Source organism: Microcaecilia unicolor, chromosome 3 (genome assembly GCF_901765095.1).
Source record: "Microcaecilia unicolor chromosome 3, aMicUni1.1, whole genome shotgun sequence".
In the NCBI taxonomy this organism is placed as follows: domain Eukaryota; kingdom Metazoa; phylum Chordata; class Amphibia; order Gymnophiona; family Siphonopidae; genus Microcaecilia; species Microcaecilia unicolor.
In genome coordinates, this window is record NC_044033.1 from 248,707,038 (window position 1) to 248,779,126 (window position 72,089).

General features: G+C 43.6%; 2 protein-coding genes across 2 annotated transcripts; both read left to right on the forward strand.

The window, feature by feature from the left end:
* Positions 1 to 6,813: 6,813 nt before the first annotated feature.
* Positions 6,814 to 20,599, forward strand: LOC115464579 (vomeronasal type-2 receptor 116-like). The gene is given in 5 exon segments (XM_030194943.1): positions 6,814 to 7,578; positions 10,167 to 10,394; positions 12,837 to 12,963; positions 19,690 to 19,749; positions 19,752 to 20,599. Coding segments are annotated over 5 exon segments (2,028 nt in total).
* A 26,431-nt stretch (positions 20,600 to 47,030) lies between these two features.
* On the forward strand, positions 47,031 to 61,888 carry LOC115464580 (vomeronasal type-2 receptor 116-like). The gene is made up of 4 exons (XM_030194945.1): positions 47,031 to 47,795; positions 51,765 to 51,992; positions 56,038 to 56,164; positions 60,978 to 61,888. Exons 1-4 carry the CDS (start codon positions 47,031 to 47,033, stop codon positions 61,886 to 61,888), a joined length of 2,031 nt encoding a protein of 676 aa, XP_030050805.1.
* Positions 61,889 to 72,089: the final 10,201 nt, after the last annotated feature.

Here is a 72,089-nt window from a genome sequence, read left to right on the forward strand (position 1 = left end):
CCTGATTACATTGTAAGCTCTGTTGAGCAGGGACTGTCTCTTCATGTTCATTGTACGGTTCTGCGTACGTCTAGTAGCACTATAGAAATGATAAGTAGTAGTAGTCTTTGGGATTCCGGAATCTTGCTACTCTTTGGGATTCCGGAATCTTCCTACTGTTTGGGATTCTGGAATCTTGCTACTCTTTGGGATTCCGGAATCTTGCTACTATTTGGGATTCTGCCAGGTACTTGTGACCTGGATTGGCCACCGTTAGAAGCAGAATACTGAGCTAGATGGACCAATGGTCTGACCCAGTATGGTTATTGTTCCTATGCTTGATTCTTATATTCCCCTGCGGTGGAACATAATCTCCTCAGTTGTACCTTTTGGATTTTCACATTGATGCCTTCCTATAAAATTACTCCCTAGATAGGGTTTAATTGGGTTATTTACTAAGAAGCCCTTTTACTAAAGTGTGTTAGGCTGGAAATGCACAGTATGCCACAAATGCTTTTAACAGTTTACATAGTATCTTTATGGAGAAAAGAAAGCTGAAGGAAAATATGATAGAGGTATATAAAATACTGAGTGGAGTGGAATGGGTAGTCGTGAATCGCTTGTTTACTCTTTTCAAAAATACTAGGACTAGGGGCACACAATGAAGCTACAAAGTAGTAAATTTAAAAAGAATTGGAAAAATATTTCTTCACTCAACATGTAAGTAAATTCTGGAATTCGTTGCTAGAGAATGTAGTAAAAGGGGTCAGCTTAGCAGGGTTTAAAAAAAAGTTTGGCTGACTTCCTAAAGGAAAAGTCTATAGACCATTATTAAAATGGACTTGGGGAAAATCCGCTGCTTATTTCTAGAATAAGTAGCATAAAATGTATTGTACTGTTTTGGGATCTTGCCAGGTGCTTGTCACCTGAATTGGCCACTGTTGGAAACAGGATACTGGGCTTGATGGACCTGCGGCCTGTCCCAGTATGGCCATACTTATATACTTACGAGAGGTCATTTCCATTGGGTTTTGCACCCCCAATCATGTTGAAAAGTTTGCTTCTATATTACGCACATATAGATGATACTTGTAGTGTTCCCAGGGGAATAGTTTGTGCTGAACAGGGACAGAATTACAAAAAAATATAAGTGCATGGAGAGAGTATGTGCATATATTTAGACTAACTTACGAGCAGATGTAGCTGTGTGCAAAGGCATTTGCACATTACAAGAACAAACTTGATCAACGTGGTTACTTCTCTATAAAAACTGACTCCTGCTCTGTCCAGCAGGGAGTCAAACACCTGGTAGATTCTGATCACACAACCAACTTTTTTACACTGAACTATTTTCTATCTTCTAAAGACCAGATGCACAAAATACTATTTTGGTTATTAATATCTACTCCACCAAGTATTCCAGTCAAATTATTATTTGTCTCTGTGTTAACGAAGACAGAGATGTTGTCAGGTAATATTTTTTTTTTTTATAAAAAATAACCTATATTTAATATTAAATGCACAGATCAGGTGCAAATATCCCTCAAGGCTTAACCTTTGAGCAGTAGGGCCAACAAACCATCACATCATGTCCCTATAGACTCTGGATCTCCACTAAAAATTGAGGTCACCTCCGTGTCTGCATTAGAATTTCACAGTCTCTTCTCACTCTGTTTTGTGGGCAGTTTAATATGAGATTTTTTAATTCAAAGATACAATTGGATGGAACCACCAAGCCCCGTAGAGCATCAACCTCCAAGCCCAAGACCTAACAGAAGGGCAGGAAGGACAGACGTTACCAGAGGAAACGTTATTTCACCTCTTGAAAGATGGTTCTATATTCAGTTCTAATTGTATTGATGCTGTGGAAGACCACTGATCAGCAATGTACACCAAGAGTCAAACAGATACTTTTACCAGGATACTACAAGGATGGAGACATCATCATTGGGGCAATTGTAACTGTGAGACGTTTTACTATAACTGAACCTTTGTCTTTCACAACTCCCTTAATTTACGGAGAGACCTTGTAAGTACCCTCAGCGTTTAGTTCCCATCCAAAACACGCTTGACAATCTTACCAACAGGAACATTGTGGAAACATTGAGGGGTCCTTTTACTAAGGTGTGCTGCAAAATGGCCTGCGGTAGCATAGGTGTGTCTTTTGGGCGTGCCCAGATGCACTTTTCAACGCGCCTGCAAAAAATGCCTTTTTAAAATTTTTGACGATAATGGACGTTTGGCAAAATCAAAATTGGTGCATGTCCAATTTGGGGTCTGAGACCTTACCGCCTAGTGGTAAGCTCTTACGCGGCAACTGGGCGGTAATGTTCAACTGTGAAGCTCTGCATACGACTGGTAGCGCGATAGAAATGATTTATAGTAGTAGTAGTAGTAATGACCTACGTCAAATGCCACTTGACGTGCACCTGATATGTGCGTCTGAAAATTCGGACGCATGCCAAAAATGAAATTACTGTAAATGCTATGTGGTAGCTGGGCAGTAACTCCATTTTGGTGCACATAGGGCACACATAGACGCTTGTGCAGCTTAGCTTCCCTTGAATTTCACCTATTGATGTATATTGTCTAGTTTTAAATGTTGAAATCTGGAATCCTATTGGTTCATTCAACTTAGACGTTTATAGTAGGGAGAGGACTTAAAATGTACAATTAGAGATTTTTTTTTTAAAATCTCGTTTATTCTGACCAATTTGCTACATTTTTCGAAAGTGTGAATAAACCTGTGGACAAAGGTGAACCAGCTGATGTAGTGTAACAAGATTTTCAGAAAGCTTTTGACAAAGTCTCTCATTGAGAGACTCCTGAGAAAAAGTTAAAAAGCCATGAGATCAGAGCAATGTCCTGTTGTAGTTTGAGAAACAGGTTAAAACACAGAAAACAGAGAGTTGGGTTAAATAGCCATTTCTCTCAATGGAGGAAGATGGATAGTGCAGGCAACAGGAATCTGCACCAGAACCTGCTTTTTTAAACATATTTATAAATGATCTAGAAATGGAAATGATGAGTGAGATGATCAGACCTGCAGATGACACAAAGCCATTCAATGTTGCTAACTGTGAGAAATTGCAGGAGGACCTTATGAGACTGGAAGACTGAGCATCCAAATGGCAGATGAAATTTAATTTGGACAAGTGCAACATGATGCACATTGGGAAGACTAACCCATATTACAGCTACTTGATAATTAAACAGAAAATATTATAATGCCTCTGGATAGCTCCATGATGTGACCGCACCTTGAGTGTTCTATGCAATTCTGGTCACTGCATCTCAAAAAATAAATATACAGCAGAATTAAAGAAGGGCGACCAAAATGATTAAGGGAATAGAACTGCTCTTATATGAGAAAAGGCTAAAGAGGTTACAGCTCTCCAGCTTGGAGAAGAGACAGCTGAGGGGGGATATGATAGTGGAGTAGAACGAGAAAATGTATTCTTTGAAGAAGTACAAAGGACACACCATGACATTAAAACAAATAGGAGAAAATATTTTTGCACTCAATGCGATTTTAAGCTCTGAAACTCATTGCTGAAGTATGTGGTAAAAGCAGTTAGCATAGCGGGGTTTAAAAAAGGTTTGGATAAGCCACTGAATATTTCTTGGAGTCAGTAGCCTGTCACAGGACAAATCCCTCCTCTCTGTACCCTTCTCCACCACCGCCAATTCCAGGCTCCGCCCTTTCTGCCTCGCCTCTCCCTATGTTTGGAATAAACTTCCTGAGTCCATACGCCAAGCACCCTCCCTGTCCGTCTTCAAATCCTTGCTCAAAGCCCACCTCTTCAACGTCGCCTTCGGCACCTAACCATTCTACCTCTATTCAGGAAATCTAGACTGCCCCAATTTGATTGTCTGCACATTTTGTCCATTAGATTGTAAGCTTCTATGAGCAGGGACTGTCCTTCTTTGTTAAACTGTACAGCGCTGCGTAACCCTAGTAGCGCTTTAGAAGTGTTAAGTAGTAGTAATAGTAGCCTCGAATCTTGCTTCTTCTTGGGGATTCTGCCAGGTACTTGTGACCTGGTTTGGCCACTGTTGGAAGCAGGATACTAGATTAGGTGGTTCTTGGATCTGAACCCAGTATAGCAATCAATATGTTCTTCTTTTCTTATAATTATATTTCATATTGTCTGACATTTAATGTCATTACAGTTTTACTCTACTGAACTACTACAGTTTTCTGGCTTTTGTTTATACCATTGAGGAGATCAACAACAGCTCCAAGCTTTTACCCAACCTTACACTGGGGTTCATTGTACAGGAGTCTTACAGCAATCCCACCCTAGCACTTATGGCTGGTATGAAAATATTTTCAGGAATGGAAATTGAGATCCCAAATTACAGCTGTAAAACATCTGGCATATTGGCTGCAATCGTGGAAGACCTTCTAGTGGAAGAATCAATTCAGATATCCAATATATTTAGAATATACCACTACCCACAGGTAAGGGTGAATCTCTGTTTCGCTTTATCCCCTGCTAGAAACCCATACATACGGAACACAAGTTATTATGCAAGGAGCAGGAAAATGTCAAATTTGCCTAGGTAGGAAGTCCAAGTAGGTTCCTCTCTGGGAGCTATACTACAAAGGCACACAGTGTAAGTGGCAGACAATAGGGGTATATTTAGGCATGACCACTTAACAGCTGCCCTATAATTGATGTGAATATCCTCAGCTAGATGTATGCCACAACAGATGCAAAAAAGAACAGTGGAGGAGACCAAAAAGGAACGAAAGAGATCGGATGTCAAGGTCAACTGAAGATTATGAATGTAGCACTTTGACATCCGATCTCTTTCAATCCTTTTTGGTCACATTCACTGTTCTTTCTGCTTTTTGTTACCCGTGGAGGGTAGTTCTTGTTGCTGCTAGAACAGTTGGATCATGTAGCTTTGTATAATATAGATGTGGACTTTTGCATTCCACTTACTCTTTGTTAACCGTGATGCTCCCTGCAAGCATGATATGAAGCTCTAAGGAGCCGATTGTCAATTTCATATTTAAAGATTTATAATACTAAGGCTTTTGTACTATTTGGTTTATTTCCAATGTGCTCCTTAGGATACAGCCCATATTTGTCAAAGTTTGCTAGATTATTGATATATAGCTTATCTGTGGTACAACCAAAGCAATTTACATATAGGTACATTACTACTGCTACTACTTAACATTTCGAAAGCGCTACTAGGGTTACGCAGCGCTGTACAATTTAACATAAAAGGACAGTCCCTGCTCAAAGAGCTTACAATCTAAAGGACAAGTGAACAGTCAGTCCGATAGGGACATTATCTGTCCCTATTCAGCTCACAAACTAGTTCGGGCAATAGAGGGTTAAGTGACTTGCCCTAGGTCACAAGGAGCTACAGTGGGAGTCAAATCCAGCTCCCCGTGGTTTTCAGCCCACTACACTAACCATTAGGCTACTCCTCTAGTTGCCATTGGCTACAGACATAATCAGTTCATCCACTCTTAATAGTAGCATCAATGTTTGTTGTGTTTGTGTTATCCAGATGTCAGTTATATATCATTATTTTTGCTGGAGGTCTGTGGATGACACACGTATAGATAGAGGATCCAGCTTCACTTTCTAGGACTGCCCTTATTGCTTCCTCCTTTACCCAGGCCCCCTACATTTCAACTGCTTTAACATAGTTTTCCACGTTTTCTCGCTCCTGAGGCAGCAAGAGGAAGGGGATGACTCTGGCAGTGGATTTCTTTGGCTGGCAGTGCCTCAGCTATCCTACCAGCCAGGTACTACAGCTTTGGAGGGAGCCTGAGCCCAAAGTGGGAGGCCAAGGTTACCAAGGCACCACCCCCACTATGCCACTGATTAAAGGCTCAATATATTTCTTTCTCCCACCTCCAGGTCCAACTCTCCCCTCCCTACCCCCATCCCACCCCAGGTCCATTAATTCTCTCTCTCTCTCTCCCCCCCCCCCCCCCCTGAAGCCAGCACCTCTCTTTTTCTTCCTTCCCTCCATCCTCTCGACCCCAGGTCTACTGTCTCTATCTCTTTCTCTTTCCTTCCTCCCACCATCTCTCTGAGCCTAACACTTCTCCCTCCTTCTCTCCCTCAGCATCTCTCTGTATTTTCTCCCCCTCTCCCCCCCCCCCCCCATGTACAGTCCAGCATCTGTCCCTCCCCTTTTGGCCCTGTCTGAGGTTCTCTCTCAATTCTTTCCACCTCCACTACATGGTCCGGCATCTCTGCCTCCCAATTTGGCCCTGCCTGTGGTTCTCTCTCATTTTCCTACCTCCCTCCCTCAAACAGTCCAGCATCTCCCCTCCCCTCTGAGACCTGACTCTCTCCTTTCTCTCCCTCCCCACCCCCCCTGCATGGTCTGTCATCTCTCCCTCCCATCCCCTCCCAGACTTAACTTTCTATCAGGTCCCTCTGCCCCCTCCACACTCCCCCACCCAGTGTACCTTTTTAAATGCAAGTCTTTGGCCCTGCATGCCAATGGCAATCATTCCTAAAGGTTTCCTGTGGCCTGCACCATGCCTTTCCGTCTGACATGGCCTGCCCCTTCTAAAAACAGGAAGTTGGATCAGAAGGGATGGTCCAGGTCAGATGGAAAGGTCTGGTGCAGAGCACAGGCAGTCTTTGAGTATGGCTGCTGCTGGCCCGCAGGGCTGAGCACTTGCAAAATGGTGGGGGGAAGGGAGGGAGTGATGTCAGGCCATACAAAGTGAGGGGAGAAGTGAGAGGGAGGTAGAATTCTGGGCAACACGTGATTAATTATTAATCACGATTAACATGCTATTTATTATTCTTTTCTCAACAGATCAGTTTCACCTCTCAGAATCTTCTGATGAGCGACACTGTTAAGTTTCCATATTTTTACAGGACTGTTCCAAGTGAGTTGCACCTCTGCATTGGGATAGTCAAGTTACTAAAACATTTTGGCTGGAGTTGGGTTGGTATCATTGCATGTTATGAAGACAAGAGCATTAGGGCTGTCCAGATCCTGAAAGAAGGGATTGAGCAGAATGGAGGCTGTATCGAATTCATAGAAATTTTCAATAACGACAAATTCATGCCAACTGATTTTTCCAAACTTTATGAAAGAATCGATATGACATCAACTAGTGTGGTCATTTTCTATTGTAGTAGGGATTATATCTGGAATGTATTTGGAGATAGTGGTTATGTAAATATAACTAAAAAGGTCTGGATCACCACATATGAGCGGGACTTTGCCTCGCGTTATCCACTGGGCCAGAATGAGAAGAACATCACCTTGGCATTCACAGTCGCAAAGAAAAATATTCCAAGTTTTGCAAACTTTGTCCGTGAGGTGAATCCTATCCTGCTTGCAAATGATTATTACAGCTTGTCATGGTGGATGAGCCTGTGCCACAGTCAGTGCCAAAAGAGCATTAGAAGATCTTGCAATCTGAACATATCTTTGAAGTTTCTACCACAATGTGACACCAAGTACTTGGGGAGCAGCTACAGTGTGTACAATGCCGTGTACACCCTGGCACACGCACTGCATGACATGGTCACGTCTGGTATTGGAAATGATACCATGTGGAGCGGAGAAAGGAGAATTTTGGATTATTTGCCATGGAAGGTAAGATCAAAGTTAAAGGAGTCAAATACAATGTAATGGAAGATTTTAAAGATTGTTTTTCAACTCTGCCTTGACCGACAGTGCAAATGATTGTTTATTCTGTTTGTATGAAAATGATTTGGAATGTAGAACAAGATAAGACACAGCTCTAATAATTTGGTATGTGAAGGGAGAGGTGGAGCCTGTTTCGAGTTCAGACTGGCCACGTGGACTGAGAAACATGTGACCACATTCCCACATTATGGCTTGTTTACCTAAACAGAGATATTCTCAAGCATTCAGTAATTTTCCTTAGCTCTGAACATGAGTTCTAAGCCTAATAAAAAGAGGGGGCCTCTTACAGTGAAACCAGAAGCTCATCTATGGATGGACACATCGCATAGAAACAGACTCCTGGTCAGGAGACTCCAGCTTCGCTGAAAAAGGGGCTTCTCTCAGCTGATGTAAAAAGCCTGGATGATGTAATCACCAGTGATGTATGTATGTATGTATGTATATTATGATGTATTACTGCTTCTGTTCATGGTCAAGAGACTCCTAGCATTGCTTGGATGTAGAGACCAGTGATGTAACGATTGTTTCTTTTTAACTATAGATAAGTATTATTGTTTTTTTTCAGTTATGTAGCTTAATAATTGTGTATATATCTTAATCATTGTGTATATCTTAGAAGTGAATCTCTAATAAAAGTCTCATTTACCTAATACGAATCCAAAAGAATCCACAGTAACAGTCTGTGTTAGTGCTGTGTCAGTGAGGCAGGTTGTAAAACCAGGTCAGAACATTTACTAGCACAGAGTGGAAGAGAAGCCTTCATGAGAGGAGGAGAAGACAGAATGCTATGGAGACCCCTAAGAGTAAATTCAATAGAGGAGGAGCTGGCACGACACTTATGGATCAGATCGGTGCAGAAATGATTAGAATATTGGAAAAAATACTTGTAATTACCAATATTCTGGCTAAGCACTGTTCTGTAATTTCCTGCATATCTTTGGCAGCATTTAGTTAGCAGGTGGGCAAACACAACATCAGGGGCTGGGTGTAGGCCACAGTGATGCTTGTAACTTATAGAATATTGTAAGCTACATGGGTATCTCCCACAACTAAGTGTGACCATTTATAGCAGCTCAATATCTTGGTTTAAATTCTTGCGTCTTAAGCACATATATACCCTGTAAGCTAGTGCTTGCATTCCCTTATATAACAGGCTCCCGCTAGCTGCTCTGTTATAGAATCGCTCCTCTAAGTCACAGTGGTCACAGAACTGCTCAGCCATAGATGCCTTACCCACGAGGAGAAAATAGTGACTCTGTGCTAAAGGGACAAAAATGTAAACACACCTTGTGCTCAAAGGTACAAATATGCAGTTTAGCTTCCTCCCGCGGCCCAGTGGAGGTGGCTTGACAATGGAAGCGGCAGAGATAGCAGTGGTGTTCCTCGGTCGGCTGCCACCTGGGGTGGATTGCCACTATGCACCCCCCGGGGGGCAACATTGCTCCCCCCTGGTGCAGCACAACACCCCCAAGTGCATCATCTCCAAGCCCCTCCCGGCTCATCACCTCCAAGTCCCCCCCCCCCCCCCCCCGGGTGCATTCATCTTACCAGCAGAGGGAACAGGGAACCAGCAGAGCTGACAGCTGCGTGGCTGCTCCCTGCACTCCTCCTGCACCGTGCACCCGGGGCGGACCACCCCCACCGTCTCGCCCTCGGTAGTCCACTGAGACATAGCAAGAAGGGGGAAGGTTAGGCCTGGCAAGGGAAAACAAATAAAAGGGGAGTGGGATAAAGGAAGGGTGAGATCATTGTAACCTCTAAGCTGAGCAGGAGTCCTCCACCTACAGTCCTGCCACTGGGTGGTGCTGTTTCACTATTACATTTTCAATAGTGAGGAACAGGCAAACTCTGCAAGACTCCAGGGAAACTGCCTACCCCTAGCGATTGAAGCCACAATATTGAAACACTACCCCTTACTGGCAGCAATGCAGATGGAGGACTCCCGCTAAGCTTAGAGGAAACAAGGGTTGAGATGCCACTGGGCACCCAAGGTGGAGGGAGGATAAGGAAAGAGAAGGTGCTTTTTCTCCTGGCAGAAAGGAAGGGTGGATGATGGACATCTTGCAGGGAAGGAAGGGGAAATGTTGGACATAGAGCAGGAGAAAGGAAGAGGAACACAAATGCTAAATATAGCATAGGGGAGATGGAAGAGAACGGGACTTGTTGGACTATGGTGGGATAGAGAAAGAAAGATGCTAGCCTATAGGGAGAGGTGAGGAAAAGAAGGACAGTGCTGGACATGGGGCAAGAGAAGAGAGGGGAGAATCTGGACATGGCATGCAGAAAGACAGAGAAAGAAGGGAAGCTAAGGAGACACTGGGTAAGGCGAGAGAGAGAGAGAGATGGGGAATGAGAGGGCTGGGCTGATGAAGATGGAAAGCTATAGGTTAATGCAGTAGCAAAAGAGATTGAGGATTGTACAGTGAGAAGAAGGGATGAAATAAGTCAAAAAAGAAAAATTGTTTTGCTTTTGTAAATGTTTGAAATTACATGGGTAACTTGGCAGTATTGAAATTTTACCTTTTATTCTTTAGCTTCATCATTATCTGAAGAACGCTCACTTTAAGAACGGTCTTGGTGAAGAGATTTCTTTTGATGAGAATGGAGACCTCACCATTGGATACGATATCATCAACATTGTCTATCTACCTAATGGGATACAGAGGAATGAAATTGTTGGAAGTTATAACCCTTATGCTCCTCCAGGACAGGATTTCACCATTGACGAGAAGGCTATAGTGTGGGAGAGCGACTTCATTGAGGTAAGACTTGAGTTCCACTAAAATATGATGAAACTTACAGAAACCACAGGAAAATACTTTTACCTAGATTCAGGAGATATAAGATATTCGTGTGTTGCCCCGCCTATGCTCTACCTAGACTCCACCCCTATAGATGTTCCCTTGTAAAATATGCCCTGTTGAAGAGACATGTGTAGTAACAGAATAGTAAAAGGTAGATTTTTGGTGTTCACACATCATTGCTTTAGACCGCCTTGGGTGAATTTCTCCAACAAGATGGTAAATAACTCTTAATAAATAAATAAATGTACACGAAAGAGTTAACTGACTATCCAGCTTATTTTCGAAAGTGATCGCCAGCCATTTCGCGACATAAATCGGGAGATGGCCGGCGATTTCTCAAAAGCGGCAAAATCAGTATAATCGAAAGCGGCATTTTTGACAGCATCGCCGCTTTCCCGTTGCTTCGCCGGTGAAAGTTCAAGGGGGCGTGTCGGTAGCTTAACGAAGGTGGGACATGGGCGGGCATGGGTGTGGCTACCAGATGGCTGGCTTTCGCCGATAATGGAAAAAAAAAGCGGCGTTAATCAGGATTTCGCAGGGTTTACTTGGTCCTTTATTTTCACAACCAAGCCTCAAAAAGGTGCCCCAACTGACCAGATGACCACCGGAGGGAATGAGGGATGACCTCCCCGTAGTCCCCCAGTGGTCACCAACCCCCTCCCACACTAAAAAAATAAAAATAAAAACCTTTTTTACCAGCCTGTATGCCAGCCTCAAATGTCATACCCAGCTCCCTGACAGCAGTATGCAAATCCCTGGAGCAGTTTTTCATGGGTGCAGTGCACTTCAGGCAGGCAGACCCAGGTCCATCCCCCCTACTTGTAACACTTGTGGTGCTAAGTGTTGAGCCCTTCAAACCCCCCCCACCCCAAAACCCACTGTACCCACATGTAGGTGCCCCCCTTCACCCATAAGGGCTATGGTAATGGTGTAAAGTTACGGGGAGTGGGTTTGGGGGGGGGATTGGGGGGGCTCAGCACCCAAGTTAAAGGAGCTATGCACCTGGGAGCTATTTGTGTATTTTTTAAACATTTTTAGAAGTGCTCCCTAGGGTGCACGGTTGGTGTCCTTGCGTGTCAGGGGGACCAGTGCACTACAAATGCTGGCTCCTCCCCTGACCAAATGCCTTGGATTTCGCCGGGTTTGAGATGGCCGGCATTTTTTTCCATTATCGCTGAAAAACAAAACCGGCCATCTCAAACCCAGCGAACTCTGGCATTTGGCCGGGCTAAACCGTATTATCGAAAAAAAAGATAGCCGGCCATCTTTTTCGATAATACGGTTCCGGCCAGCTGTAGCGCTGCCGCCAAAATAGATAGCTGGTGATCTATTTCGCCGGCGACGTTCGATTATGCCCCTCCACATCGCGCAATAACCAGCAATATTCAGAGCTGACCAGCTAAGTTTAGCGGGCAAATAGGATCACATAAATAGCAGTCCTATTTTTGTCTGTTATTAACTGAACAGCATATTTGCTTAGCCAGATAAGTTAGCGCTGGCCAAAATACCCAGATTATTCAATACCGGTCACCCGAGTTTGATTTGTTCTTCTCATTCTCAAGGCACAGACTGTAGAAGTCTGCCCAGCATTGTTTTTCTTCAATGTTCTAAAGCTAACGTCGAAGCCCCTTGAAATTTACACTGCAGCCCACCTCTATCCATTCAGTCATAATCAGGGCGTAGACTGTAGAAGTCTGCCCAGCACTGGTTTTGCTTCCCAATTACAGGCGTCGCCACCCAATCTCCGCTAAGACTCCATGGATTCATTCCTTCTAAACAGGATTCCTTTGTGTTTATACCACACATGTTTGAATTCGATTACCGTTTTTATCTCCACCACCTCCTGCGGGAAGGCATTCCACATATCTACCACCCTTTTCCGTGAAAAAAATGCTTCCTGACATTACTCCTGATTCTGTCCCCCTTCAATCCATGTCCTACCACCTTCCCATCTCCGGAAAAGGTTTGTTTGCGGATTAATACCTTTCAAATATTTGAATGTCTGTACCATGTCACTCCTGTTTCTTCATTCCTCCAAGGTAACTTAAGCAATGACAATGTCAACCAAAGTTCTGGCTGTTGGTTGCGTACTTAAACTTAGCCAATTTTAAACCTTAATCAGTGAAAACTGAATATTCAAGATACCTACCTAAAAGATTCCCTAGCAAACTCCTACTTTAAAAATTAATCGTGACAATTACCTGCTCCAGACAGGAATATTTTTAGAAATCTGACTAAGGTACAGTTAGGTATCTAGACCCTTTACAAACTGATCTCTCTGTGGTAAGTTTGATTTTCAAACAAAACTTCTGAATTACTGGTCAGAAAAGGAATGCTGCATTTTATACATAACTTTTGAGTGTCAAATAAAGTTTTATAAGTTGTTTTCTCATTCTTCAGACACCGCCACAATCCAGATGCAGCCCGAGTTGCCATCCTGGTTTCAGGAAATTAATCAAGGAAGGACAGCCCGTCTGCTGCTACGACTGTATTCCATGTGCGGAGGGAGAGGTCTCCAACCAAACTGGTGGGTGATATGATGGGCAAAACCAAAACAAGAGAAAGAGGAGTTAAACACTCTACAGAAAGTATCAAACAGTACTATGAGAGAATGAATAAGACCATGGGCTTCCAAAAAAGAGGAAGGGGACAGTAGAGGTAAAAACACCAAAATGTTTTAATAAAAATCCATAAATATAATGATATCTGCTTAGTTGCACCCACTCAATGGTGAAATGAGGCATTATATTATTATTGATTCACAGAACATGTGGGTAACACAAGGCTGTAGATTCTTCACGATGGTCCCTGCTTTGCGAAATTACGCAAGGGTGAAAATCTGGAGATTCCAAATCTAAACCACAGTTTGGTTTGACATTATTTTTCCTTGGAGAATAAGGGGAATTATCAGTTATAGTCCCTCTCCTCACTCGATGGTCAAGCATAGCAGACCAAACAGGAAAAAGTAGAGACTGATGAAAGGACGATTCCACCACTGGAGATGTTATGGAGAAACACTTTATTGCAAATGTTAAGGGACCCTTAACATTTGCATCAATAAAGTGTTTCTCCTTAACATCTCCAGTGGTGGAATCGTCCTTTGATCAGTCTCTACTTTTTCCTGTATGGTCTTTCTGAAGTAGAGGTTTTGTTCTGTTTGAGTTTTGACTCCAAGCATTGCAGACTCCATCAGTAACAAAACTAATGCAGTATAATTTCATAAGGGGGCACTTAGGGGCTCATTTTCAAAGCAGATGGATGTCACAAAATGTCAAAAAGGGTGTCCGAGTGCTGGAAACATCCTAATACTGATTTTGGAAAGGCAGAAAACGGATATTCAACTCTACAGTTTGTCCAAATACAAGGGCCATGTTGTGAGCAGCAATAAATGACAGGGAATAAATGTTGAAGTCTAAAAGAAAAGGAAGTCTTTATTTAGACCTGTTTCAGTAATATCTAGGGTACAGAAAGGTGGTCTGATTGAACCCCTGACCACTAGAAGGATTAAGGCATGAGACCTCCTTAATCCCCCAATTGTCGCAGACCCCCTCCCACTCCTTTGAAAGTGAAACAGGAAAGGTATACCGGGCTGTATGGCAGCTACAGGTAGACATTCTCAACAGCTCCGCAAGAATTTCTGAGGAGTAGTCTAATGGTTAGTGCAGTAGGCAGTAAACCCAGGGACCCAGGGTCAAGTCCTAAAGTAGCTATACATTTTTTTTGTTTGTTTAATTTTCAGCCCTCCAGAAACAGAAAACTGCCTATCGTACTTAAATATATGAGACACCTGCAAACCTGAGGACTATTGAGGTGGTGTACCTTCAGGTACAGTAGGTTTGCAAAAAGTGCTGCCATACAGACAAATGAAGGTCGAGAAACTCCATCTTGTTGAAAGAAATCAAGGGAGGGAGAGAACAATAGGGAAACTCTTGGTAATTCAACTGGGCATTGTTTTTCATTTTTGCTGAATGATATGCAACAACATGGGATATGACGTTGACTTGTCCTCTGAAATTCAGTGTTATTTCTGTGGCCCAATTTAACTTTGTGGGCATCGACACTGAATATCTTCTGCAGTTACCCAAATCTGTGTCCTGATCACCCCAGTTCTCCATGGACAGTGTTGCATCTGCCATACGGAATAATCAGCGCCAGTCCCTTGTAAATGCCATTGAATATCCTCTCCTAAGGTGTTGTCACGATTGTGGTTGTGACCCCTCTCAGACTCACCTTATTTCAGGCGGTCAGCTTCTGAGCTGGCTTCTGTCTGTTCTTCCTGAGTTAGTTCTGTCTCTGTCTTGGCTGCTTCCAGCATGGCTCTGATTACTCCACTATACTGCACCTGTGTGTGTTAAGCCTCTCTGTGCTTCAGTATGCTTTCTGCCTGTGGTTTGGTTTGTGTTCCTCTTGCCCTCTGGTGGCCAGAACCGGTGGCTGCCATAGACTTTCCAGATTTTCTTTTTGGTCTGGTCCAGATATTCCAGCCCTCCAGACTTGGTTTGAAGTTTGGCAGCTAACTGTTACGTCTGTGCTTTCCTCGCCCTCAGGTGGCCAGAATGGGTGGCTGCTATGGACCATCACCCGTTCCAGATTTTAGCTCAGTCCGATCCGGATCTTCCAGGCTGCCAGGTTTGCTTGTGTTGTTTGAGCCTGCACAGCACCCATAGCTGCCTGGTGATTGCAGCAGCTGAGCCTCAACGGCTTCTGGGCTTATTAGCCATCTTGAAACATTTCTGCTTTGCCTTTGCATCATCTAAGGCCCTGGTATGTTGGGGTGCTGTTGCACTTCTGCTGAGTCCAGTTTCTAGTTTGGTTCCCTGCCTTGATTCTTGTCTGTTCTAGTTAGTCGGTGGATAGTTAGCTCAGCTTGTTGTTTGTTTGTTAGTCTTGTCTCTGGGTTATAGTTTTGTGTTTAGTCCTTGTCTTTTTGTATCTTAGTGGCTGCTCTGCAGCTTTTAGTTTTGTGTCTTGTTAGTCAGGGTTTTGTTCCCTGTTTAGGGGCGGCTTGCAGCTTCCAGTTTCTGTCCCCTAGCTTATCCTGTCCCTGCCTTGTGTTGTATTGTCTTTCTGTGAGTTCTAGCCCAGGTTTCCTGCCTTTTGCCCATGTTCATTCCTTTCCCCTCTGACCCTCAGTCCCTGTGCTGCCTAGCTGTTATCCAGCTCCTGCCCTGTCCTGCTGGCCACCTGAAGCCAGGAGCTCAACTCTTGGTGGAAAGTGGCCAGGTGCAGGTGAAGCCTAACTGTTGTCAAAGTTCTGCCTTGCCCCTGGTGTGGGGGTGGTTTTGCCTGCCACTGCCGCTCCTCGGCAGTGGCCCAAGGGCTCACAAACCCAGTTCCTGCTTTGAGAACGTGACAGAATGCAAAGGCCATGAGCTCGGCAAGATCACCCGACCTGCTGGGCCTCCAGCCTAGAGTTTCTGCTCCTGTTTCCCTTGTGAAGTCCGGTTCTGGCCTTATTGTTGTTTTTGACCTTTTTATGACACTGGAGGAATATCGTAGAAAACTTTTGTCTGATCCACGTGTGAGGAAGCTGCATGAAGCTTCAGTGGAGAGGAAGCGTGTCTGGAGGCTTGGGCACAGGGTAAACCCAGTTTCTGCCATTGATCTTAGGACCCCGCTCTGGGAATACCATCGCCTACTTGTCTCCGACCCAGCCCTGTGGGATACTCTGGAAGCTGTCGTTGAGAGAGAGCTTGTTGCGAATCCTGAGGTCCAGGCGTACTATCAGTCCATCCGGAGGGACGCTCTCAGCCAAAGTGTTCCAGAATCCAAGCCGAGTTACAGCTCCAGGCAAGCCGCTGAGCCCATGCTAAGTGCCAGGTCCAGCCAAGCTCTGATTCCTGTCCAAGCAGCGCTTCTAACCGAGCCTCCAATCCCAGTTCAAGTAGTGCCTCCAGTCAAGCCTCTGAGTCCAGTCTGAGGGACGCTTCTAATTGAGCCTCTGATTCCTGTCCGAGCAGCGCTTCTAACCGAGCCTCCAATCCCAGTTCAAGTAGCGCCTCCAGTCAAGCCTCTGAGTCCAGCCCGAGGGATGCTTCTAATTGAGCCTCTGATTTCTGTCCAAGCAGCGCTTCTAACCGAGCCTCCAATCTCAGTTCAAGTAGCGCCTCCAGTCAAGCCTCTGAGTCCAGTCAAAGGGACGCTTCTAATTAAGCCTCCGATTCCTGGTCAAGTGGCACTTCTGGCCGAGCCTCCAGTCCCAGTTCAGGTGGCACGTCCAGTTAAGCCCCTGAGTCCAGTCCGAGGGATGCTTCTAATTGAGCCTCCGAGTCCTGTTCAAGTGGCGCTTCTGGCCGAGCCTCCGGTCCCAGTGCAAGTGGCACGGCCAGTTAAGCCCCTGAATCCAGTCCAAGGGACGCTTCTGACCGAGCCTCCGATGCCAGTTCAAGTGGCCCTGCTAGCCAAGCCGCTGCCAAGTTCCAGTGCCAGTCGAGATGCTGAGTCCGGAACGAGTTGCATTTCTGGCCAAGATGCTGAGTCCACTCCGAGTTTGAGTTCCAGCCAAGAAGATGCTGAGTCCGGATCGAGTTGCAGCTCCAGCCAAGTTGATGAGTCCAAGCCGAGTTCCAGCTCCAGTCAAGCTGCTGAGTCCAGGCCGAGTTCCAGTTCCAGCCAAGATGCTGCACCTAAGCCGAGTTCCAGTTCCAATCAAGATGCTGAGTCCAAGTCAAGTTTCAATTCCAGCCAAGTTGCTCAGTCCCAGCCGAGTTCAAGTTCCAGCCAAGCTACTCCTGGTCATGTTTTGAGGCTCCTCCGTAGATTCCACCATTGCTACCCGTGGAGACCTGAATTCCCCGTGGAGGTAGGGGGGTCTTGAGGAGGAGGTACTGTTATGTCTGTGCTTTCCTCACCCTCTGGTGGCCAGAACGGGTGGCTGCTATGGACCATCACCCATTCCAGATTTTAGCTGAGTCCGGTCCGGATCTTCCAGGTTGCCAGGTTTGCTTGTGTTGTTTGAGCCTGCACAGCACCCATAGCTGCCTGGTGATTGCAGCAGCTGAGCCTCAACGGCTTCTGGGCTTATTAGCCATCTTGAAACATTTCTGCTTTGCCTTTGCATCATCTAAGGCCCTGGTATGTTGGGGTGCTGTTGCACTTCTGCTGAGTCCAGTTTCTAGTTTGGTTCCCTGCCTTGATTCTTGTCTGTTCTAGTTAGTCGGTGGATAGTTAGCTCAGCTTGTTGTTTGTTTGTTAGTCTTGTCTCTGGGTTATAGTTTTGTGTTTAGTCCTTGTCTTTTTGTATCTTAGTGGCTGCTCTGCAGCTTTTAGTTTTGTGTCTTGTTAGTCAGGGTTTTGTTCCCTGTTTAGGGGCAGCTTGCAGCTTCCAGTTTCTGTCCCCTAGCTTATCCTGTCCCTGCCTTGTGTTGTATTGTCTTTCTGTGAGTTCTAGCCCAGGTTTCCTGCCTTTTGCCCATGTTCACTCCTTTCCCCTCTGACCCTCAGTCCCTGTGCTGCCTAGCTGTTATCCAGCTCCTGCCCTGTCCTGCTGGCCACCTGAAGCCAGGAGCTCAACTCTTGGTGGAAAGTGGCCAGGTGCAGGTGAAGCCTAACTGTTGTCAAAGTTCTGCCTTGCCCCTGGTGTGGGGGTGGTTTTGCCTGCCACTGCCGCTCCTCAGCAGTGGCCCAAGGGCTCACAAACCCAGTTCCTGCTTTGAGAACGTGACACTAGCCTCACCCGTAGCTGCCTCATGATTCCTGCAGCTGAGTTCAGCTGCTGATGGGTTTATTACCACCTGGAACCTTCTGAGTTGGCCTTTGCATCGTCTAAGGTCCCTGGTTTGTTGGTGCTTTCTTGTTTCTTGTATTGTCCCTTGTTTGATTCTAGTTAGTCTGTGTGTAGTTTAGCTTAGGTTTATTTGCTTACTTCCCTAGTCTTGTTTCTGGTCTGTATTCCTTGTCTGTTTCCCTAGTCTTGTTTTTGTTTGTCTGTGTCTCTTGCTTAGTGGCTGCTCTGCAGCTTTCAGTCCTGTCTCTTGTCTGTCAGTATTTGTACCCTGTTTTAGTGGCTGCTCTGCAGCTTTCAGTCCTGTCTCTTGTCTGTCAGTATTTGTACCCTGTTTCAGTGGCTGCGTGGCAGCTTTCAGTTCCTGTCCTTTAGCTTGTCCATTTCCTGCTTTCTGTAGTATTGTCTGTCTGTAAGTCCTAGCCCAGTTTCCTGCCTTGCTGCCCATGTATATTCCTTTCACCTCTGACCCTCAGTCCCTGTTCAGCCTAGTTGGTATCCACTGCCTGCCCTGTCCGGTAAGTCCTGCTGGCCGCCTGCACCCAGGGGCTCAAATCCTGGGGAAGGGCGGTCAAGCGCAGGTGAAGTCTAGCTGTTTCTGTCAGAGTTCTGCCTTGTCTCTGGTGTAGGGTGGTTTTGCCTGCCACTGCTAGTCCACGGCAGTGGCCCAAGGGCTCACGAACCTAGGTTCTGCCTTGAAAGCCTGACAGGTGTTCAGGCAGGAACCACACTTTCCAAGGGACATAAAATATTGATAAAAAAAACAGTATGGGCTGTTAATCCTAAAAGGTAATCTAATACTCCAGAGAACTGAAAAACAGCCAAACACAATCCAAAGGGCTGTATGGAATGAATGTAAAGAAATGAGGAAAGTGGGAAATACCCTCAGAAACCAAGGCTTCTGCCAAGGTCTAATCAACAAGACACTATTATCTATAAAAGACTTTGTTCCTGATGAAGCCCTGTTATGGGTGAAACGAATCGGGCCCCGTTGAAAAACAACAGTTGAATTGTGGGGTTGTCAAGCCAGCATTTATTAAGCTAAGTTGATGCATGCCATGCTGTAGCTTGAACAATTTTTGTTACTCGGTTATCTTTAATATTTGTGCTCTATTATGGGCTTTTGTGTATAAAAAATTGTGCTCTATTATGGGCAATTTTGCATGATGCTCCTATATGGGCATTTTTGAATGAGTGGAGTAGGGAATATTTACCCCATGAAAGAAACTTGATCACGGGCACAAAGTCTTTTATAGATAATAGTGTCTTGTTGATTAGACCTTGGCAGAAGCCTTGGTTTCTGAGGGTATTTCCCACTTTCCTCATTTCTTTACATTCATTCCACACAGCCCTTTGGATTGTGTTTGGCTGTTTTTCAGTTCTCTGGAGACATAAAATATTGACCCACTGTCCGTTCTTCTATAGTCTGTTGCTACAATGTAAAATTGTCCATAATATAAGAGAACTATTTTCAGTGTCATGAAACCAATGCTCTTTATGAGATACTTAGACAATATTCTTCATTTGTAGATGGTGACACCTGTTGGAAGTGCCCAGAAGACCAATGGCCCAATCACAAAAGAGACACTTGCATCCCAAAGTGATAACCTTCCTGTCCTATGAAGAACCTTTGGGGATACTATTGACTTCCATCAGCAGTTTTTTCTTTCTGGTCACTGCAGTAATACTGGGAATCTTTATTAATTATCGAGACACTCCCTTAGTGAGAGCCAACAACCGGGACCTCAGTTACATTCTCCTCATCTCTCTCATGCTCTGCTTCCTCTGCTCTTTAATATTCATCAGCCGTCCAAACAAAGTGACCTGCATTCTCCAACAGACTGCATTTGGGATCATTTTTGCCATCTCTCTCTCCTCCATCCTTTCAAAAACCATCACTGTGGTCATGGCCTTTCATGCCACCAAACCTGGAAGCAAGCTCCGGAAATGGATGGGTTCCAGGTTCTCAAACTGTATGGTCCTTTCCTGTTCCCTTCTTCAGGCTCTTCTCTGTCTCACCTGGTTGTGTACTGCTCCTCCATTCCCATATCTTAATATGAGATCAGAAATTGGAACAATACTAATTGAATGTAATGAAGGGTCAATAGTTGCATTTTACTGTGTTCTGGGTTACCTGGGATTTCTGGCTGGTATCAGCTTCATCGTAGCTTTCCTAGCAAGAAATCTCCCCGACACTTTCAACGAGGCCAAGTACATCACCTTCAGCATGCTGGTGTTCTGCAGCGTCTGGATATCCTTCATCCCAACGTACCTGAGCACCAAGGGCAAGTACATGGTGGCAGTGGAGATATTTGCTATCTTGGCCTCCAGTGCTGGACTCCTGTGCTGTATCTTTATCCCCAAATGCTACATTATTCTGCTAGAACCCAATAAGAACAGCAGGAAATACCTAACAAAAACTACTGGAGGAAATATTTAAAGACATGCTACTGCCTAAAGATAAATGGATAAATTATCACCTCTGTCTTTATTTCTGATATTAATTTTTTTTTTGATTTGGCACTTTTCTTTTGGGCAAAACGGTATAGAAAAGAACATTTTTTAAAAATGGAGAAAATAACAGAAAGGAAGACCAATTTACAAACAGGATAGAGACAGATAAAAAAAGTGGAAGAGGGATTGTTAGAGAGGGAGGCCTACAACTAGTCCTGTCAGTGGCACTGCTCCTTATGGTTCAAATGCTCAGTTTAGAAGGGATTGCTGAAATGTAATTCTCATCTTAAATGGATTATTTGCATATTTAAATATTACTATTATTGTATAGTCTAAATTGATAAGTGGTTCTGAAGCCAGATTTCCAGGATATCCAAAATTAATATTTACATAGTAACATAGTATGTGAAAACGGTCCATCCAGTCTGCCCAACAGTTGCACTCATTATCAATTCATACTTTGTAACGTCATATGTGCTACTTTTTGTGTATACCCTACTTTGATTTGTACCTGTGCTCTTCAGGGCACAGACCGTATAAGTCTGCCCAGCACTATCCCCGCCTCCCAACCACCAGCCCCGTCTCTCAACCACCGGCTCTGGCACAGACCGTATAAGTCTGCCCAGCACTATCCCGCCTCCCAACCACCAGCCCCACCTCCCACCACCGGCTCTGTCACAGACCGTATAAATCTGCCCAGCACTATCCCTGCCTCCCACCACCAGCTCTGGCACAGACCGTATAAGTCTGCCCAGCACTATCCCTGCCTCCCAACCACCAGTCCCACTTCCCACCACCGGCTCTGGCACAGACCGTATAAGTCTGCCCAGCACTATCCCCGCCTCCCAACCACCAGCCCCGCCTCCCGATCTTGACTAAGCTCCTTATCATGAGTCTTTATCATGAGTCTTTCATTGATGTTTCTGGGACATAGACTGTAGAAGTCTGCCCAACTCTGTCCTTATGTTCCACCTACTGGAGTTGCTGTCAAAGCCCACTCCAGCCTATCCAAATCCATCTTGTCATTTGCAGGACCCAGACCGAAAAATTCTGCCTGGCACGGTCTTCGGTTCCAGTTACTGAAGTTGACATTAAAGCTCTTTCCAGCCTAACCTAAACTTTTTATTTTTGTTTTATACCATCTCTTTTTCTAAATAGAGTTCTTCTATATTCATCCCACACCTTTTTGAATTCTACCACCTCCTTCAGGAGGGCATTCCAGGAATCGACCACCCTCTCCGTGAAAAAGAATTTCCTGACATTGCTCCTAAGTCTACCTCCCCACAACCTCAGCTCATGTCCTCTAGTTTTATTGCTTCTCCTTCTCTGGAAGAGATTTGTTCCTATATTAATACTTTTTAAGTATTTAAATGTCTGTATCATATCTCCGTCCCTTCTTTCCTTTAGACTATACTTATTCATGTCTTCCAGTATCTTCTCATACGTCTTTTGGTGCAAGCCCCATATCATTTTTGTCTCCTTCCTCTGGACCACTTCTAGTCTTTTTACATCCTTAGCAATATGCGGCCTCTAAAACTCAAAACAGTACTCCAGGTGGGGCCTCACCAACGACTTGTACAGAAGCATCAACACCTCCTTTCTTCTGCTGGTTTCTCCTCTCTGGATGCAGTCATGCATCCTTCTGGCTACGGCCACCACCTCAACACACTTCTTTTTTGTTTTGAGGTCATCAGACACCATAATCCCAAGGTCCTTCTCCCCATGTGTGAATATCAGCCTCTCACCTGCTAGGGCATACATCTCCCTAGGGTTTCTACTCCTCAAATGCATCATTTTGCACTTCTTTCCATTAATTTTTAATTGCCAAACGTTAGACCATTCTTCTACCTTTTGCAGATCCCTTTTTATATTTTCCACTCCGTCCGGGGTGTCCATGCTATTACAAATCTTAGTATTATCTGGTCTGATAGAACTTTAGAAACAATAGTAGTAGTAGGTAGTGATAATAGCATTTGTATATAACGACCCCTAATTCTAGAAACCTGTGGGGGGAGCATGGACGGGTCTGGAGGATGCCCAGCACTTGCGCTCACATGTCGTAGAATACCTGCAGTTATGCGTCTCACCCATTTGGTTGGCGTAGATATTCGTACCTATAGTTGTGCATGTAATAATGGACTTATGTTAGTATTTTTAAACTGGAATCACAGAAGCAATTGCAAATATAGAATCTACACTGAGCACGCAACATCCCAGATCCCCTAACTTGGAAACAAATACACAGAAAATACAAATATGCAATTAGACAAACCAAAAGGTCCTACTATAAAACCAAACTAGGACCGGATAACAAAGATCTCTAGAAACTATTTCAACTCGTAAATAAGCTATTAGACACCACCCCTGTCACCACATCCAACACAGACATCCCACCTGCAGACAAACTGGCCACCTACTTTAAAGACAAAATAACAAAACTACGCAGCACTCTTCCTCATCACAACACCAATATTGAAAACTCCTTCGACAACATGGACCTAATCCCGGGCGGATATCCAGCTGACCGAACCTGGTCAACATTCAATCCACTCACCACTGAATCAGTCACACAAGCGACTCATAGGTTCGCCAACACCCACTGCAAACTGGACACATGTCCCAGTCACCTACTTAAATACGCCCCCAACCGATTCATAGAAGACCTTATATCCTACCTAAACTTCATGTTACAACAAGGCTCCTTCCCCAAGGAATATAGCAACATCCTACTTACCCCAATACTTAAAGACACCAAGAAAAAAAACAAATAATCTCACCAACTATCGACCAGTTGCGTCTATCCCTCTAGTAGTAAAATTGATGGACAGCTTGGTAACCATACAGCTTACGGAATACTTGGACAAGTTCTCAATACTGCACGATTCACAATCAGGATTCCATCCCCACCATAGCACTTAAACCATACTAGTCACTCTCCTGGCCAAACTCAAGCAGGAAATAGCCATAGGTAAAAGCATACTTCTCCAATTTGACATGTCGAGCGCATTCAACATGGTAAACCACAACATACTACTGAAACTCCTTGGCAACTTTGGGATTGATGGAAACGTACTTAACTGGATCAAGGGCTTTATTACCACCAGAACATACCAAGTAAAATCAAACTCAAATATATCACCACTGTGGAAAGCAGCCTGTGGAGTACCTCAAGGATCACCATTATCACCAATACTCTTGTTTTGTTTTTACATTTTTTTTTGTATCCCACGCTTTCCCACTCATGGCAGGCTCAATGCGGTGGGCAATGGAGGGTGAAGTGAGTTGCCCAGAGTCATAAGGAGCTGCCTGTGCCGGGAATCAAACTCAGTTCCTCAGGACCAAAGTCCACCACCCTAACCACTAGGCCACTCCTCCACTTCAACATGATTATTATTATTATTTTATTTATTATTTATTGCATTTGTATCCCACATTTTCCCACCTCTTTGCAGGCTCAATGTGGCTTACAGTACATCATGGATAGTGGAAATAAGAAGAGAATAGACATTTGTTATTACAGAAGGATTTTGGGTTACATGGTAATGGAATACATGATAGTAATATATGATGATACCACTGACAAAGTCCTTGTCCAGTCGAGGTCTCAACCCATTCATCTATGCAGATGACGTTACAATCTACATTCCCTTCAGACAGGACTTGACAGAAATAACCAATGAAATTAATGATGGCCTCAACATCATGGACTCCTGGGCAAAAACTCATTCCAATTGAAACTGAACACTGAAAAAACACACTGCCTCATCCTCTCATCACAACACAACAAATACAAACCTGCAACTATAAGCACCCCAGGACACACACTCCCTACATCAGATAGCTTAAAAACACTCAGCGTCACACTCGATCACAACCTAACACTCGAGAACCAAGTAAATACCGTAATAAAGAAAATGTTCTATGCAATGTGGAAACTCAAACGAATGAAACCTTTCTTCCTGAGGGAAACTTTTTGAAACCTAATACAATCAATGGCCCTAAGCTATGCAGATTACTGTAACGGAATCTACGCGGGATGTAAAGTACAACTCACAAAAAAACTCCAGACCGCCCAAAATACAGCAGCCAGATTGATATATGGTAAAACACGATTTGAAAGTGCTAAACCCCTATGAGAAAAGTGGCACTGGCTCCCAATCAAAGAACGGATCATCTTCAAAATCTGCACCTTGGTACACAAAATCATCTACGGCGTAGTACCAGGATACATGACAGACCTAATAGATCTACCAACCAGAAACAGAATCAGATCATCACGATCATACCTAAACCTACATTATCCAAATTGTAAAGGACTAAAATACAAAACAACTTACGCATCCAGCTTCTCCTACATAAGCACACAACTATGGAATGGACTCCCAAATGCTGTGAGAACAATCCATGGCCACTTAAACTTCAGGAAATCACTCAAAGCTCACCTCTTCAAAAAGACCTATCCCACCGATCCAACATAAATCCCAGCACCCAGCAACACAGCATAACTAATGATCGTACTGGACAATTTATTATTTTCACTTCCTTCGACCCCTTGATGCCTAATCCACACCTACCTCATCTGACCACAATATAACTTTGTATCTGCTATCAACCGAATTGGCAAACACCTCTACGGTACTATGTAAGCCACATTGAGCCTGCAAATAGGTGGGAAAATGTGGGGTACAAGTGTAACAAATAATAAAATTAATATAATATAACCCACTGCATGCAAATCTTTATAAATGCAAATCTGTCTCATTCATATTCATTCTGCATATTCTGAACACCTAATTGTCTAGGTGCATCCCTAGATGGATGCTTTGGATATAGCACTTCACACTGAGATCCCAGATTACTTTGCCGCATTAACAATTCCCTGCGTTCTTGTGTGACATCTTCAATCTCTGAACGATCATGGATTCATGTGCGTACTGGAGGTCCACCAGAAAAAACACAATTTATTACTTAGCTCATTTCCTTTGGAAACAGTTTGCCTCTTTCTTTTTGTTCTGAGCCTTTGTTCAAAAAAAATATATAAGATAGGTCTAAAACCCCATGTTTCTTTCTACCTTGGCTTTTAAGGACCCTGGTGGTTCTGTTCATCTAGGAATTTAATGAGAGGAAACCTGCAGTCAACGCTATAATACTTGAATGCTTTCTTTTCCTGATTAACCTTTCTGTTCAAAATCACCTAAGGGAAATAAATGAAAGACAACAATAAACGATATTGGCTACATATGACTGGTATGGAGGTATATCTATAAGAAGTTGCCTAGATGGATGATCACATGGGTGGAGTATGGAGAGATCATGGATGAGGCCTACATTTACAGGCATACAACATAACATAATGTCATGTATGTGCATTCTTTAACAATCTAGGTGTGAACATTTATACCAGTTCTATTACGCTGATAGTGTATAAAGAAAAGTAGTCGCCAACTTTTCTTTCTAAAATAAGTACCAAATAGGCTTATATTTAGGGCTAAAAGTAGGTCTCTTTCAAAGAATCACCATCCACATAGACAAATTTATATTACACACCTGGAACGGCCTAAATCCCACTGCCACGTGACCTGATATACCCAAATGGAAATACTGTTGTTTACCTGTGAAGATGCTTATTCTATGCTGGTCAGCAGAAACGGCCCGGCATTGAATATCCGGGCTCATCACTGACCACGGCATATAGCCAGCCTGCCTCCCGTGTGTTGAATATTGGTTGGAATGTAAATATGTGCTTGTACTTTAAGCTTGTATTTCTATATATTATAAAAATGTGTGTAGATCACAACTCCACCCAAAGTACACCCAGATTATGCCACCAGGAATACCTACGTGAGGCACCACTTTGTCAGCATACAAATTCATAGGTAGTTCTTATATGACAATGCAGAAAAGTTGAAAGAATTCCATGAGCTATGCTGCACATGCTTTCCCCACTTGCATCATGAGTAAACAGCACCTACGGATTTTTTAAATCTTTCTAATTTTTACAAATGTATTACTATAGTTTTTGAACCCCCTTTACCATTCCACTGAGGATCTCTTTAGGTATCCACATGCTGTCTGTTATATTTTTTACAGTAACGAGCCAGTGTTATTAGCCAATGCAAAAGCTGGCTAACTATTCCCCTACATCACTGCTTTAAAATGTATATAAAACGCCCTCTGACATATTTAAATTCACTCATAGGGCATCCACTATTGGACACACTCAAGGTGAATGAGGATTTCTTTCTTTCATGGGGCCATTTCAAAAACACCAACACCAAATAACTCATAAATAACGAAGTGTGTAAGTGTCCTAGAATTCAAAATAAATATATGAATAGAACCAAAACTTCAGAAAAAGGACTAGAAAGCCTTCACTTATTTTTAAGGTGTTCTTTGTGTCAATACACTTAAACGAAGCTCCTCAGAGAAGAGATTCTCCAATTCCAAACTCTCCTCCGATGCCCCTTACTGCTTCAACCTACACGCCTGACCATGGGTTTCGCCATCTATGACTGTATCAAGGACTGAAGTGGCATCTCGAGCAACGATTCAGGAACGCTTCAAAGATGAAAGGATGTCGACCTCCAAGCATTCATAATTCTTGCAAAACATGGCGCATTAACGTTCTGCTCCCAAGAGGCACATCGATCGTACGTATAATAGAATATGTTTGCATCATACCTAATGGTCAAAGAAATGCCCTCCAGCTAAATATTTGCTTAGCAAAATGCATGCAAAGGACACATGATATTAATAATAAAGATTGTAATTGAATGTAAAGTCAAATAAGGGAATCTCAGAACTTCCTTCCCAACCCAATGTTCATCAAAATACAGATATTGAGACATGAAAATAACTGCATGAAAATAAGAAAAAATCAATGAAAAAATCTTCTCCACAGACAAGAATTTAAACAGGATGAGTAATGTCATCAAAAGTACCAAGAAAAGTAAATCAAATAATAGAGTTCTAGCCAATGGTATCATTAAGGCCAACAGGAGCAACAGTGTGGCAATGGGACATAGCTTTGACATCTTGACATGGCCCATTATAGATCACGTTCTCCCTTTCTTATGGGTAAGTGATCGAGAGTTATCTCTACCCAGGCAGCAGTAATTTTGGATTTTTCAACTTAACTTCTATCAGAACTGCTGAGCTCTCACTCTCACTGTGAGCCTGAATTCCCATCAGAACTGCTGAGCTCCCACTCTCACTGTAAGCCTGCCCTTACTTTAGAGCTGTTAAGATCCCACTTTTACAGCAGTCTACACTCTTATTAGAGCTGCTGAGCTCCAATCTTTATTGTAGCCTGCTCTTGGTGAAGGCTTTCCTCAGCCATCATCTTTCACAACATAATTTCAAACCAGGCAGATGGTTGGTGATACAAGCACCTCCCACAATAGGCAGCTTGCTTCTGAGGCTCTACTTCTATCAGAACTGCTGAACTCTCACTGTGAGCCTGTATTTCCATCAGAACTGCTGAGCTTCCACTCTCACTGTAAGCCTGACTTCTAGGTATCCAGGACTTCACTCCCGAGCATCTGACTGTGTGTATCCTATACATTCTAAATTGACACCAAAATGAACACAATCAAAATACTTCTGGTAATCTCCCTTTCACTGATTCACCTAGTACTACCCATTCCACTCACAGAACATTACTTCATACCCACCCTACAAAATCACCAAAGACTGATCAAACATTCCACACTCCACCAAACTGACTCAGTTTTCCTTTAGTGTGATCAGAGTCAGTTTGGTGGAGTGTGGAATGTTTGATCAGTCTTTGGTGATTTTGTAGGGTGGGTATGAAGTAATGTTCTGTGAGTGGGATGGATAGTACTAGGTGGATCAGTGAAAGGGAGATTACCAGAAGTATTTTGATTGTGTTCATTTTGGTGTCAATTTAGAATGTATAGGATACACACAGTCAGATGCTCGGGAGTGAAGTCTTGGATACCTAGGTTTCCTAGGCTTCTAGGTTTGGTGCTATGTAGATTTTTGTTAGTTGTCGTTCCTTAGGTGATGTGTGTTTGTTGTGGTCTTTCCTCTCGTTTTGTTGGTGATGTCCATATTTAGATAGTTTTCCTTTAGTGTGATCAATCTAAATATGGACATCACCAACAAAACGAGAGGAAAGACCACAACAAACACACATCACCCAAGGAACGACAACTAACAAAAATCTACATAGCACCAACCTAGAAGCCCCATACCAAAACATCCAGGTAGGCTACATCAATGCTAGATCCATAATCAACAAAACAACAACAATATTAGATTGGATCACCTCAGAAAACCTTGATCTCATCTTTATCAATGAAACATGGATTCACAACCAAAACGACCAGGTTACAAAATCACCCACCGAAGCAGATCGGAAAAGAGAGGTGGAGGCATAGCACTAATATACCGAGAAAAATTTACCATCGAAACCACAGCCGCCTCCATAACACCCCAACTAGAAATTGCCTCATTTAGAATCCATAACAACTCCCTAACCGATCACCTGAATTGTGTATTATTCTACAGATCACCTGGCAACTGGAAGGAAAGTCAGCCCACCTTCATGGACTTCATATCAAACAACTGTGTAAACAACAACAACATACTGCTACTAGGCAACATTAACCTTCACCTAGAAGGCCCCAACTCCACAAACGCACTTGAATGTAAAGACTTCCTACAGTTCTGGGATTTTAAATGGCCCCACATGCAAACTACCCATATCAAAGGACATACATTGGACCTCCTATCACATAAACTACCTACAGACAATAACCTATTAATAACAGACATGAAATGGACAGTAATACCTTGGACTTGTTGGAATAATGTATTGTATTTTACATGCATTGTCTGTCAGCAATGTTTTTCTCTGTGATTACTCTGTGACCTCTGATGTGAATTACCTAGAGAGGTCACACCCATGCAACTTCCTGTGGGGGTTAGGCACAGCATATGGAGCTCATGGTCTCTCCTAACTGAGGGTCTATGGTGTGAGCATCCATTACCATCTAAGCACATGGAAAGAGCTGATAATCCAAATGTATAGTATTATGTTTATATAAGCCTGTCTGAATATCAATCTGACTAAAACTGTGAGTAAACAGATGTTTTGTTACTTCAACTTTAAAGTGACTCAGCAGTGAATTATTCTGGGGTGTATGTGAGAGAGATGAAGAAAAGAAATTAACATTTCTAAAGCTGAAGCTGTGTGTATAAAAATCTGCTAATTATTTACTACAAATAATCCAACAAAAGGGTTATGGGCCCAGCCCAGGAATTGAAAAAGGGAGAAATATTACCAGGCAGTGAAAAAGCCACATTTTTTTTTCTCTTAAGTTTTAAAAGAAAGATTCAGTCTGTCTCTCTCTCCCCCCACACACCAAACAGAAGGCAAGGCTAAGAAATGGCTGAGGGAGGAAATTCACCATTTTTCTACTCTCTCAAGGTGCCTAAATTAACTGAATTTAATTATCAGCAGTGGGAACTAAGATTCAGATGTCTCCTTCAAGCAAAGAAATTAAGTATGTGTTTAGACCAAAACAGAACAGCTGAAAATATGGCTGAATGGGACAATGCAAACTATTATGTGAAGTGCATGTTTTTTGAAGCTCTCTCAGAGAAACAAGCCATATTGGTGGAGGCAAAAGATACAGCAAAGGAAATTTTAGATAAACTGAGAACTATGTATGCAACTACATATGCAAAACAGCAACCAATTTGGTTGGCAGAGTTGAATGAAACCAAATTAAGGGATAAAAGTAAGTGTAATGATCACATTATGCATCTTATGTCTTCATTTCAAAAGCTAGAACTTTCTGGAATTCCCATGTGTGATGCATTGAAAAGAGCATTTCTTTTTACCTCACTATCAAATGAGTTTGATGTTTTTAGGTCTGTAAATGAAGCCATTGAAGGGCAATCTTTTGAACAGGCAGCATCAAAACTGAGGCAGGAATGCATAATTAATGATTCTGAGGAGATGTGTTCTCAAAGCAAGTCAGAGAGAAATGAAACAAATTTCTTGGCAAAGAACAGAGGAAGGCGGAGCTATGGGAAAACTCCACCCAAGGGCAAGTTGATTTGCTATTCATGTGGAAAGGAGGGACATGTATCTAAATGGTGTAAGGAAACACAAAACACTCCCTCTAGCTCACCTAAGCCAATGGAACAAAAGAATTTTCCAAGCAGAAAATGTATGAAAGACAATGATAAACATAAGGGCTTTCTAATGGTAGAAAAATCTTTGACTATGGTAAATAATAATTCAAATGAAAGTACTTGGATTTTGGATTCGGGGAGCACAAGCCATTTAACCAATTGTAAGGATTTCTTTCAGGAAATGTGTCCAGAAGAAGGTATTCTTCAAACTGCAAACGCAGGGACTACTCAGATCCAAGCAAAAGGCATTGGATTCTTAAAATGCAAAGTGTCTAATGAAGTTAAAGAAATTCCTGTAAGTGATGTCTTGTATATTCCCCAAGCAGTTTGCAATATGCTTAGTGTATCTACATTAGATAAGAAGGGATTTGCGATTCATTTTGAAAACAATAAGTGCACAATCTCTAAAAATGATGAAGTGTATGCTGAAGCTTTTATGCATAATGATGTTTATAAACTGAGCATTTCAGGTGAAACCTCACATCTGGTGCAAGTAAGGAAGAATGATGGTAAATGTAGTCTGGAAATCTGGCACCGCCGCCTGGGACATCGTGATTTTAAGGTGATCCAGGATCTTTACAGTAAGCAACTTGCCACAGGCATTCAGATAAGTGCAGATACTGGTAAAATGGAGAAATGCATAGACTGTGTTACTCAAAAGGTGTGAGACCCTCATTTCCTGCATACACAGGAAATAGGAGTAATAAAGTACTGGACTTAATACACAGTGACTTATGTGGACCGTTTAATATCCCATCATTGGGAAATAACAGATTTGTGCTAATATTCTTGGATGATTTCTCTAGATATTGTGTGGCCTATTTGCTGAAAGAAAAAAGTCAAGTCACAGACATGCTGAAGAAATACGTAGCCATGGTGAGCAATAAATTTGAAAGAAAACCAAAGGTTCTTCAGACCGACAATGGTGGTGAGTTCACTTCACAAAGCATGCGCACATTTCTAGAACAAGAAGGCATTCAGCATATCACAACAGTAGCTTATACACCAGAGCAAAATTCTGTTGCAGAGAGAAAATTTAGGTCACTTGTGGAAATGACCAGGTGTATGCTGTCAGATAGCAATCTCCCTAAAAGACTATGGGGGGAAGCCATTCTCACAGCAGTGTACCTACAAAACAGAATGCCAACTAAAGGCGCTGAGCGCACACCACATGAGACATGGCATGGTAGGAAGCCAAACCTGTCACACATAAGAACATTTGGAAGTACAGCATATGCTCATGTACCAAAGCAAAGAAGGCATAAGCTGGATTCCACAACAGAAAGGGGCATTTTAGTTGGCTATGCTCCAGGACACAAAGGATATAGAATTTTGAATCTGAAAACTGGCATTGTTGGCATAAGACATGTTACATATTTTGATGAAAACAAAAGGGTTGATAAAGGCTGGATTATCCCAGATGAGCCTTATCATCCAGAATATGAAACTAGAACCATAATAGACATGCCAGTGTATATAAATGCCATACCAAGGCAGATGTCTGAAAGCAACTCATCTGTATCTAACGAGGAACAGGCAGAGGAAGCAGACACAGAAAGGATCATTGAAGAAGACAGTACAGTTGGAGAAGGGGAATCAATTGGAGAAGGACTCTCAGATTTAGAGGATGCGGAAAGGTCGGACCAACCTGTTGTCAGACGCTCATCCAGGGAAAACAAAGGTGTTCCACCCCCAAGACTGTCTTACCTAACAAAGTCAGCAGAAGCTCAAGAGCCCTTAACATGGGATGAGATTGAGAAAATGCCAGCAGAAGAAGCTGCTGAATGGCGTAAAGCTGCACAAGAAGAAATTGATGCATTGCATAAAAATAATACTTGGATTCTTACAAAATTACCTCCTGGCAAGAAAGCTATAGGATGCAAATGGGTATTCAAGTTAAAAAGGAATGCACAAGGAAAAGTGGAAAGGTATAAAGCCAGATTAGTCGCAAAGGGATATCTTCAAAAATATGGAGAAGATTTTGATGAAGTGTTTGCACCTGTAGTGAAACACACGACAATTAGAACACTTCTGAGCATTGCAGTCTCAAAAGGCATGCAAGTCAACCACATTGATGTGAAAACAGCATTTCTTCATGGAGATATAACTGAAGACTTGTACATGGAACAGCCAACAGGTTTCATAAATACAAAACAAAGACAGCTAGTGTGTAAATTAAACAAAGGTCTTTATGGATTAAAGCAAAGTGCAAAATGTTGGAATGACAAATTGCATGAAATATTGACAAATTTAGGATTTAAGCAAGGTGAAGCAGATAAATGCTTGTACACTAGGTGCAGAAATGGACAATATGCATACATTTTAGCTTTTGTTGATGATCTGCTCATTGCAAGCGAAAGTGAGCAAGAGTACAAGGACATTGTAAAATATTTAAACCTGAATGTTGAGATAAAAGAACTTGGTAATGTGTCATACTATCTTGGTATAGAAATTGAGAAACAAAATGATGGTTCTTATCTTCTAAGCCAGAAGCAGAAAATAAATGAGCTTATTGAAAGTTTAGGTATGCAAGATGCCCAAGTTGTAAGCACTCCCATGATCACTGATTTTCTGAAGGATGAAACAGTAAGAGAACCTTTACCAGATAACATCCAATATAGATCAGCCATAGGTAAGCTTTTATATCTGACTACCACATACAGGGCTGATATAGCAAATGCAGTAGGAATTTTGAGCAGAAGGGTCAGCTCACCTACCAAATCAGATTGGACTGCAGTTAAAAGGATGGTAAGGTATTTAAAAGGTACCATTGATTGTAAATTAAAGATTTCAGCCAATAGTAATCCAAAACTAATATGTTACTGTGATTCAGATTGGGCAGGGGATCATTCTGATTATAAATCCACAAGTGGATATGTGTTTATGTATGGAAATGTACAAATTTCTTGGGCCAGTCATAAACAAAGTATTGTGAGTCTGTCTTCTACAGAAGCTGAATATGTGGCTGTGTCAGAAGCATGCAGAGAACTGATGTGGATTGAAAAACTTTTGCTGGATTTTGGAATAGCTGAACAGAGACCAATCCAGATAATGGAAGATAATCAGAGCTGCATCAGACTGTCACAGAATGACAAGGTTCAGTCACGCACCAAGCACATCGCAACGAAATATCACAACGTGCGAGAGCTGGCGAAAGAAGGGGTCATCAGTCTAGACTATTGTCACACCAGTGAGATGACAGCTGACATCATGACCAAACCGTTACCCAGAGAACGTTTTGAGAATCTGCGAATAAAGCTTGGACTTTGTATGAATTAATAATTGCATGACAGTTATGCATGAGAAGGGGTTTGTTGGAATAATGTATTGTATTTTACATGCATTGTCTGTCAGCAATGTTTTTCTCTGTGATTACTCTGTGACCTCTGATGTGAATTACCTAGAGAGGTCACACCCATGCAACTTCCTGTGGGGGTTAGGCACAGCACATGGAGCTCATGGTCTCTCCTAACTGAGGATCTATGGTGTGAGCATCCATTACCATCTAAGCACATAGAAAGAGCTGATAATCCAAATGTATAGTATTATGTTTATATAAGCCTGTCTGAATATCAATCTGACTAAAACTGTGAGTAAACAGATGTTTTGTTACTTCAACTTTAAAGTGACTCAGCAGTGAATTATTCTGGGGTGTATGTGAGAGATGAAGAAAAGAAATTAACATTTCTAAAGCTGAAGCTGTGTGTATAAAAATCTGCTAATTATTTACTACAAATAATCCAACAGGACTGACCATTACAAATTTTACCTAACTCTAAACTGGCGGAAGAAGGGCTAAAGCAGTACACCAGAACGTACTACTTACATTACAAGAGGGCAAATCGATCCACAAATATTCTGGCAACAAATATATGACAACGAATGGACAACACGTACTGATTCCATACTTTATCTCAACCACTGGGATGGCAGATGCAACAGCGTACTAAACAAAATAGCACACTTAAAACAAAAATATCAAAAAGACAAAACACTATACCTTGGTTCAATGATGAACTAAAAAAAACTCAAAACACAATCTAGAAAACTTGAACAAGTATGGAGAAAGACAAAAGATGAACACACACAATGCATGGAAACAAATACATAGAAAATACAAATACGCAATAAAACAAACAAAAGGTCCTACTACAAAACCAAATTAGGACTGGATTACAAAGATATAAAGAAACTATTCCAACTCGTAAATAAGTTACTAGACACCACCCCTATCACCACAACCAACACAGACATCCCACCCGCAGACAAACTTGCTAACTACTTTAATGAAAAAATAATAAAACTACGCAGCACACTTCCTCATCACAATACTGACATCGAAATCTTCTTCAATGATCTGGACCCATCCTCCGAAGGATACCCAGCTGATCGCATTTGGACAACATTTAATCTCCTCAGAATCGAATCAGTTGCACAAGCGACTCACAGGTTCGCCAAGACCCAGTGCAAACTGGATACATGTCCCAGTCATCTACTCAAGTCTGCCCCAGACCACTTCATAGCAGACCTCACATCCCATCTAAACTTCATGCTACAACAAGGTCTGTTCCCTGAGGAACACAGCAACATCCTACTCACCCCAATACCAAAAGACGCCAAGAAAAGCACAAACTATATCACCAATTACCGCCCAGTTGCGTCTATCCCATTAGTAGTAATGTTATGTTTCTGCCGGTCTGGCAGGGGAAGGGGGTGGACTTCATTCCTGATTGGCTGCCAGGGTTTGTACTGACGTCAGTGGGTAGTACTTTAGCCTGCATGTTTCTGCTTTCCCTGCTTTGGCGTTACCTTTCTTTGTGACTAAAAGCCTGGGCAGTTCTCTGCCAGAACGTTGTGCTGTGCTCTGACTCTGATCTGTGTTTTCCTGTTCAGTGTTTTTTTTCCCTTCCCTTGGTTTGCGATAGCTGGTTACAGGGTGTTTTTGTGGGTGTAATCAGTTCACTTGTCTCCAGCTGGGCTTTCTCTGGCTGCTTGCAGGTCTCTGTGGGAAGCCAGCTGCTTGTTTGCTCAGTGGGGGGCTGTGCTCCCGTTCAGCAGCCCCACTCAGCAGGCTGCTGGTCAGCAGCTATCTCTCTGGTTGTTTGTTTACTGAAGGACCTCTCTCCCTGGTGTCCCTGCTTGCTGGCTCAGTAAGTTTAACCCCCTGTGAACTGTGGCTCTGCCTCTGTCTTCTGGGTGTTCTGTCAGAGGTTTCCTTTCTCTTTTGCTGTGTCTTTCTTTCCCCTGGTATTTGGTTGGGGCCTAGTACCCTTTTGTTTAATGCTCCTGTCTTTGGTTTGTGGGGTTGGGGTGTTCATTCTCCCCTCTGCCCTGGGGTGGGGGTCCCGAGCTGCGGGGTCCCTGGGTCAGGGGGGGTCGTTTGGGCTGTTGTCTCCACCAACTCCTGTGGGTTCAGGGGGCGTCCTGTTTTAGTTCCCTGGTCCTGTGCTGGTTCCCTGGAAGGGTGTGGTCCCGCTCTGGTTCTTTTGTTTTCCCTTGCCCTGTGGCTGGGGTATTGCACATGGCGTGTACCTTGGGGTCCCGGGGGGACTCCTGTGTTCCTTTTCCCCCTCCCTGAGTGTGTCTGGGTTCCGGTTCGGCCGCGAGGCCCACTTGTATGCCTATTTCCCTTTCTTCCTGAGGTGCTGGGGGGAGGGGTAGGCTAGGGGTTGGGTAGTTGGGGGGCATGCAGTGGTGGGTCAGTCTCCCCCCGGCCTTGGTCTGCGATCTGCGGGCCTTGGCCAGGGCTCAAGGGCTCACGACCAACCCAACAGATTACAAGTAAAAATGATGGAGAGCTTCGAGACTAAACAGCTTACGGAATACCTACACAAGTTCTCAATACTACATAATTCACAATCAGGATTCTGATCCCACCATAGCAACGAAACTGTCCTAGTCACCCTCCTGGCCAAATTCAAGCAGGAGATTGCCACAGGCAAAAGCATACTTCTCCTCCAGTTCGACAGGGGTGATATGATACAGACGTTCAAATATTTGAAAGGTATGAATCCGCAAATGAACCTTTTCCGGAGATGGGAAGGCGGTAGAATGAGAGGACATGAAATGAGATTGAAGGGGGGCAGACTCAAGAAAAATGTCAGGAAGTATTTTTTCACAGAGAGAGTGGTGGATACTTGGAATGCCCTCCCGCGGGAAGTGGTGGAGAGGAAAACAGTAACGGAATTCAAACATGCGTGGGATAAACATAAAGGAATCCTGCTCAGAAGGAAGGGATCCCCAGAAGCTTAGCCGGTGGTGGGAGGCAGGGCTGGTGGTTGGGAAGTGGGGATAGTGCTGGGCAGACTTATACGGTCTGTGCCAGAGCTGGTGGTGGGAGGCGGGGCTGGTGGTTGGGAGGCGGGGATAGTGCTGGGCAGACTTATACGGTCTGTGCCCTGAAAAAGACAGGTACAAATCAAGGTAAGGTATACACAAAAAATGGCACATGTGAGTTTATCTTGTTGGGCAGACTGGATGGACCGTGCAGGTCTTTTTCTGCCGTCATCTACTATGTTACTATCTATGTCGAGTGCATTCAACATGGTAAACCACAACATACTACTAAGAATACTAGGCCACTTCAACTGGGATCAAAGGCTTTCTAACCACCAGAACTTATCAAGTAAAATCAAAGTCAAATATATCACCACCGTGGAAAGCAGTCTGCGGAGTACCTCAAGGATCACCATTATCACCAATACTTTTCAACATGATGATGATTCCACTGGCACAGTCCTTATCCAACCGAGGTCTTAACCCATTCATTTATGCAGATGATGTTACAATATACATCCCCTTCAGACATGATCTGTGTTAATATGTGTTTCTAGAGAGGGGTACATAAAAACATCTGACTGAAATAACCAACAAAATCAATGATTGTCTGAACATCATGGACTCCTGGGCAAACTCATTCCAACTGAAACTGAACATCGAAAAAACACATTGCCTCATCCTCTCCTCTCCATATAACAAATACAAACCCACAACCATAAATACTCCAGGACATACCCTCCCTACCTCAGACAGTTTGAAAATACTCGGTGTCACACTCCGATCATAACCTTACCCTCGAGAGCCAAGTAAACTCTGTAACAAAGAAAATGTTCTATTCAATGTGGAAGTTCAAACGATTAAAACCTTTCTTCCCAAGAGCAACTTTTCGATACCTAATACAATTAATGGTCCTAAGCCATGCAGATTATTGCAACGGAATCTATGTGGGCTGCAAAGAACAACTCATAAAAAAACTTCAGACCGCGCAAAATACAGCAGCCAGGCTGATATTCAGCAAAACACGCTTCGAAAGTGCCAAACCCCTCCGAGAAAAGTTGCATTGGCTCCCAATCAAAGAACGGATCATCTTCAAAATCTGCACCTTAGTCCACAAAATCATATACAGCGTAGTCCCAGAATACATGACAGACCTCATAGACTTACCAATAAGAAACAAAGTCAGATCATCAAGATCCTACCTAAACCTACACTACCCAAATTGCAAAGGACTGAAATACAAAACAACTTACGCAGCTGGCTTCTCCTACATAAGCGCACAACAATGGAATGGGCTCCCAAAACTCTGTGAAAACAATCCACGACCACTTGAACTTCAGGAAATCACTAAAAACCAACCTCTTCAAAAAGGCTTACCCCAACGACCCCACATAAGCCTCTTCACCTACCAAAACAGCATGACTATGATCGAACAGGACAACACGCAATCTTCATCTATTCCGACCATCCACTTTTACCTCTTACGATCACTATACAACTTTGTATTTGTTATCCACCGACTGGGCAAACGCCTTTGACGGTACTATGTAAGCCACATTGATCCTGAAAATAGATGGGAAAATGTGGGGTACAAATGCAATAAATAAAAACATAAATAACACAGTTACTCCAGCCTTAATGAGGCCATTGATGTGCTTTTCTTGGTATGTGTGATTACATTACTCATCTTGGCTGTAGTGAAGATTTTTTCATTGATTGCTTTATTTGCTCAGCGAATATTTAGCTGGAGGGCATTTCTTTGACAATTAGGTATGGTGCTATCATATTATATTATACGTACGATCACTGTGCCTCTTGGGAGCAGAACGCTAATGTGCCATGTTTGGCAGGAATTATGAGTGCTTGGAGGTCGGCAGCCTTTTTACTTTGAAGCGTTCCTGAATCATTGCTCGAGATGCCACTTGAGTCATTGATACAGTCATGGATGGTGAAACCCATGGTCAAGTGTATAGGTTGAAGCAGTAAGGGTCATCGGAGGAGAGTTTGGAATTGGAGAAACTCTTCTCTGAGGAGCTTCGTTAAAGTGTATTGACACGAAATACAACAAAGGGAAGAGGGCCATGATGTAGTTTGATAGACGCAAGAAATAATGTTGGAATGCAGGGCAGTCTTTCATTGAAGAAGACCTATTTCTGATATATTAAAAGGGGACACGTCAATGAAGTCTGACTGAGGGGTAGCAATACATAGTATGAGGTGCGATTGGAAAATTAGAGGCCACAATGGATAAAAAATACTGGTGTCTGGATACTGGCTGGTATTGAATAAAGTCTTTTCTTCTGTCTTAATTTTATTCAACTGCTTATCTGGTTAGCAGTATGAACAACCTCTGTGCCTATCCAAGCTCTGCCCTTACACCACCGCAGAACTTTCCAGGTAATGCTGGGGCAGAGGGAATATTTAGGGCATATTCCATTTTCTGGTACTTATTTGGTTCAAACGTGAGACACAAGGAACAGATGCACTTGAGTGGCAGAAAGAGAAGATTGAAGCAAGAGACTGAGTCAGTAAAAGAAGTATTGAGGGGTGGGGTTGAATGAAAATTGCTTGATCACTGTGCTCAATGATCAAGGTGTGTGAAATCATTTGGCAAAGGTGAGAGAACAGAAGAGCAAGTACTGCTGACCTTTTGCTTATGTGGGGGCTTAATTTTATAAAGGTTTCTCCACACGTATATGGATCCATGCTAACAGGATGGTATGCAGCATAGGAGCCAGCTCTGTGGGTGTTTGAGCACCCCCAGTATTGAGCAAATTAAACTCTAGAATTTGTTGCCAGAGAATATGGTAAAAGCAGTTAGCTTAGCAGGGTTTTAATAAGATTTGGATAATTTCCTGAAGGAAAGGTCCATAATCTACTGCTTATTTCTATGAAAAGCAACATACAATCTGTTTTACTGTTCTGGGACCTTGTACTGCATTGACCACTGTTGGAAGCAGGATACTGGGCTTGATGGCAACGCTTATGTTCTTACGTAATTCTTTGTGTCAAGGGAGAGGTAATTTCTATTGGGTTTTGCACCCCCAATCATGTTGATAAATTTGGTTTTCTGTCATACACTTATATAGATTACACATGTAGGTGTTCCCAGGGGCACAGTTTGTGCAGAACAGGGGCAGAGTTAGAAAATGCAAATGTATTTCTTAAAAAATAGTGCACGGAGAGAGTACGTGCATATATTTAGACCAACTTCTGAGCAGATGCAATTGTGTGTGATTCCATTTGCACTTTACAAGAACAAGCTTGATAAGTCACTCCTAAAACTGGAATTACTATTCTATAAAAACTGACCCCTGTTCTGTCCAGCAGGGAATCAAACACCTGGTAGATTCTGATCACACAACCAACTTTTTCACACTGAACTATTTTCTATTTTCTACAAACCAAATGCACGAAATACTATTCTTGGGTATTATTATCTACTCCACGTGGTATTCCAGTCAAATTATTATTTGTCTCTGTGTTAATGAAGACAGAGATGTTGTCAGGTAATAATTTTTTTATAAAAAATAACCTATATTTAATATTAAATGCACAGATCAGGTGCAAATATCCCTCAAGGCTTAACCTTTGAGCAGTAGGGCCAACAAACCATCACATCATGTCCCTACAGACTCTGGATCTCCACTAAAAATAGAGGTCACCTCCATGTCTGCATTAGAATTTCACAGTCTCTTCTCACTCTGTTTTGTGGGCAGTTTAATATGAGATTTTTTAATTCAAAAATACAATTGGATGGGACCACCAAGCCCCGTAGTGCATCGCCCTCCAAGCCCAAGACCTAACGGAAGGGCAGGAAGGACAGACGTTACCAGAGGAAACGTTATTCCACCTCTTGAAAGATGGTTCTTTATTCAGTTTTAATTGTATTGATGCTGTGGAAGACCACTGATCAGCAATGTACACCAAGAGTCAAACAGAAACTTTTACCAGGATATTACAAGGATGGAAACATCATCATTGGGGCAATTGTAACCGTAAGACGTTTTATTCTAATTAAACCTTTGTCTTTCACAACTCCCTTAATTTACGGAAAGACCTTGTAAGTATATCCAAAACACGCTTGACATTCTTACCAATAGGAACATTGTGGAAGCACTGAAAATGTTAACAGATCATATTATGTTTTTAAATGTTGTATTAATGCTTAGCTTCCTTTGGATGTCACCTATTGATGTATATTTTATTTATTTTGTAGTTTTAAATGTTGAAATCTGGAATCCTATTGTTTCATTCACTTTAGAAGGTTATAGTAGGGAGAGGACTTAAAATGTACAATTAGAGATTTTTAAAAAGAAATCTCATTTATAGGATGTGGAATATAACTTTATATTCTGACTAGTTTGCTTCATTTTTCAAAAGTGTGAATAAACATGTAGACAAAGGTGAACTAGTTGATGTAGTGTAAGTTAAAAAGTCATGGGATTAGAGCAATGTCCTGTTGTAGATTGGGAACTGGTTAAGAGTTGGGTTAAATAGCCATTTCTTTCAATAGAGGAAGATGAATAGTGGATGCTACAGGAATCTGCACTGGAACCTGTAATTTTAAACATATTTATAAATGATCTGGAAATGGGAATGATGAGTGAGCTGATCAGATCTGCAGACGACACAAAGCCATTCAATGTTGCTAACTGTGAGAAACTGCCTGAGGACCTTATGAGACTGGAAGACTGAGCACCCAAGAAAAAGATCTAGGTGTCTTTTCTGCTTATTTTCGAAAGTGATCGCCGGCCATCTTCCGACACAAATCGGGAGATGGCAAGCTATCTCGGAAAAGTGGCGAAATCGGTATAATCGAAAGCGGCTTTTTTGACAGCATCACCGCTTTCCCGTCGCCTCACCCGCAAAAGTTCAAAGGGGCGTGTCGCCAGCGAAGTGAAGGCGGGACATGGCCGGGCATGGACGTGGCTACCAGATGGCTGGCTTTCGCGGATAATGGAAAAAAAACGGCGTTAAGCAGTATTTCGTTGGCTTTACTTGGTTCTTTTATTTTCACGACCAAGCCTCAAAAAGGTGCCCCAACTGACCAGATGACCACTGGAGGGAATGGGGGATGACCGCCCCGTAGTCCCCCAGTGGTCACCAACCCCCTCCCACACAGAAAAAATAAAAATAAAGCACTTTTTGCCAGCCTGTATGCCAGCCTCAAATGTCATACCCAGCTCCCTGACAGCAGTATGCAAATCCCTGGAGCAGTTTTTCATGGGTGCAGTGTACTTCAGGCAGGCAGACCCAGGTCCATCCCCCCCTCCTACCTGTTACACTTGTGGTGCTAAGTGTTGAGCCCTCCAAACCCCCCCCCAAACCCACTGTACCCACATGTAAGTGCCCCCCTTCACCCATAAGGGCTATGGTAATGGAGTAGAGGTGTGGGGAGTGGGTTTGGGGGGGATTTGGGGCTCAGCACCCAAGGTAAGGGAGCTATGCACCTGGGAGCTTTTTTGGATTTTTTTAAACATTTTTAGAATTGCCCCCTTGGGTGCCCTGGCATGTGAGGGGGACCAGTGCATTACAAATGCTGGCTCCTCCCATGACCAAATGCCTTGGATTTCGCCGGGTTTGAGATGGCCGGCATTTTTTTCCAGTATCGCTAAAAAACAAAACTGGCGAACTCAGGCATTTGGCCGGGCTAAACCGTATTATCGAAAAACAAGATGGCCAGCCATCTTTTTCGATAATACAGTCCCGGCCAGCTGTAGCGCCACCGCCAAAATAGATCGCCGGTGATCTATTTCGCCGGCGACGTTCAATTATGCCCCTCCACGTGGACCACACATTGAAATCTTCTGTTCGGTGTTTTGTGGCAGCCAAAAAAAGCAAACAGAATGTTAGGAATTATTAAGAAAGAAACAGATAATTAAACAGAAAATATTATAATGCCTCTGAATAGCTCTATGATGTGACCGCACCCTGAGTGTTCTATGCAATTCTGGTCACCGCATCACAAAATATATATATATAGCAGAATTAAAGAAGGGTGACCAAAATGATTAAGGGAATGGAACTGCTCTTATATGAGGAAAGGATAAAGAGATTGTAGCTCTTCAGCTTGGAGAAGAGACAGCTGAGGGGGGATATGATAATGGAGTGGAAGGAGTAAATGAATTCTTTCAAGAAATCCAAAGACTGGAGGACACACCATGACGTTAAAACAAATAGGAGAAAATATTTTTGCACTCAATGTGAATTTAAAATCTGGAACTCATTGCTGAAGTATGTGGTAAAAGCAGTTAGCATAGCAGGGTTTAAAAACGGTTTGGATAAGCCACTGAATATTTCTTGGAGTCAGTAGCCTCAAATCTTGCTACTTCTTGGGGATTCTGCCAGGTACTTGTGATCTGATTTGTCCACTGTTGGAAGCAGGATACTAGATTAGGTGGATCTTGGATCTGAACCCAGTAGAGCAATCAATATATTCTTCTTTTCTTATAATTATATTTCATATTGTCTGCCATTTAATGTCATTACAGTTTTACTCCACTGAACTACTACAGTTTTCTGGCTTTTGTTTATACCGTTGAGGAGATCAACAACAGCTCCAAGCTTTTACCCAACCTTACACTGGGGTTCATTGTACAGGAGTCTTACAGCAATCCCACCCTAGCACTTATGGCTGGTATGAAAATATTTTCAGGAATGGAAATTGAGATCCCGAATTACAGCTGTAAAACATCTGGCACATTGGCTGCAATCGTTGAAGACCTTCTAGTGGAGGATTCAATTCTGATATCCAATATTTTCCGAATATATCACTACCCACAGGTAAGGGTGAATCTCTGTTTCGCTTTACCCCCTGCTAAAAAACTCAAACCTATGGAACACAAATTATTATGCAAGGGGCAGAAAAATGACAAATTCCTTTAGACCAGTTTGCCTAGGCAGGAAGTCCAAGTAGGTTCCTCTCTGGTGGCTTTACTACGAAGACACACAAGTGACTATGAGGAGAAATCTGTTATAGGGCCTGTGTTAAGCCTATTCAAAATAGAAGGATAGGTGCCTAATTTTGTTTACAAAATACCAGTGTAAGTGGCAGACAATAGGGGTATATTTAGGCATGACCACTTATACCTGCCCTATAACTGGTGTGAATATCCTCAGTTAGGTGTATGTCAGTGTGATGGAAAATATTAAGAATTGCTTTTCAGTCTTACTTTGATCGATAATAAATTTTAAACTCTTCTGTATTTTACTTGCCTGGTTTATCTCAAAGAACAGGCTGGAAGGAATGAGATAAGGTACCTCTCAAGAACAACCTATGTCCCTGAAGCTAGCTTGTGCAGAAGGGAGGTGTAGGAGATAAGGCACCTCTCAAGGACAATGTATGTCCCTGAAGCCAGCTTGTGCAGAAGGGGGCGGGTACTCTTGAGGTTCGGTAAATAAGTCACCTGGCCAGTGGTTTGTTTACCTGAACTGAGAGCATATGACTGAATCCTCACGTACCTGGATAAAGTTTAGCTTCATAAAAAGGGGGCTTTTTGCAGCAGAGCCTTGGGGCTCATTCTGTGGATGGACGCATCGTGCAGAAAAGACTTGTTCCTGGTCTGGACGCTTCAGGCTTTCGCTGCAACGGGCCCCCCAGCTGATGAGATAAGGGCCTGAATGATGTAATTCTTGACCAGTGATGATGTATGTATAAATCTATATATCTTTCTTATTTTACTTTTCTATAGCCTTCCTTTAGTAATGTAGTTGATTAGTGTGTTTATTTCTTAATCACTGTGATGCAGTAACAATTGTGACTTATACCCTCTCCAATTAAAGTGCAAATAGTTTCATTTACCCAATACGAATCAAAAAGAATCTGTAGTAATTTATTCTGTGAGCAGTCTGTGGTGATCAAGTGAGCAGGCTGCAAATACTGAAGCAATACAGTCAGAACACTTTCTTCTGCATTATTCTTTGTTATGTATCCTATACTATTTATTGTAAGCCACATTGAACTCAAACTTGTTTGGGATAATGTGGGATATAAATGTCACAAATAAATAAATAAAACAGTGGTCACCTCCACTGTTCTTTTTGCAGTCTGTTACCCGTGGAGGGTAGTTCTTCTTGCTGCTAGAATAGATGGATCATGTAGCTTTGTTTAATTTAGATGTAGACTTTTGCATTCCACTTACTCTTTATTAATCGTGATGCTCCCTGCAAGCATGATATGAAGCTCTATGGAGCCGATTGTCAATTTCATATTTAAAGATTTATAATACTCAGACTTTTGTTCTATTCCGTTTATTTCCAATGTGCTCCTTAGGATAGAGCCTATATTTGTCTAAGTTTACTAGATTATTGATAAGCAGCTTTTCTGTCGTACAACACAAGCAATTTACATATAGATACTTTCTCTGTCCTTAGTTGGCTCACAAGCTAAGTTAGCTGGTGCAATGGAGGGTTAAGTGACTTGCCCAAGGTCACAAGGAGCTACAGTAGGAGTCAAACCCAGCTCCCCATTGCTCTCAGCCCACTACACTAACCATTAGGCTACTCCTCCAGTTGACATTGGATTGAGACATAATCAGTAGCATCAATATTTGTTGTGTTTGTGTTATCCAGATATCAGTTGTATCTCATTCTTTTTGTTGGAGGTCTGTGGATGACACAAGTGTAGATAGAGGTTCTAGCTTCTCTTTTTAGGACTATCTATATTGCTTTCCCCAGGCCCCCTGCATTTCAGCTGCTTTAATAGAGTTTGTAATGCTTTCTCGCTCCTGAGGCAAGAGGAAGGGGGTGACTCAGGCAATGGATTTCTTTGGCTGGCATGGCTTCAGCTATCCTACCAAACATTGAACAGGGGCTGTAGCTTTGAAGGGGGTCTGAGGTCAAGATTGCCAAGGCACTGCCCCCACTATGCCGCTGATTAAAGGCCCAATATCTTTCTTTCTCCCACCTCCAGGTCCAACTCTCTCACCCTTTCTATCCTCTACCCACCCCCAGGTCCATTAATTCTCTCTCGTCTCTCTCTCCTAATCCACCCCAAGTCCAGCACCTCTCTCTTTTTCTTCCTTCCCTCAATCCTCTACACCCCAGGTCCACTATCTCTATCGCTCTCCTTCCCTCCCTCCCTCCCTCTAAGCCCAACATATCTTCTTCTCTCTTCTCCTTCTCTCTTCTCCCTTAATTCTGCATCTCTCTGTATTTTCTCCCTTCCCCCTTAGGCACAGTCCAGCTTATCTCCATTTTGGCCATGTCTGTAGTTCTCTCTCAATTCCTTCCTCCCCCAATACATGGTCCAGCATCTCTCTCTCCTAATTTGGCCCTGCCTGTGGTTCTCTTTCAATTTCCTCCCTCCCTCCCTCCCTCCCTTCTCCCCTCCCCCTCCCCCATACAGTCCAGCATCTCCCATCCCCTCTCGGACCTGACTGTGGGTCTCTCTCAATTCCTTCTCTCCCTACCCACCCCCCTCTGCATGGTCTGGCATCTCTCCCTCCCCTCCCCTCCAAGACCTGACTGCGGTTCTCTATCCGGTCCCTCCCCCCAACACACTCCCCCACCCAGTGTACGTTTTTTAATGCGAGTCTTCAGCCCTGCAAGCCAGCGAGAATCATTCTTAAAGGTTTCCTGTGACCTTTACCAGGCCTTTCCCTTTGACATGGCCTGCCTCTTCTAAAAACAGGAAGTTGCATCAGAAGGGGCATTCCGGGCCAGATGGAAAGGCCTGGTGCAGAACACAGGCAGCTTTTGAGTATAGCTTCCGCTGGCCTGCAGGGCTGAACACTTGCATTTAAAAAGGTGCACCAGGTGCAGGTGGTGGGGGGGGGGGGGGAGAAGGAGGGGAGGGAGGGAGAGCTGCAGGCAGATCTAGGAGGGGAGGGAGTGATGTCAGACCATGCACAATGAGGGGAGACGTGAGAGTGAGGCAGAATTTGGGCAACATGCGATTAATCACGATTAACATACAGCCTTATTTTTTATCCTTTTCTTAACAGATCAGTTTCACCTCTCAGAATCTTCTGATGAGCGACACTGTTAAGTTTCCATATTTTTACCGGACTGTTCCAAGTGAGTTGCACCTCTGCATTGGGATAGTCAAGTTACTGAAACATTTTGGCTGGAGTTGGATTGGTATCATCGCATGTTATGAAGACAAGAGCCTTAGGGCTGTCCAGATCCTGAAAGAAGGGATTGAGCAGAACGGAGGCTGCATCGAATTCATAGAAATTTTCAATAACGACAAATTCACGCCAACTGATTTTTCCAAACTTTATGAAAGAATCTATATGACATCAACTAGTGTAGTCATTTTCTATTGTAGTAGGGACTATATCTGGAATGTATTTGGGAACAGTGATTATGTAACTGTAACTAGAAAGGTCTGGATCACCACACATGAGCGAGACTTTGCCTCACGTTATGCATTGGGCCAGAGTGTGAAGAACAATACCTTGGCATTCACAGTCGCAAAGAAAAATATTCCAAGTTTTTCAAAATTTGTCCGTGAGGTGAATCCTATCCTGCTTGTAAATGATTATTACAGTTTCTCATGGTGGATGAGCCTGTGCGACAGTCAGTGCCAAAACAGCATTCAAAGATCTTGCAATCTGAACATATCTTTGATGTTTCCACCAAAGTGTGACACCAAATACTTGGGGAGCAGCTACAGTGTGTACAATGCTGTGTATGCCCTGGCACACACACTGCATGACATGGTCACGTCTGGTATTCGAAATGATACCATGTGGAGTGGAGGAAGGAGATTTTTGGATTATTTGCCATGGAAGGTAAGATCAAAGTTAAAGGAGTGAAATATACTAGCACAGAGTGGAAGGGAAGCCTTCACGAGAGGAGAGTGCATAGGCGTAGACTGGGGGGGGCGAGGGGGGGGCAATGCCCCCCCAAACGACGATGACGTGGACTGGCGCTAGAATGAAAAAAAAAAACAAGCAGGCACGCGCTCGTCTCCGTCCGCTTCGCTGCTTCCCTGCCCTCTCTGTCTGCGTCCCGCCCGAAAGGAAATGACATCAGAGGAAGGCGGGACGCAGACAGAGAGGGCAGGGAAGCAGCGAAGCAGACGGAGACGAGCGTGTCTATAATCTACCTCCTCTCTTCCTACCCTCCAGCGCAGGCAGCACCAATCTTCTCTAAGCCTTTCTTGTTCCTGGCAGCGGTAGCGACGTACACGCTGCCTTCAGCTCTGCCCCGAAGCCTTCTCTTCAAGTTCCTGTTCCCGCATAGGTGGGAACAGGAACTTGAAGAGAAGGCTTCCGGGGCAGACCGAAGGCAGCGTGTATACGTCGCTACCGCTGCCAGGAGCACAGAAAGGTTGAAGAAGACTGCTGCCTGCACCGGAGGGAGGGAGGAAGAGAGGGGGTAAACGGAGTCACGATCCTGGACCTCGCGGGGGGGGGGGGCAGCAGAGGGAAGATGAATGGGACTGGGAGGGTGGAGAGCAGAGGGAAGGAGTAAGAGATGGATGGGACTGGGAGGGGTGGGTGGGGAGCAGAGGGAAGGAAAAGGAATTGGATTGGACTGGGAAAGGAGGTGAGCAGAGGGAAGGAGCAGGAGATGGATGGGACTGGGAGGGGTGGGAAGCAGAGGGAAGGAGCAAGAGATGGATGGGACTGGGAGGGGTGGTGAGCAGAGGGAAGGAGCAGGAGATGGATGGGACTGGGAGGGTGGGAAGCAGAGGGAAGGAGCAGGAGATGGATGGGACTGGGAGGGTGGGAAGCAGTGGGAAGAAGCAGGCGATGGATGGGACTGGGAGGGGTGGGAAGCAGAGGGAAGGAGCAAGAGATGGATGGGACTGGGAGGGGTGGGTGGGGAGCAGAGGGAAGGACCAGGAATTGGATTGGACTGGACTGGGAAAGGAGGTCAGAGGAGGACCAGGAATTGGATTGGACTGGACTGGGAAAGGAGGTCAGAGGGAAGGAGCAGGAGATGGATGGGACTGGGAGGGGTGGGAAGCAGAGGGAAGGACCAGGAATTGGATTGGACTGGGAAAGGAGGTGAGCAGAGGGAAGGAGCAAGAGATGGATGGGACTGCGAGGGGTGGGGAGCAGAGGGATGGACCAGGAGATGGATGGGATTTGGAGAGGTCAGGCACAGCAGAGGGAAGGAGCAAGAGATGGATGGGACGGAGGGATGGTGAGCAGAGGGAAGGAACAGAAGATGGATGGGACTGCGAGGGGTGGGGAGCAGAGGGAAGGACCAGGAATTGGATTGGACTGGGAAAGGAGGTGAGCAGAGGGAAGGAGCAAGAGATGGATGGGACTGCGAGGGGTGGGGAGCAGAGGGATGGACCAGGAGATGGATGGGATTTGGAGAGGTCAGGCACAGCAGAGGGAAGGAGCAAGAGATGGATGGGACGGAGGGATGGTGAGCAGAGGGAAGGAACAGAAGATGGATGGGACTGCGAGGGGTGGGGAGCAGAGGGATGGACCAGGAGATGGATGGGATTTGGAGAGGTCAGGCACAGCAGAGGGAAGGAGCAAGAGATGGATGGGACGGAGGGATGGTGAGCAGAGGGAAGGAACAGAAGATGGATGGGACTGGGAGGGGTGGGGAGCAGCTGGAAGGAGCAAGAGATGGATGGGACTGCGAGGGGTGGGGAGCAGAGGGATGGACCAGGAGATGGATGGGATTTGGAGAGGTCAGGCACAGCAGAGGGAAGGAGCAAGAGATGGATGGGACGGAGGGATGGTGAGCAGAGGGAAGGAACAGAAGATGGATGGGACTGCGAGGGGTGGGGAGCAGAGGGATGGACCAGGAGATGGATGGGATTTGGAGAGGTCAGGCACAGCAGAGGGAAGGAGCAAGAGATGGATGGGACAGAGGGATGGTGAGCAGAGGGAAGGAACAGAAGATGGATGGGACTGGGAGGGGTGGGGAGCAGCGGGAAGGAGCAAGAGATGGTTGGGACTGGGAGGGGTGGGGAGCAGAGGGAAGGAGCAAGAGATGGATGGGACTGGGAGGGTGGGGAGCAGAGGGAAGCCTACTGGAAAGAAGACACTGCATAAAACAGAAGACACTGGGATCAAAGCGAATAGAAAAACTAAATGATCAGACAACAAAGGTAAATAAAAGTTTATTTTATTCGTAATTTATTAATTGAAATGTGTCAGCTTTTTGAAATGTGCATCTGTGATATTTTGCCTGTAAATTTCATTTCCTTCCTCCATATTAGCATATTCATTTGCATATGTATATATGCAAATGATATGCTAATATGCTCCGCCCATTCTTTGCCCCCCCAAATGAAACAGTCAAACTACGCCTATGGGAGAGTGCTATGGAGACACCTACGAGTAAATTCAGTAGAGGATGAGTACATAAATAGATAAGTATTGCCATACTGGGAAAGACCAAAGGTCCATCAAGCCCAGCATCCTGTTTCCAACGGTGGCCAATCCAGATCACAAATACCTGGCAAGATCCCAAAAAAGTACAAAACATTTTATACTGCTTATCCCAGAAATAGTGGATTTTTCCCAAGTCTATTTAATAACGGTCTATGGACTTTTCCTTTAGGAAGCAGTCCAAACCTTTTTTAAACTCCGCTAAGCTAACCGTATTCTCTGGCAACGAATTCCAGAGTTTAATTACACGTTGAATGAAGAAAATTTTTCTCCGATTCATTTTAAATTTACTACATTGTAGCTTCATCACATGCCTCCTAGTCCTAGTATTTTTGGAAAACGTGAACAGACGCTTCACATCTACCCGTTCAACTCCACTCATTATTTTATAGACCTCTATCATATCTCCCCTCAGCTGCCTTTTCTCCAAGCTGAACAACCCTAGCCACTTTAGCCTTTCCTCATAGGGAAGTCGTCCCATCCCCTTTATCATTTTTGTCGCCCTTCTCTGCACCTTTTATAATTCCACTATATCTTTTTTGAGATACGGCAACCAGAATTGAACACAATATTCGAGGTGCGGTTGCACCATGGAGCGATACAAAGGCATTATAACATCCTAATTTTTGTTTTACATTCCTTTCCTAATAATACCTAACATTCTATTTGCTTTCTTAGCCGCAGCAGCACACTGAGCAGAAGGTTTCAACGTATCTTCAACAACGACACCTAGATCCCTTTCTTGGTCGGTGACTCCTAACGTGGAACCTTGCATGACGTAGCTATAATTCAGGTTCCTCTTTCCCATATGCATCACTTTGCACTTGCTCACATTAAACGTCATCTGCCATTTAGATGCCCAGTCTCATAAGGTCCTCTTGTAATTTTTCACAATCCTCCCACAATTTAACCACTTTGAATAACTTTGTGACATCAGCAAATTTAATTATCTTACTAGTTACTCCCATCTCTAGGTCATTTACAGATCAGATAGGTGCAAATATGATTAGAATAGTGAAACAAATACTTGTTACATACCAATATTCTAGCTAAGCACTCTTCTGAAATTCTCCACATATCTTTGGCAGCATTTAGTTAGCAGGTGGGCAAACACATCATCAGGGGCTGGGTGTAGGCCACAGTGATGCTTGTAGTTTATAGAACATTGTAAGTTAGGTGGGTATCTCCCACAAGTAAGTGTGAGAGAGAGATGGGGAATGAGAGGGCTGAGGAAGATGGAAAGCTATAGGTTAATGCATTAGCAAGAGATTGAGGATTGTACAGTGAGAAGAAGGGATGAAATAAGTCGAAAAAGAAAAATTGTTTTGCTTTTGTGAATGCTTGAAATTACATGGGTAACTTGGCAGTACTGAAATTTTACCTTTCGTTCTTTAGCTTCATCATTATCTAAAGAATGCTCACTTTAAGAACGGTCTTGGTGAAGAGATTTCTTTTGATGAGAATGGAGACCTCACCATTGGATATGAAATCATCAACATTGTTTATCTCGCCAATGGGATACAGAGGAATGAAATTGTTGGAAGTTATAACCCTTATGCTCCTCCAGGACAGGATTTCACCATTGATGAGAAGGCTATGGTGTGGGAGAGCGACTTCACTGAGGTGAGACTTGAGTTCCACTAAAATATGATGAAACTTACAGAAACCACAGGAAAATACTTTTACCTAGATTCAGGAGATATAAGATATTTGTGTGTTGCCCCGCCTATGCTCTGCCCAGACTCCACCCCTATAGATGTTCCCTTGTAAAATATGCCCTGTTGAAGAGATGTGTGTAGTAACAGAGTAGTAAAAGGTAGATTTTTGGTGTTCACGTATAACATTCTGGCAACAGTTCTATGATAATGGATGGTCTATAAAGACAGATACAAACCAATTTCTCCAAGAATGGGACAATAGATGCAGTAACATATTAGACAACATAGCACCACTTCAAATCAGAACCTCACACAGAAAGAATTCAATACCATGGTTCAACGAAGAACTGAAAAAGCTAAAAACGCAAGTTAGAAGGCTAGAACGAGCATGGAATAAAATGAAAGACGACTCCATACTCACCACTTGGAAACAACTACAAAGAAAATATAAATACGCCATAAGACAAACAAAAAGACTGTTTTACAAAACTAAAATTGGGCCAGACTACAAGGACACACATAAACTCTTCCAACTCATGAATAAATTACTAGATACTACACCGGTGACTTCTAACAGCACAGTCAAACCAGCAGCAGAGAATCTCGTGAAATACTTCAATGAGAATATCACGAAACTACGTCTCTTGATACCCGTCAATACCATCGACTACACAAAATTCCTTGACTGTCTAGACCCAAACCCGGGTGAATACCCAGCGGACAGAACCTGGACCAACTTTGAGACGCTATCGGAGGACATCATCTCCCAAAAGCTCAAAAGGTTCGCCAAGTCTTACTGCAAATTAGACATATGCCCTAACAACCTAATAAAGTCTGCCCCTCAACAATTCATAACAGACCTCACGGAGCACCTGAACTACATGCTACAAAACGGACTCTTCCCAAAGGATAAAGGAAATATTCTACTCACCCCTATACCCAAAGACGCAAAGAAAAGCACAAGCGATTTAACCAACTACCGTCCAGTAGCATCTATTCCGCTGATAACCAAATTAACGGAAGGACTGGTGACCAATCAACTCACCGACTACTTAAATAAATTCTCCATACTACACGACTCCCAATCAGGATTCCGATCTAACCACAGTACAGAAACAGTACTAGTTACTCTCATGACTAAATTTAAACAATTGATCGCAACTGGTTATAACATACTTCTTCTACAATTCGATATGTCCAGCGCTTTCGATATGGTTGATCATGGAATATTACTACACATCCTTGAATACTTCGGAATTGGAGGCAACATCCTCAAGTGGTTTAAAGGCTTCCTAACCACGCGATTTTACCAAGTGATATCTAACTCGACCACCTCAGACACATGGACACCTGAATGTGGAGTTCCCCAAGGATCCCCCCTCTTGCCGACTCTCTTCAACCTAATGATGACACCCCTGGCCAAATTATTATCCAATCAAAACCTTAATCCATACATATACGCAGATGACGTAACGATTTACATCCCGTTTAAACATGATTTAATGGAAATTACGAACGACATCAACCAAGGTTTCCATATCATGCACTCATGGGCGGATGCATTTCAGCTAAAACTTAACACAGAAAAAACACAATGCCTTATACTCACCTCGCAACATAACACGAGCAATTTCACCACCATAAACACACCAAAATTATCCCTTCCCATCTCGGACACCCTGAAAATTCTTGGAGTTACCATCGATCAACATCTTACACTTGAAAATCATGCGAAAAATACAACTAAGATGTTTCATTCAATGTGGAAACTAAAAAAAGTAAGACCTTTCTTCCCAAGGAACATCTTTCGCAACCTGGTACAATCAGTAGTGCTTAGTCACCTAGACTACTGCAATGCACTCTTCGCTGGCTATAAAGAGCAAATTATCAAGAAACTTCAAACAGCTCAGAACAAAATATGAAAGTGCTAAACCGCTAAGAGAAAAATTACACTGGCTTCCACTTAAAGAACGCATCGCGTTCAAAGTATGTTCTCTAGTTCATAAAATCATTCACTGAAATGCCCCAGCCTACATGTCAGATCTGGTAGACCTGCCACCTAGGAACGCTAAAAGGTCATCCTTAATCTTCACTTCCCCAGTTTGTAAAATACAAACTAATGCATGCGTCAAACTTTTCTTACCTGAGTACACAGTTATGGAACGCATTGTCGCGCAACTTAAAAACTACTTATGAACTAGCTAACTTTCGCAAATCCCTTAAGACCCACCTCTTCAACAAGGCATACCAATAAGATCAGCTATTATAAATGTAATATACCGCCACCTTACCTATTATCAGCACTGTCTTTTCTCACATATGCTTGTTTAAATTTCAATTATGCTATTCTTTATGGCATCTCCACCTTACCTATTATCAGCACTGTTTTCTACTTTTATCTAATGTTTAAATTTCGATTACACTATTCTTTATGTAACAATAACTGTCATCCCCCAATCTATTATCCACCAATAACGATACATTGTAAGCCACATTGAGCCTGCAAAAAGGTGGGAAAATGTGGGATACAAATGCAATAAATAAATAAATAAATAAATTGCTGTAGATTGCCTTGGGTGAATTTCTCCAACAAGATGGTAAATAACTCCTAATAAATAAATAAATGTGTGCCTAAGAGTTAACCGGCTATATCACGCAATTACCAGCAATATTCAGTGCTGACCAGCTAAGTTAATAATGGGCAAAGATGTGATCCTATTTGCCTGCTAAACAGGCCAGCACAGTATATTTGCTTAGCCAGATAAGATAGCGCCGGCCAAAAAAAACCAGAATATTCAATACAGTTCGCCGGAAACAGCCTGGCATTGAGTATCTGGGATCAGCACTGACTGTGGAATTTATTTAATTTATTAGCATCTATTTACTGCCTTTTTGAAAGGCCTCCCACCAGCTTAATATCAGCCTCCTTCTTTGTAGATGTCTCCCTTGCTGTGCACAAAATCAATTTAATACAAGTTAACCACTGAATTTTCTCATGTAAAGTGAAATTGTACATTTTACAAAAAGGTTCTGAGCTATGTTCAGAAATGTATTGACACAAATGTTTGACATGAACCAAAAGAAGTCTGGAAATCTTTTTTTTTTTAAAGACCAAAATGAACCAAACAAAACTGCCAAAAATGTGTTCCCTGTGTTCAGCCCTTCCAGATATGTGATTGTCCAGCCTCGTGGGCTGTCAAAGATAAGGTTGAAATTGTACATAAACTTAGACATTGATAATATCAACCAAAGTTCTGGCTGTTGGTCGTGTACTTAAACGTAGCCAATTTTAAACCATAATCGGTGAAAACTGAAAATTCAAGATACCTACCTTAAATCAGTGGCGTAGCCAAGGGTGGGCCCAGGCCCACCCACTTTGGGCTCAGGCCCACCCAGTAGCAGCACACCTATGAAGTGTCTGGCAGGGATCTCCAAGCCCCACCAGCCGAAAATTCCCAACAACTGTCCTTCCTACATACCAGCTTTCCCTCTAATGTATTCCCGCCTATGCGGAAACAGGAAGTTGCATCAGAGGGAAGGCTGTGGGGCCAACATGAGCAGTGTGTATTAGTTGCTGCTCATTGCCAGTGAACATCTGCTATTTAAAAGGTATGGGGGGAGGGGGATGTTTGAGAGACCATATGGCATGCAGGCGAGAGAGGGAGAGACCAAATCACTTGTGGGACAGGGCAGAGTTCTTCTACCCACCCATCTTGGGCCCAGGCCCTCCCAAAATTGGGTGTCTGGCTACACCCCTGCCTTAAATATTCCCTAGCAAACTCCTACTTTAAAAATTAATTGTGACAATTAGCTGCTCCAGGCAGGAATATTTTCAGAAAGTCTGACTGAGGTACAGTTAGATATCAAGATCCTTTATAAACTGATCTCTCTGTGGTAAGTTTGATTTTCAAAAAAAACTTCTGAATTACTGGTCAGTAAAGGAATGCTGCATTTAAACATAACATTTGAGTGTCAAAAAAAGTTATATAAGTTGTTTTCTCATTCTTCAGACACCTCCACAGTCCAGATGCAGCCTGAGTTGCCGTCCTGGTTACAGGAAGTTAATCAGGGAAGGACAGCCTGTCTGCTGCTATGACTGTATTCCATGTGCGGAGGGAGAGGTCTCCAACCAAACCGGTAGGTGATACCAAGGGGAAAAACAAAACAAGAGAAAGAGGAGTTCAACACCCTACGTAAAGTATCAAACAGCACTATGAGAGTAGGGATTAGCTCACGGGTTTCCAAAAAAGAGGAAGAGACGATAGAGATAAAAATACTAAAACTTTTAATAAAAATCTGTAAATATAATGACATCCGCTTAGTTGTCCAATACAGGATAACATGCAGAATCAAAAAGGAACTGACACAGATCGGGTCATAAAATCTGCACTTACTAGTGTAAGATTTGATATGCAATACAGACCTGTGTGGTGACAAGCAAGGTAATCAGAGACCATCGGGTGGATGTGAAGCGACTGTTCACGCTATCCAAAAATACTAGGACTAGAGGGCATGAGTTGAAGCTACAGTGTGGTAAATTTAAAACGAATCGGAGAAAATTTTTCTTCACCCAACGTGTAATTAGACTCTGGAATTCATTGCCGGAGAACGTGGTACGGGCGGTTAGCTTGACGGAGTTTAAAAAGGGGTTAGATAGATTCCTAAAGGACAAGTCCATAGACCGCTATTAAATGGACTGGAAAAATTCCTCATTTTTAGGTATAACTTGTCTGGAATGTTTTTACGTTTGGGGAGCGTGCCAGGTGCCCTTGACCTGGATTGGCCACTGTCGGTGACAGGATGCTGGGCTAGATGGACCTTTGGTCTTTCCCAGTATGGCACTACTTATGTACTTATGTAACTGTAAAACGCATGTAGACAGCGAAAGTACGATCCAATCCCTACTCTCATAGTACCGGGTGATTCACAGAACACAAGGCTGTAGATTCTTCACGATGGTCCCTGCTCTGTGAAATTACGCAAGGGTGAAAATCTGTAGAGACCCAAATCTAATCCACAGTTTGGTTTGACATTATTTTTTCTTTGGAGAATAAGGGAAAATATCAGTTATAGTCTCTCTCCTCACTCAATAGTCAAGAATAGCAGACCAAGCAGGAAAAAGTAGAGGCTGATCAAAGGACAATTCCACCACTGGAGATGTTATGGAGAAAAACTTTATTGATGCAAATGTCAAAAAGGGGGTCCATATCCTTGAAACATCCTAATACTGATTTTGGAAAGGCAGAAAATGGACATTCGACACTGCAGTTTGTACAAATACAAGGGGCTGTGTTATGGGCATGTTGTGGGCAGGACTAGGGAAGGCCCAAAATCAGAACATCCAACAGCAATAAATGAAAGGGAAGAAATGTTGAAGTCTAAAAAAAAAGTCTTTATTTAGACCTGTTTCAGTAATATATAGGGTATAGAAAGGTGGTCTGAATGAACAGCTGACCACTGGAGGGATTAAGGAATGAGACCTACTTAACCCCCCAGTTGTTGCAGACCCCCTCCCACTCCTTTGAAAGTGAAACACGAAAGGGATACCGGGCTCTATGGCAGCTAGAGGTAGACATTCTAAACAGCTCCGCAAGAATTTCTGAGGAGTAGTCTAATGGTTAGTGCAGTGGACAGTAAACCCAAGGACCCAGGGTCAACTCCTAATGTATGTATAATTCTTTTTTATTTTGAGCCCTCCAGAAATAGAAAACTGCCTATTGTACTTAAACATATGAGACACCTGCAAGCCTGAGAACTACTGAGGTGGTGTACCTTCAGGTACAGTAGGTTTTCAAAAAGTGCTCAATTCTTTAACCTCCGGGGTAAATCTTGCCTAATAGAGTACATATATTCATACCAAACTCACAAAGTACTCACTATTTACTCCTATAATAGTACCTTTACTTATAGCATTTTATTCAGTTATAATCAGAGGATACAAACAACCTTCACATATAACACAAAGCAACCCCAGTATTCCTTAACTACTAGCCCCTCAGCCACTCACATTCACACAAAGCATATATTATATAGTTCATTCATCCAAAACCATCCTTTCTTGATTTCTACATGCCCAAATACATCATTTCATGACATAACATGTGACCTTTGCTCTACATTAAAGATGAATCTCAACGCCCCTCCCCGTGGTATTCAGCCACTTAACTGTCCGTGTCCACCTCCTTCAGAATTTACTTGCAATCAATTTCAAAAAATGATGATAGGCATATTAGATGTTGCCAAGTCCACGATGAAAGCCTTTTACTTCTCTGCTGAATTGGCTACTTCCTGGTGAGATTGTAGCGTGGAGCTAGAGATAGGCTGCTGGGGATACCACCAAAGCGTCAATTAAAATGTTCTTAACACATCCTGGTTCTCAATGCGAGACCGCGTTTCGTCAACATCTTCCTCAGGAGAACCAAACCTCGCAATATGTGAATGCATATATACCAAGTCCTAATTTAACATATCCACTTTATCTCCTACTTACATCTAACAATCGCTTCATATACAGAATAAATCACTATCAAATCAATACTTGGCAGCTTACCCATGGGACTGCTCTCCAAGCCTGAGAGACTGGAAATGACGCCCGAACGTTCCCTCTACTAAACTCACCTTCACACTAAATACCCTCTCATCTGTCTGCCCATCGTCCTACATCATAACCCTTACAGCCATTCAACTTCAAGATTTAAACCGCCCGGGGCTAAGGTATTCCACTGAAATATATATCGCTGTTCTATATTAAATAATAAACTGCTGACATCTTCACCCCGTGACGGTACTGGAACCTGTACCAAAACTAAACATCGGAGGGCCTCCACGCTGTGTTTGTGTTCTACCCAATGGGAAACTTCCATTCTCAAATTTCTCAGATTACTGATATGTTCAGCCAACCTGTTTTTTAATTTCCTTTTGGAGTGCCCTATATAATACTTGCTACAGGGACACATAATGCAGTATACTATCCGTTCACTATTACAGTTAGCAACAGCTTGTAAATAAAAATACCGATTAGTTCCCGGAATCCTAACTACATTTGTAGTGATTGCATACTTGCAGTAGACACAAACACCGCATGGAGAATGTTGACCTCCATGGCTGTGTGTACTGGGTCTTTTCTGCAATTCACCTAGATTAGATTTTCGGCGATAAACCATCTTAGGATGTTCTTTAAATATCGAATGTACACCCAGGACATGCCAGTATTTATGAATGACCTGACCGATCGCAAGAGCCTGATGAGAAAACAGTAACACAAACGCTATGGGCTTGACCATTGACATCTGCTTTGGGGATAACAACCATGATCTAAGAGCATAGCGTGCCCTCTTATATGCACGCTTTAAAATATGCATAGGGTACCCACGCTGCCTAAACCTTTCAGTCATCTTGCGAGCCTGGATTATAAACTCTTCAAGAGACGAGCATAACCTTCTTAATCTCAAGAATTGTCTGACAGGAACACCCTGCCTTAACGCTACATGATGATGGCTCAAATAATGTAACAGGGTGTTCCTGTCGGTAGGCTTCCGGAAAATCGAAGTGGACATAACTCCATTGGCTGATCTACAAATTTTTATATCCAAGAATTCGATCTCCTCTTTGGATACCCAAGAGGTGAATTTGACACAAGGGTCCGCTGCATTCAATGTAGCTACAAACTCTGCCAATTCATTTTCTGACCCCTGCCAAAACAGTATGATGTCATCTATATACCTCCACCATAGTACTACTTTACTGTACTATGGGGAGGTATATACATGCTTATTTTCGAAGTCTGTCATATAGAGGCAAGCCAATGAGGGCGCAACAGTCGCCCCCATGGCAACGCCTCTTTTCTGCACATAAAACTTATTTTCAAATTGAAAATAGTTACACCCGATGACCCAAGTCAATAGCTGCTGTATGATCAACTTCTTAGCTCTCGAGATAGCAACACGATCAAGATATGCCCCAGCTACCGCAATAACTCCCGCTAGGCAGGCTAGTGTACAAGGCTAAGACATCGAGGCCAACCATAAGGATATCCTCGGAATCAGCCTGCTGTAAACTACTTTGATCCAAGGACTGTATAAAATCAGTGAAATCCCAGATATACGAACCCGCCCTACTAACCAAAGGCCGAAGTAACTTATTGATAAATTTCGATAAGGGCTCCAGAACTGAGTCACGAGTGCAAACAATGGGGCGCCCTGGTGGGTCCACTGTGGACTTATGGACTTTTGGAATAAAATAAATGTACGGTATTTTGGGTTTAGGATGGCATAAATATTTTCGTTCCCTCTCAGTTAAAATGCCATCAAGCACTGCTCTACCCACGTACTCATTAATCAACAGGCTATAAGTAAAGGTACTATTATAGGAGTAAATAGTGAGTACTTTGTGAGTTTGGTTTCAAAAAGTGCTGCCATACAGACAAATGACAGTGAGGAAAGGTCGAGGAACTTCATCTTGTTAAAAGAAAGCAAGGGAAGGAGAGAACAATAGGGAAGCTCTGGTAATTCAACCGGGCATTGTTTTTTTTATTTTTGATGAATGATATGCAACAACATGGGATACATTGTTGACATGTCCTCTGATATTCAGTGTTATTTCTGTGGCCCAATTTAACTTTGTGGGCATCGACACTGAATATCTTCTGCAGTTACCCAAATCTGTTTCCTGATCACCCTAGTTCTCCATGGACAGTGTTGCATCTGCCATATGGAATAATCAGCGCCATTGCCCTGTTAAATGCCGTTGAATATCCTCTCCTATGGTGTTTGGTGTGATTTTACCAGGTAGGAACCACACTTTCCAAGGGACATAAAATATTGACCCACTGTTCATTCTTCTATAGTCTGTTGCTACTATGTAAAATTGTCCATAATATAAGAGAACTATTTTCAGTGTCATGAAATCAATGCTCTTTATGAGATACTTAGACAATATTCTTCATTCGTAGATGGTGACACCTGTTGGAAATGCCCAGAAGACCAATGGCCGAATCACAAAACAGATGCCTGCATCCCAAAAGTGATAACTTTCCTGTCCTATGAAGAACCTTTGGGGATACTGTTGACTTCCGTCAGCATTTTCTTCTTTCTGGTCACTGCAGTCATCTTGGGAATTTTTATTAATTACCAAGACACACCCTTAGTGAAAGCCAACAACCGGGACCTCAGTTACATTCTCCTCATCTCCCTCATGCTCTGCTTCCTCTGCTCTTTAATATTCATTGGCCGTCCAAACAAAGTGACCTGCATTCTCCAACAGACTGCATTTGGGATCATTTTCGCCATCTCTCTCTCCTCCATCCTTTCAAAAACCATCACTGTGGTCATGGCCTTTCATGCCACAAAACCTGGAAGCAAGTTCCGGAAATGGATGGGTTCCAGGGTCTCAGTTTCTATAGTCTTTTCCTGTTCCCTCATTCAAACTGTTCTGTGTCTTGCCTGGTTGTTCACTGCTCCCCCATTCCCATATCTTAATATGAGATCAGAAATTGGAGCAATACTAATTGAATGTAATGAAGGGTCAATAGTTGCATTTTACTGTGTTCTGGGTTACCTGGGATTTCTGGCAGGTATCAGCTTCATCATAGCTTTCCTTGCAAGAAATCTCCCCGACACTTTCAATGAGGCCAAGTACATCACCTTCAGCATGCTGGTGTTCTGCAGCGTCTGGATCTCCTTCATCCCAACGTACCTGAGCACCAAGGGCAAGTACATGGTGGCAGTGGAGATATTTGCTATCTTGGCCTCCAGTGCTGGACTCCTGGGTTGTATCTTTATCCCCAAATGCTACATTATTCTGCTAGAACCCAATAAGAACAGCAGGAAATACCTAACAAAAACTACTGGAGGAAATATTTAAAGACATGCTACTGCCTAAAGATAAATGGATAAATTGTCACCTCTGTCTTTATTTCTGATATTCATTTTTTTTATTTAGCACCTTTCTTAGGGGCAAAATGGTATAGAAAAGAACATTTTAAAAAATGGAGAAAATAACAGAAAGGAAGATCAATTTACAAACAGGATAGAGGCAGAGAAAAAAGTGGAAGAGGGATTGTTAGAGAGGGAGGCCTGCAACTAGTCCTGTCAGTGGTACTTCTCCTTATGGTTCAAATGCTCAGTTTAGAAGGGTTTGCTGGAATGTAATCCACAGCTTAAATGGATTATTTGCATATTTAAATATTACTATTATTGTACAGTCCATATTGATAAGTGGTTCTCAAGCCAGATTTCCAGGATATCCAAAATTAATATTTATGTGGAGGGGCATAATCGAATGGGGACGACCATCTCTAAGGGCAACCATTTCTAAGAACGTCCCAGCGAAGGGGCAGGGAAACCCGTATTATCGAAACAAGATGGGCGTCCATCTTGTGTTTCGATAATACGGTCGGGGACGCTCAAATCTCAACATTTAGGTCGACCTTAGAGATGGTCGTCCCTTTGGTCATGGGAGGAGCCAGAATTCGTAGTGCACTGGCCCCCCTGACATGCCAGGACACCAAACGGGCACCCTAGGGGGCACTGCAGTGGACTTCACAAATTGCTCCCAGGTGCATAGCTCCCTTACCTTGGGTGCTGAGCCCCTCAACCCCCCCCCCCCCCAAACCCCACTCCCCACAACTGTACACCACTACCATAGCTGTTAGGGATGAAGGGGGGAAACCTACATGTGGGTACAGTGGGTTTTCAGCTGGGTTTTGGAGGGCTCACATTTACCACCACAAGTGTAACAGGTGGGGGGGGGGGGGGGTTGGGCCTGGGTCCACCTGGCTGAAGTGCACTGCACCCACTAAAACTGCTCCAGGGACCTGCATACTGCTGTCATGGAGCTGGGTATGACATTTCAGGCTGGTATAAAGGCTGGCAAAAAAAGAAATTGACGTTTTTTTAGGGGGGGGTGGTGCCACTGGGGGAGTAAGGAGAGGTCATCCTCCATTCCCTCTGGTGGTCATCTGGTCAGTTCGGGCACCTTTTCATGGCCGTAAGAAAAAATGGACCAAGTAAAGTCGGCCAAGTGCTCATCAGGGACGCCCTTCTTTTTTGCATTATCGGCCGAGGACGCCCATTTCCTAATCACGCCCCAGTCCCGCCTTCGCTACGGTGCTGACATGCCCCCGTGAACTTTGGTCGTCCCCATGAGGGGAAGCTGTGGAGGACGCCCAAAATCAGCTTTCGATTATGCCGATTTGGGCGACCCTGAGAGAAGGACGCCCATCTCCCGATTTGTGTCAGAAGATGGGCGCCCTTCTCTTTCAAAAATAAGCCTGAAAGTCACATAGTATGTGATGGCAGATAAAGTCCTGAATGGTCCATCCAGTCTGCCCAACAATCACATTCATTATCAATTCATGCTTAAATTAACAATGAATGTGATATTATAGTTTATCGTGCGTCTTTTATTGTTGTTTCTGGGACATAGACCGTTGAAGTCCGCTCGACTCTGTCCTTTTGTTCCACCTACTGGAGTTGCTGTCAAAGCCCAAATCAGCCTATCCAAATCCGCCTTGTCATTTGCGGGACCCAGACCGTAAAATTCTGCACAGCACGGTCCTCAGTTCCAGTTACTGAAGTTGCCATTGAAGCTCTTTCCAACCTATCCTAAACTTTTTATTTTTTATACCATCTTTTTTCTAAATAGAATTTCTCTGTGTTCATCCCACACCTTTTGGAATTCTACCACCTCCTTCAGGAGGGCATTCCAGGTATTGACCACCCTCTCCGTGAAAAAGAATTTCCTGACATTGTTCCTAATTCTACCACCCCGCAGCCTCAGTTCATGTCCTCTACTTTTATCATTTCTCCTTCTTTGGAAGAGATTTGTTCTTATATTAATATTTTTCAAGTATTTAAATGTCTGTATCATATCTCCCTATCCCTTCTTTCTTCTGGGCTATACATATTCATGCAATGGCATAGGAGGGGGGCTGCCACACGGGGCGGGGCGGTTCGCCGTTGCACCCCCCCCCCCCCGGGTGCAGCACGATGACACCCCCCTAACCAGCTCCCCCACCCTACCTTTAAAAAGAATATCGGGAGGCGAGGCGCAGCGCCTCGCGCCCACCCTGCACGTAAAAGAAATGTGGACCGTCGGGTCTTCCCTCGCTCTATCTGTCCTGCCCTCCGCTGATGCAACTTCCTATTTCCGCAAGGGCGGGACAGACAGAGCGAGGGAAGACCCGACGGTCCACATTTCTATTACGTGCGGGGCAGGCGCGAGGCGCTGTGCCTCGCCTCCCGATATTCTTTTTAAAGGTAGGGTGTGGGAGCTGGTCGGGGGGGGGTGTCGATTCGCCGGGGGGGGGGTAGCTGGCAGGGAGCACCCCCCCTGAGCTGACAACCAGGGCAGACCGCCCCTCCCACCCCCCCCTTGCTACGCCACTGTATTCATGTCTTCCAGTATCTTCTCATACGTCTTGTGGCGCAATCCCCATATTATTTTTGTTGCCTTCTCTGGACCGCTTCTAGTCTTTTTACATCCTTAGCAAGATGCGACCTCCAAAACTCAACACAATACTCCAGTTGGGGCCTCACCAGCGACTTGTACAGGAGCATCAACACCTCCTTTTTTCTGCTGGTTACTTCTCTCTTGATGCAGTCAAGCATCCTTCTGGCTATGGCCACCACCTCGTCACACTGTTTTTTCACTTTGAGGTCCTTGGACACCATAACCCCTCCCCATCTGTACTTATCAGCCTCTCACTTCCTAGGACAGAGGTAGGCAATTCCAGTCCTCGAGAGCCGGAGGCAGGTCAGGTTTTCAGGATATCCACAATGAATATGCAGGAGATAGATCTATCTCCTGCATATTCATTGTGGATATCCTGAAAACCTGACCTGCCTCCGGCTCTCAAGGACCGGAGTTGCCTACCCCTGTCTTAGGACATACGTCTCCCTAGGGTTTCTACTCCTCAAATGCATCACTTTGCACTTCTTTGTAATAAATATTAATTGCCAAAAGTTAGACCATTCTTCTAACTTTTACAGATCCCTTTTCATGTTCTCCACTTCCTCCAGGGTGTCCACGCTATTACAAATCTTAGCATTATCTGGTCTGATAGCACTTTAGAAATGATAGGATAACAATTCTTAATTCTAGAAACCTGCGTGCCCAAGTTATAGAATTAAGGTCAGCTGCACATGGAATGGAATGGAATAATTAGGTACTGATCGACCTTAACAACCAATAGTTGGGTATAATTGGTGATAACACTAAATGCCTTTTGTCGCTATTTAAAATCTTGGGCTCTCAAATTCTCAAGTGCACAATTAGAAGGGGGTGTGGTCCTGGGTGGGGCATGGACAGGTGTAGAACATGCCCAGCACTTACGCGCATAGAATAACTGCAGTTATGTGTCTAACCCATTAGTTGGGCACGTAATTGTGGACTTGCTAATATTTTTTAATGACAATCACACAAGCAGTTGCCAATATAGAATCCACACTGAGCACGCAACATCCCATATCCTAACCTTAGGTGAGCTTTGTAGAATATAACCCACTGCTTGCAAAGCTTTATGAATGCAAATCTGTCTCATTCATATTCATTCTGCATATCCTGAACACCTAATTGTCTAGGTGCATCCCTAGATGAATAATTTGCTTTAGGTACTGAACGAATACAGGATCCAGTTTAAAATTCTTACACTTACACATACAGCACTACTTTGCCACATTAACAATTCCCTGTGTTCCTGTGTGGCATCTTCGATCTCTGAACAATCATAAATTCATGTGCGTACTGGGAGTTCACCAGAAAAAGTGAATTTTATTTCTTAGTTCCCTTCCTTTGGAACAGTTTTGATTCTCTTTGTTCTGAGCTTTTGTTTAAAAATAATTCAGATAGGTCTAAAAACCCATGTGTTTTTTTTTATGTTGGCTTTTAAGGACCCTGGTGGTTCTGTCCATCTAGGAATGTAATCAGAGGAAACCTGCAGTCAACGCTATAATACTTGAATGCTTTCTTTTCCTAGAAACATGGAAATATGCAGATAAAAGCCGAATGGCCCATCCAGTCTGCCCATCCTCTGTAACCCTTAACTCCTCCTTTTCCTAAGGGATCCCACATGTCTGTCTCATGCTTTCTTATACTCTGACATAGTCCTCGTCTCCACAGTCTCTAACGGGAGGCCATTCCTGATAACCTTTGTGTTGCAAATCACCTAAGGGAAGTAAATGAAAGACAACGATAAACGATATTGGCTACATACAACTGGTGTGGGAGGTATATCTATAAGAAGTTGCCTAGATGGATGTTCACATGGGTGGAGTATGCAGAGATCTTGGATGAGGTATACATTTACAGGCATACAACATAACTGTAATTTACGTGCATTCTTTAACAATCTAGGCGTGAACATTTATACCAATTCTATTACGCTGATAGTCTATAAATAAAAGTAGACGCCAACTTTTCTTTCTAAAAAAAAGTACCAAATAGGCTCATTCATAGGGCTAAAAGTAAGTCTCTTGCAAAGAATCACCATCCACATAGACATAGTTAAGTCACACACCTGGAACGGCCTTAATCCCACCACCACATGACCTGATATACCCAGATGGAAATACTGTTGTTTACATGTGAAGACGTTTATTCTGTGCCAGTCACCGGAAGCCGCCCAGCATTGAATATCTGGGCTCAGCACTGATCACGGCACTTAGCCAGCCTACTTCCTGTGTGTTGAATATCGGCCAGAGTGTAAATGTGTGCATGTACTCTAGGCTTGTATTTCTAAATATTATAAAAATGTGTGTAGATCACTCCACCCAAAGTACACCCAGATTATGCCACCAGGAATACCTACGTGCAGCACCAACTTGTCAGCTAGAAATTCATAGGTAGTTCTTATATGACAATGCAGAGAGGTTGAAAGAATTCCGTGAGCTATGCTGCACATGCTTTCCCCACTTTTTGCATTAGTAGTCAGCACCTACGGATTTTAAAAATCTTTCTAATTTTCACAAATGTATGAGTATAGTCAATGAACCCCTCCCCCCCCTTTTTACCATTCCACTGAGGATCCCTTTAGGTATCCACATGCTTTCTGTTATATTTTTAAAGTAACAAACCAGTGTTATTAGCCAATGCAAAAGCTGGCTAACTAGTCCCTTACATCACTGCCTTAAAATGTATATGAAATGCCCTCAGACATATTTAAATTCACTCATAGAGCATCCACAATTGGACACCTTCAAGGTGAATGAGGATTTCTTTCTTTCATGGGGTCGTTTCAAAAACACCAACACCAAATAACTTATAATTAATGGGGTGTTTAAATGTCCTAGTATTAAAAATAAATAAATGTATATAAACTAAACTTCAGAAAAAGGACTAGAAACCCTTCACTTATCTTTATGGTGTTCTTTGTGTCAATACAATTAAACAAAGCTCCTCAGAGAAGAGTTTCTCCAATTCCAAACTCTCCTCCGATGCCCCTTACTGCTTCAACCTACACGCCTGACCACGGGTTTTGCCATCAAGGACTCAAGTGGCATCTTGAGCAATGATTCAGAAATGTTTCAAAGTTGAAAGGCTGCCGACCTCCAAGCACTCATAATTCCTGCAAAACATGATGCATTAGCGTTCTCGGTCTTCTCCTCCCAAAAGGCACAGCGATCCTACGTAAAATATAATATGATGGCATCATACTTAATGGTCAAAGAAATGACCTCCAGCTAAATATTCGCTTAGCAAATAAAAACAATCAATGAAAAAAATCTTCTCTACAGCCAAGATGAGTAATGTAATCACACGTACCAAGAAAAGCACATCAATGGCCTCATTAAGGCTGGAGTAACAGTGTTAAGTTGAAAAATTCAAAATTGCTGCTGCCTGGCAAGAGATAACTCTTGATCACTTCCCCATAGAAAGGGAGAACGTGATCTATAATGGGCCATGTCAACATGTCAAAGCTATGTCCCATTGCCACACAATCCAGCTTATTTTCGAAAGAGAAAGACGCCCATATTTTGACCCAAATCGGGAGATGGGCGTCTTTCTCCCATGGGTGCCCAAATCAGTATAATCGAAAGACGATTTTGGGCGTCTTCAACTGCAATCTGTCATGGAAACGACCAAAGTTGATGGGGGCGTGTCGGAGGCGTGGTGAAAGCGGGACTGGGGCGTGGTTACCAGCCGAGGAGAGATGGGCGTCCTCAGCCGATAATCGAAAAAAGAAAGGCATTTTTAGCGCGAATTTGGGTCACTTTTTTTGGACCCTGTTTTTTCACTAACAAGTCCCCAAAAAGTGGCCCAACTGCCCAGATGACCACCGGAGGGAATCAAGGATGACCTCCCCAGACTCCCCCAGTGGTCACTAACCCCCTCCCACCAAAAAGAACCCACTTGAAAAACCTTTTTTGCCAGCCTCAAATGCCGTACCCACTGTCGCGTTCTTGAGGACCTTGGCATACTGTCAGGCTTCTTCCCCGGGAGCACTGGGTTCGTGAGTCCTTGGGCCACTACCGTGGAGCGGCAGTGGCAGGCAAGATCACCTTCAAGGTAGAGACGAGACAAGACTGGACCGGAACCCCGGACTGGAGTTCTACACAGGAATACACAGAACTGGAACGCACCGGACGGGTGCGCACTGGAGTGGAGCCCGCTGGACTGGAACACACTGGAGCGGAACCCACTGGACCGGAACCCACTGGACAGGAACACACTGGACCTAGGCTTCACCTACGCTTAGCCACCTTTCCCCGAGGGTTGAGCCCTCAGGTTCGGGCAGCCGGCAGGACTTACAGGAAAAACCGGAACTGGAACTTGCAAGCAGGAACAGCAGGAATCAGGATCCAGAAGTGCCCCCAGGCACCTAGGCGAAAGCAAGGCAGACAGGCAGAGAATGTCCGGGTTCCGGCAGTAGGCAGGTTCAAAGCAATGGTCAGGTCAAGGAACAAGACTATGGCTGGAGCTTCAGTATCAAGGAGTACTGGCAACAGATTGAACCCGGGCTGAAGCTCCAGAAGCAAAGAAAACACACACGGGAAAACCAGCAGGCCAAACACAAGAAGCCTAGGAAACTGTACACAAGCTAACAAGAAAGCTATGCCCAAGCTAACCAGTTATACACTAGAAACATACACTAAGCAAACACAGGAGATCAGGTAAAGCTGTACACAGGCTAACAAGCAAAGCCGTGCCCAAGCTAACAAGTCATACACTAGAAACATACACAGAGCTATCACAGGAGAACTAGCAAAGCTGTACAGAAGCTAACAATCAAAGCTGTGCCCAAGCTAGCTAGTCATACACTGGAAACATACACAGAGAACTAGCAAAGCTGTACACAGGCTAACAAGCAAAGCTGTGCCCAAGCTAACAAGTCATACACTAGAAACATACACAGAGCAATCTCAGAAGAACTAGTAAAGCTGTACACAGGCTAACAAGCAAAGCTGTGCCCAAGCTAACAAGTCATACACTAGAAACATACACAGAGCAATCTCAGAAGAACTAGTAAAGCTGTACACAGGCTAACAAGCAAAGCTGTGCCCAAGCTAACAAGCCAAACATTAGAAACTCACACAAAGCAAACAATGTAGCAGTGAACAGAGCACTCTACATACCAGGGCCCTTAGACGAAATGCAAAGGCAAGGGCTGCAGTCTCAAAGTGATTAATAAAGCCCCTCAACACCAGAGGCACAGCTGCAGCAATCTCCTTGCCCCCAAACAGAGGCTTGACACACAGAGAAGTCAGCCCACAGGAAGGAACAGTGGGAGCCATCTTGGATACTGGCATAGAGGAGTCGGCAGCCATCTTGGAAGAGGCATAGCCCACACAGGTGAGGTTCAGTAAGGCACTCAGCACACAGAGCCAGAGAGAAACTAAGACAGAGACAGACACAGAGACAAGCAGAAGCCAGCACAGCCACTGACTCCCAGAAACAGGGTAAGAATGAGGGTGGTCAAGGCCACAGACGTGACACCCACCTCCATGACAGCAGAATGTGTTCTATCCTGTGACAGGCTTTCCTTGGTTGTGATGTGGGTCTCGGGTGAGTGTGAAACCTTTTCTGTTATGTGCACTGCAGAGTCACATCACAATGCATTGTGGTGGGTGTAGGGTATTGGGCTCCATGATTCCACTAGCTTGTGTTAAATGCTCACGATGTTGGTAGGTGGTAGGCTGTACTCCCATGGTGCTTTTCCCCCTGCCTACTGGGTCAGAGTGTGCCCTGTTTTGTTTCCAGTAGTCCATGAGGAAGTGGCCATTTTAGTAAGCCAGTTTGTTAAATTGTACAGCGCTGCGTAACACTAGTAGCGCTCTAGAAATGTTAAGTAGTAGTAGTAGTAGTTTTAGATTCCTTTCATGTGTTAGCCACGTTACAGAACCTAGTTCTTACCTTGAATGTTGCTGAAAGAGGGCAGTGTACAGCATTCTGCCAGCTCTGACCTATTGCTAGTCTCAGTACCAGGGAGACTCTTTGCCAGTGGGGCACAACCTCTGATCTGCAGTTAACTGTGAATAAACGTGCTTATTCCAATAAAGGACTTTTTCGGAGCGATTAGTCTTCAGGTGTCAACTGGTGTGCCAAGGTTATACAGCAGCAACAAGTCCTAGAGGCCTGCATGTATGCAGGTCCCTGGAGCACTTTTAGTGGGTACCGCAGTGCACTTCAGGCAGGTGGACCCAGGCCCATCCCCCTCCCACCTATAACACTTGTGCTGGTAAATGGGAGCCCTCCAAAACCCACTGTACCCACATGTAGGTGCCCCCTTCACCCCTAAGAGCTATGGTAGTGTTGTACATTTGTGGGTAGTGGGTTTTGGGGGAGGGGGGTTGGGGGCTCTGCACTCGTGGTAAGGGAGCTATGCATTTGGAAGCAGTTTCTGAAGTCCACCGCACTGACCTCTAGGGTGCCCAGTTGGTGTCCTGGCATGTCAGGGGGGCCAGTGTACTATGAATCCTGGCCCCTCCCACGACCAAATGGCTCGGATTAGGACATTTGTGAGCTGGGCATTTTTAGTTTCCATTATCGCTAAAAAAAACAAATGCCCAGCTTACAAACGACTAAATCCATGGTACATTTGGTCCGTACAAACCGTATTTTCGAAACGAAAGATGGACGCCCATTTTTTTCCAAAATACGGTCTGGTCCACCCCTTCACGTACTCGTTTTTGGAAATAGTCGCCCATGGAGATGGGCGTTCGCGGTCGATTATGCCCCACATGAAACTTAACACTGTTGCTCCTGCTGGCCTTAATGATACCATCGGCTGGAACTCAATTATTTGATTTACTTTTCTTGGTACTTTTGATTTCATTGATTTTTTTTTTTATTTTCAGTTTAGAAAAGGGACTAGAATGCCTTCACTTATCTTTAAGGTGTTCTTTGTGTCAATCCACAAACAAAGCTCCTCTGAGAAGAGTTTCTCCAATTCCAAACTCTCCTCCAATGCCTGTTACCACTTCGACTTAGAAGCCTGTCCACGTGTTTCGTCATTCATGACTGTATCAAGGACTCAAGTGGCATATCGAGCAATGATTCAGGAATGCTTCAAAGTTGAAAGGCTGCCATCTGATCTTCAAGCACAATGTATGGGTGGCTTTAAGCCCATATTCAGAAAAGGATAACCACCTGAATTTAGATGCCTATCCAGCTTATAATCGAAAGACAAAAACGCCTATATTGCGACCTAAATCGGGAGATAGACGTTTATCTCCCAAAAATGATTAAATCAATATAATGGAAACAAAAGTTTCAGTGCATCCATGTCGCTCCTACGTTCACTTAAAAACGCCCAAATAAGGGGCGTGTCGGGGGCGTGTTAGGGGCGGTGATACGATGTGGTCGTGTACAACGTATAACGGATAGCGAAATGGCTCTGGTTGAGCGGGAACACGGGCGTAATATGTTGGACCCGAAATAAAAGCGACCAGAGCAAGGGGGAAATCGTCTTTAGACCCATTTGCGATTGTGTGTAGTTGGAGAGTGGCGAGATCGTTGGTGGAAGAGCTGAATTGGTGGTTGCAGAGAGAAAGCCGAGCGTGTTGAGTACCTGTTAGGTTCGTCTGTGTGCCCTGCCTCTTTTGTGTCTTACCCTTTGACCTTTCCC

Bases quoted from the DNA above. Each gene is read 5' to 3' on its own strand.
- LOC115464580 (XM_030194945.1), top strand. From the start codon at position 47,031: ATGAGCGACACTGTTAAGTTTCCATATTTTTACCGGACTGTTCCAAGT. The intron at 51,993-56,037 runs GTGAGACTTGAG...CTCATTCTTCAG, and splicing joins GGGAGAGCGACTTCACTGAG to ACACCTCCACAGTCCAGATG. The intron at 56,165-60,977 runs GTAGGTGATACC...CTTCATTCGTAG, and splicing joins AGAGGTCTCCAACCAAACCG to ATGGTGACACCTGTTGGAAA.